At 43.4% G+C, this 72,089-nt stretch overlaps 1 protein-coding gene across 1 annotated transcript; it reads right to left on the bottom strand.

The window, feature by feature from the left end:
• Window positions 1–22,801: 22,801 nt before the first annotated feature.
• Window positions 22,802–56,829, bottom strand: LURAP1L (leucine rich adaptor protein 1 like). Its single transcript, XM_069764945.1, has 2 exons — window positions 56,349–56,829; window positions 22,802–23,513 (listed from the first exon to the last, which is right to left on the bottom strand). The coding sequence occupies exons 1-2, from the start codon at window positions 56,550–56,552 to the stop codon at window positions 23,148–23,150; spliced, it is 570 nt and encodes a 189-aa protein (XP_069621046.1). The 5' UTR covers window positions 56,553–56,829; the 3' UTR covers window positions 22,802–23,147.
• Window positions 56,830–72,089: the final 15,260 nt, after the last annotated feature.

The following is a 72,089-nucleotide window of genomic DNA, read 5'->3' as shown; positions in this document are numbered from 1 at the left end:
CAAAAGTTCCTGGGCTTTGCTAATTTTTACCGTCGCTTCATCGCTAATTTTTCTAGTATTGCTAAACCGTTGACTGATTTGACCAATAAAGGTGCTGATGTGGTCAATTGGTCCTCTGCGGCTGTAGAGGCTTTTCAGGAGTTGAAGCGTCGTTTTTCTTCTGCCCCTGTGTTGTGCCAGCCAGATGTTTCGCTCCCGTTTCAGGTCGAGGTTGATGCTTCTGAGATTGGAGCAGGGGCTGTTTTGTTGCAGAGAAGTTCTGATGGCTCGGTGATGAAACCATGTGCCTTCTTTTCTAGAAAATTCTCGCCTGCTGAGCGCAATTATGATGTTGGCAATCGAGAGTTGTTGGCCATGAAGTGGGCATTCGAGGAGTGGCGGCATTGGCTTGAAGGAGCTAAACATCGCGTGGTGGTCTTGACGGATCACAAGAATTTGACTTATCTCGAGTCTGCCAAACGGTTGAATCCTAGACAGGCTCGATGGTCGCTCTTTTTCTCCCGTTTTGATTTTGTGGTTTCATACCTTCCGGGATCTAAGAATGTGAAGGCTGATGCCCTGTCAAGGAGTTTTGTGCCTGACTCTCCGGGTGTTCCGGAGCCGGCGGGTATTCTCAAAGAGGGGGTAATTTTGTCTGCCATCTCCCCTGATTTGCGGCGCGTGCTGCAGAAGTTTCAGGCTGATAGACCTGACCGTTGTCCAACGGAGAAGCTGTTTGTCCCTGATAGATGGACTAGTAGAGTTATCTCTGAGATTCATTGTTCGGTGTTGGCGGGTCATCCTGGAAACGTTGGAAACATATATAAGATGCTTTGTTTCTGCTGATCAGGATGATTGGGTGTCCTTTTTGCCTTTGGCTGAGTTCGCCCTTAATAATCGGGCCAGCTCGGCTACTTTGGTTTCGCCGTTTTTCTGCAATTCTGGTTTCCATCCTCGTTTCTCTTCAGGGCAGGTTGAGTCTTCGGACTGTCCTGGTGTAGATACTGTGGTGGATAGGTTGCAGCAGATTTGGACTCATGTGGTGGACAATTTGACATTGTCCCAGGAGAAGGCTCAACGTTTCGCTAACCACTGGCGCTGTGTGGGTCCCCGACTTCGTGTTGGGGATTTGGTTTGGTTGTCGTCTCGTTATGTTCCTATGAAGGTTTCCTCTCCTAAGTTTAAGCCTCGTTTCATTGGTCCGTATAAGATTTCTGAGGTTCTCAATCCTGTGTCATTTCGTTTGACCCTTCCAGCTTCTTTTGCCATCCATAATGTATTCCATAGGTCGTTGTTGCGGAGATACGTGGCGCCTGTGGTTCCATCCGTTGATCCTCCTGCCCCGCTGTTGGTTAAGGGGGAGTTGGAGTATGTGGTGGAGAAGATTTTGGATTCTCGTATTTCGAGACGGAAACTCCAGTACCTGGTCAAGTGGAAGGGTTATGGTCAGGAAGATAATTCCTGGGTCTTTGCCTCTGATGTTCATGCTGCCGATCTGGTTCGTGCCTTTCATTTGGCTCATCCTGGTCGGCCTGGGGGCTCTGGTGAGGGTTTGGTGACCCCTCCTCAAGGGGGGGTACTGTTGTGAATTCTGTTGTTAAGCTCCCTCCTGTGGTCATGAATGGTACTTCGGCTGGTTCTGCCCATGGGCTTCCTTTGGTGCTTGTGAGTGGGGCTGCGGCTTCTGAGGTTCCTTCCACAGGTGATGAGGTTAATTCGTTTGCTGGCTGCTCTATTTAACTCCACCTAGATCATTGCTCCATGCCACCTGTTAATGTTCCAGTATTGGTCTAGTTCGCTCCTGGATCGTTCTTGTGACCTGTCTTCCCAGCAGAAGCTAAGTTCCTGCTTGTTTTTCTCTGTTTGCTATTTTTTCTGTCCAGCTTGCTATTTTGATTTTTGTCTTGCTTGCTGGAAGCTCTGGGACGCAGAGGGAGCACCTCCGCACCGTGAGTCGGTGCGGAGGGTCTTTTTGCGCCCTCTGCGTGGTCTTTTTGTAGTTTTTTGTGCTGACCGCAAAGTTACCTTTCCTATCCTCTGTCTGTTCAGTAAGTCGGGCCTCACTTTGCTAAATCTATTTCATCTCTGTGTTTGTAATTTTCATCTTAACTCACAGTCATTATATGTGGGGGGCTGCCTGTTCCTTTGGGGAATTTCTCTGAGGCAAGGTAGGCTTTATTTTTCTATCTTTAGGGCTAGCTAGTTCCTTAGGCTGTGTCGAGTTGCATAGGGAGCGTTAGGAGCAATCCACGGCTATTTCTAGTGTGTGTGATAGGATTAGGGATTGCGGTCAGCAGAGTTCCCACGTCTCAGAGCTTGTCCTGTATTATTAGTAACTATCAGGTCATTCCGTATGCTCTTAACCACCAGGTCCATTATTGTCCTCACCACCAGGTCATAACAGGAGGAGAACTAGGAGAGAGCAGTGTCCTTAATGCCAAGTGACTGGAGCCTAGAGAGTAGGAGAGGGTGGTCAACAGTGTCGAAAGCTGCAGAAAGATCGAGAAGAATGAGCAGAGAGTGGTCACCGTTACGTTTTGCTGTCAGAAGGTCATTGGTCACTTTGATGAGTGCAGTTTCTGTCGAATCTAGGGGGCGGAAACCAGACTGTGAAGGGTCTAGGAGGGAGTTAGTGGAGCGGTAACGGTTAAGGCAGGAGTATATCAGTCGCTCCAAGAGTTTAGAGATGAAGGGGAGATTGGAGACTGGTCTGTAGTTGTTTGTGCAGGATGGGTAGAGGGTGGGTTTCTTTAGTAATGGAGTAATGATAGTGTTTGAAGGAGGAGGGGAAAATGCCAGAGGAGAGGGAGAGATTAAAGATTGTAGTTAGGTGAGTTGTGATGACTGGAGAGAGAGACTGGAGGAGATGTGAGGGAATGGGGTCGGTGGTGCATGTAGTCGGACGAGAAGAGGAGAGGAGCCTGGAGACTTCTTCTTCCGTGATCGGATCGAATGTGGAGAGTGAGCCAGGGGAAATGCAGGGAGGGATAGGAGTCACTGAACTTGGTGATTGGGAGCGGATTTCTTGACGGATATTGTCTATTTTCTCTATAAAGTGGGAGGCAAGGTCATCAGCACAAATGTCTGTGAAAGGGGCTTGTGCTTTTGGCCTGAGGAGGGAGTGAAATGTGTCAAAAAGTTTATTGGGGTTGTTGGATAGTGAGGAGATCAGGGTGGTGAAGTAGGTCTGTTTGGCGAGGTGAAGGGCAGAATAATAGGTCCTTAACATAAATTTGAAGTGTATAAAGTCTTCTGGTGTGCGTGTTTTCCTCCATAAGCGTTTAGCACACCTAGAGCATCGCTGGAGAAATCGGGTTTGCAATGTGAGCCAGGGCTGTTTCACTCTGTGTTTGGAGGTTCTGAGGGTGAGGGGAGCTACTTGGTCAAGGGTGCTTCTAAGAGTGTCATTGAAGTGATGTACAGCCAGATCAGGACAGGAAAAAGAGGAGATTGGGGACAATGATGAGTGTAGGGAGTCTGAAAGTGTATGAGGGTTAATGGCATGTTGATTTGACTGAATGGTAGGTAGGAGGGTGCTGGGGTGAGCGAGGATTTGTGAGTGTGAAAGAGAGAATGTTGTGGTCAGAGAGGGGAAGCGGTGAGTTATCAAGGTAGGAGATTGAGCAGAGCCGGGCGAAAACCAGGTCCAGGGTGTTACCGTCTTTTTGTGTTTCAGAGGTTGAGAGCTGTGAGAGGCCTAGAGAAGTGGTTAGTGATAGAAGCTGGGATGCAGATGTGGAAGTGGGGCTGTTTATGGGGATGTTGAAGTCTCCCAGGAATGGGTTGGTAGTTCTGAGGACATGAAGTGCGGCAGCCAGGCAGAGAAATGGTCCAGGAAGTGGGTGGGTGAGCCTGGATGCCGGTATATGACCGCTACTCTGAGGGAGAGGGGACGGAAGAGCCTGATGGTGTGGCCTTCAAAAGAAGGGAATGAGAATGATGGAACTGGGGGGATGACCTGGAAAGTGCATTGTGGGGACAGTAGTATGCCGACTCCACCACCAGGTCTGTTTGTGGGTCTCGGGGAATGGGAGAATTGTAAGCCACCATGGAAAATGGCAGCAGGAGAGACAGTGTCAGAATCCTGAATCCAGGTTTCCGTGAGGGCCAACAGATTCAGAGAGTTTTTCAGAAAGTAATTGTGAAGGAAAGGAAGCTTGTTGCAAACAGACCGTGGATTCCAAAGGGCACAATTAAAAGAAGGAGATGGAGTGCAAATAATATTAGTAAGATTATTAAGGTTTCGATGTGAGGTAGTGTAGGGGTTGAGGCCATACTGCCTTTTTAATCTAGATTGTCATGAAGACATCTCAGTTAGCCATAGACATAATGATTATCCCTGACAATCCAACCAATAATAACACAGGCCTGCAAAAAATAAAATTTCATGAGCTGTTTTGGTTATTCCACGTAATGTTTATTTTTTGGTGCGCTGAATCCGACAATTACCTCTGTTTTATCATAGGACATCGCATTTCCTGACAATTTAGGTAACTATGTTAAATAAGGCAATACTGCAAAATAAATTAAAATAGACTTATAAAATTAATTTTTTATTACAAATTTTTCATGAAAATAATTTTTGAACTGAAATAAGCTCACTAACACTCACTAAAATCAATTGTTTCCCCCTGTGAGACTCCTCTTGGCACATTTACGCTTGTGAGTAGCATCTGGAATGTCTCTCTGAAGCATCCAACAGTAGTCTGCCATCATTGTAATGCTCCATTTTCCCTGGTTTCTTCTTTCCATCTCTTTAATGTCCTGGTGGAATCCTTCACTTTGCTCTTCACTCACAGCTCCCACATTTTTAGGAAAGCAGTCCAGATGGGAATGGAGGAAATGCACTGGCAAAGTCTTCAGCCAACCTAATGCTTGAAATGCTTTCAGAATTCGTCCGACGATCTTTTTGTAGTCAGGATCTGTTTTATTGCCTAGAAATTTCTCTACGACCTCTTTATATGCAATGCTCCCTTCTTCTGTCATGGTATTGACAAACTTCTAATGTCTGGTCTGACGAACACACCTTCCTTCAATTTTGCCTCTGAGAGGCTTGGAAACTTGGTGACCAAGTATTTGTAGCATTCCCCATCTCTTGGAAGTGATTTTACGTATTGCTTCATCAAGCCCACTTATATGTGAAGAGGTGGTATAAGAACTTTTTATGGAGGTACCAAAGTTTCTAGGAGGACATTTTTTTTCACCGACTGTGAGCACCCTCAGCTGCCAACTCTAATTGGTCCAGTGATTTTGTCGGTCTCTACTGCCCCACAGACACAGAAAACAAGAGTATTTGGTATACCCAGCTTGTTGCCAGAGCAGCATGCACAACACCTTCAAATCCCCATACACTTGCCAACCATGGGCTTCATATTTAAAAAGAATCAATTCCTAGTTGTCGTAAGTTTCCTTCAAGTGTACGGAATGATCTACAGGGATGGAAGTGTAAAAACCGCTGTTGTGGAGTAAAACTGCTTTGAGACTTCTTTTTGAAAAATCAATAAAAAGACGCCATTGCGCTGAATCATAATGGATTTTGAATTGACCCATCAAACCTTCAACATCGATGCAATAAACCAACTTGTCTACCTGGGCAAAGTAAAGAACGAATTCCTTTTCACGATGTCTGAACCATGAAAAAGACACCCCTGGTTACAATAAATTCCTGCTTTTGGGCCTTGATCCGAGTAACTCGGCGGCATCTTTGGGAAGATTCGAGTCACTTACTAAATCCTTCATCTTCTCCTGGGAAAACAATTTTGATCTTGAACCATCTTCAAAGTCAGAACTTGATTCGTCATCTGGTTCCACCTTCATCGGAGGTAGGTATGTCTTCCAAGGTAGCCTCAGGGGCCCTGGGTACTGATATATCTCTGCCATGTGGGATGGGACGAATTGCTGAGTGAAGATTGAGGTATGAAGTGGAATGCTTCCATTTGGAATTATACCCTTTCACATTGCATGAACAAAAGTAACAGTTGTCACTATGGTTCTTTTGCTCTCGGAATACCATAGGAATCCCATAACGGAAAGCTTTTTTCTTACCCTTGAACCAATTTCAAAGGTCCTCAACACACCGTTTGCACACTTTATGAGGTGCCCACACTTTATCTTGATCTCCAAGTTTTCGTCTGAAAGATTTTTTTTCACAAAGTCTGTAATATTCAGCTGTTAATTCAACACTGTATATTCACCACAAATGAAACAGACAGTCAGGCGAAGTAATACACTTTCGCAAAGAAATAACGCTAATTTGAGGAAACACTGTTGATGAATGAAATTCCAATGCAAGTTTCTTAAAGGTATAAAAATCTTTTATTATGTCACTAACCATCTGACTGCCAACAGCCAATCATGCAGTTCCTATTGATGTTAATGGGGAATGAAAATAAGCTGCTTGCAGATTATTCACACCAGAGTTTGCAGAAGAACCTATGGGTTTGTGGCAAGTCCTGATGTTTAGGATTTTTTTTCAATATTTTTAGTTATCACCAAAATACATGAAATTATATGAACATATTCAGGCATCTTTTGGGTTGCAGACATGTGCAATTGTTACATCTATGGTAATAAAAAGATCAGCACTGATTGACTAGTAAAAAAGGTTATGTTTTATGCTTACATTTTTTCTAGTTGAAAAAGATGGTCTACAATTGTATTGTTTAATTTACCACAGTTCAAATCAATGATTTAGGAATCTTTGGTGAATATTTGAATTTTGCCCCCAATATTGCTTAAAGCAAGGGTACCCAATATGTTACTCAGGAACTACTTATTGCTTGTGGGCCTGTGATGCATGGCTCATGGCTGTTTGCCAACTTGGTGCAGGTCTAACAAACAGCTGTGAAGAGCAGGTCACATATACTGGCCTTGGGGTGGGGAGATAAATTAAGTATAGGAAGCTGGAGACAGGATGATACTACCTTTCAGAAGAGGTGCTTGAAGCTGGATGCGATAGTGTGCTTGATATGAGAATACCGAATGGGGATATGGAGGATTTCGTTAGATGTAAGTATACTGACTAAAGATACCGTCACACTAAGCGACGCTGAAGCGATACCGACAACGATGTCGATCGCTGCAGCGTCGCTGTTTGGTCGCTGGAGAGCTGTCACACAGACAGCTCTCCAGTGACCAACGATCCTGAAGTCCCCAGGTAACCAGGGTAAACATCGGGTTACTAAGCGCAGGGCCACGCTTAGTAACCCGATGTTTACCCTGGTTACCGTTGTAAATGTAAAAAAACAAACACTACATACTTACATTCCCGGTGTCTGGTCATGTCCCTCGCCTTCAGCTTCCCGCACTGACTGAGCGGGAAGCTGACGGCGAGGGACCTGACCAGACACCGGAATGTAAGTATGTGGTGTTTTTTTTTTTACATTTACAACGGTAACCAGGGTAAACATCGGGTTACTAAGCACGGACCTGGTTACCAGTGAAGACATCGCTGAATCGGTGTCACACACGCCGATTCAGCGATGTCAGCGGGAGATCCAGCGACAAAATAAAGTTCTGGACTTTCCTCAGTGACCAACGATCTCCCAGCAGGGGCCTGATCAATGGTCGCTGTCACACATAACGATTTCGTTAACGATATCGTTGCTACGTCACAAAAAGCAACGATATCGTTGACGGTACCTTTAGTGTGATTTCTATGGGGAAGCTATGGCTGTCGGCTCTAGGTGTCATTACACAGTACACAGACACAGCCATTACACAGTACACAGACGCAGCCATTACACAGTACACAGACGCAGCCATTACACAGTACACAGACGCAGCCATTACACAGTACACAGACGCAGCCATTACACAGTACACAGACGCAGCCATTACACAGTACACAGACGCAGCCATTACACAGTACACAGACGCAGCCATTACACAGTACACAGATGCAGCCATTACACAGTACACAGACGCAGCCATTACACATCACATATCAGGGGCACATTTATAAGATTATCTCAGCACTGGAACACTTTTTTAACACATTTAAATGTAGAGTTTATATTATTCCAAGATCTATTGATTAAAATGTACTTTGTTCTTGGGAGAGCCCCTTTAAGTATATGCTAAGCTGGAGAATATACCTGTGGGAGGTGGTGCTTGAAGATAAATGTGATTAATGAGGGTAAAGTGTGAACACCCGGATATAGTTATGCTGCCTCAGTGATTTCTATGGGGAAGCTGTAGCGGTTATTATACCAATAATTAGGGGACTTCGGGTGTCACATGGAAGGTGGGACCTGGACGTCGCTACTCGCTCTGAATGTGGCTGGTGACCCTCTGTCAAAGCTGAATGTAGCCCTCATAGAAAGAAAGGTTGGGGACTACTGGCTTAAAGTTTAACTGTCATTTTAGGAAAACTTGCAGCAGAATGTATGTATGTATGTACCTGCCTCTGACTCCTCCCCGCCTACGTTCTCCATACAACCTTATGAGCACCAACTGTCATCTAATATCTCAGCAATTTAAAAATCTGTGTTCATTGAAGTCAGATTTTTCCCATGAATTGAGAGTGAAAGATCAGTCCGGGAGGAGAAAGAAGCAGATTTATGTGGTAAAATATATTACAAAGTTTCTTATCTTAACTTATACTATTGATTTAGTGAAAAAAAAATTGAAATGGAAGTTACTCTTTAAATGTGGAGGCAATTGCACTGTCTTATTGATTTATCTCATCCTTCTAACAAATGTATTTATGGAAAAGTCCGGTAAGATTGTGTTGCCATGTTTCAAAAATGTAGAAATTTCTGCAACTTATCCTATACATTCTAATTGGATTTGCAGAAATACATTCCTATTTTTTTTTCTAAACATAATTCATAATTTTTCATTTTTTTTTTTTATTTCTATTTCTGCCTACTAGGGAATTAGACATATGGGCTGAATGTTGACCCCATAGCTATAAATAGTGGTTAATAAAGAGTCAAGTGTGATTTCATCTAGAAGCCGTTATTCCAGGGCAATGTAACAAAAGGCAGTCAGCAGTGAAATGGGGAAGGAACAGTTGGGAGGATTATGTGAAATGGAATCCATTCCAGATGTTATATACATGTCATTAGAACGTGAAGCTACTGACATGGAAATAACCAGGTGGAAATGTGAATGAGACGTTAATTATTATGAGGGAGATGAATGTCACTCAGCACATAAATGCAGCCTGCATTAAAGTAACCCATTGTGCAATTCACAATTAATGCATATTGTGTAACAGCGTATTACTCTGATAAGATTATTTCTTTACAGTAGATACAGGGGTATTATCTTTATTTACAGTTGTATTCAATACATTATATCCCAGAAAGCTGCAATTTCAGGACCTAGAAAGAATGACTGTAGTGTTCTTCAATCAATTGCAGCCATGATTCCTAATCTATCACATATTTCAAGTTCTGAGAAATCCTGATTAGTGATGAGCGAGCGTGCTGGGATAAGGTGTTATCCGCGCATGCTCGGGTATTATCCGAGGATCTCGGGTGCGCTCGAAAAATATGTTCAAGTCCCCGCGGCAGCATGTCTCTCGCCTGTTTGATAGCCGCAACACATGTGGGGATCACCTGATTGTTAAGTAATCCCTGCATGTGTGGCGGCTGTCGAACAGCCGAGAGAAAAGCAACCGCGCGGACGGAAACATAATATTCGAGCACGCCGAATACACTTGGTTAGCTCCTGAGCATGCCTTATCCGAGCATGCTCGCTTATCACTAATCCTGATACGTTTCCATATACAAGTTATATAGGCAGTTTTTTTTATGAAATGCCCAAAATGCCCTTAACTTTCACTTGATCCTGATTAATTTAGATTTAGAGTGTTTGCCAGTTGTCTACTTGTCATACAGAAGTAGAATAATTTTTTGCTACTATCGTTTTGAAAAAGTTGTTATATATTACAGGCGCTGCATAGTGTTGCTAATTGGAGGCGATATTGGGTGATACCCCAACCAATCTGTCAAAACAAGCTCTTAAGTTGTGCAGTTCCTGTGTGACATGAGAACACAGAGCGGTGTACGGCCTCAACAGTAAAGGTGCTGAATGCTAGTTCAGGCACTCTTTCAGTAGTTCCATTGGGGCTTACATCTGAACGTCCCCGCAAAACAGGATTCAGCCATATGCGCTGAAGGGGGGCCATAGACTATAATGGTGCAGACAGAACAAACATGCGTTCTGACATGCATCATTTTCAGGCATGTACACCTACTGGAGGCGGACTCAGAAGTAGTAGACTGCATCAGGGTGTCCGCATCTAGTAGGCTTCCTAAAATGATCTATGACAGAGTGATTGTTCGCTCTGTCGGCACCATTATAGTCTATGGCCCCATGAAACAGGTGCCTAAACGTGTTATGAAAGCATCCAAAGGCTATAGGTGACAATTAATGTACAGACCCCTAAATTTACCAATAAGCCCTAAAACCACATTATGTGCTCAGCTCATGGAAGAAATGCGCGAGCTTCGAGGCACGGTGGTCTTACAAACTTTTCAAAGTCTAAATGTTGTGACCTACAAGAATGTGTTATGGGATTTTTTTCTATTAATTTTACACAAATGTTTAATCACATGAAACGTACAGTATACGGAAATATCCTTTAATACTTGCCTTTTCCCACGTGAGTTCAGTAGACTTGTACTATAAAAAGATACATAAGAGAAATTACTCTGAGAAAGGAAGTAACACAGCTGTAAACACTTCTCATATGTCACCGTTTAGTTATCTTCCCATCCTACTGAATAGTAAAATGTGCATGAATGGAAGTCCACATACAGTATGCTATGGGGATGTAGTAGGTATCCAGTCTACTACCTAATTTCTAAAAAAAATAGGTATGAAACAATCAAGTAAAAACTAAATAATTTAAAACTTGCTATTCTACAGAATTTAGTCATAAATATGTAGCGCTTATATGGCATCACTTCATGATTAATGGAGGTTTGAGTGCTCAGACTTTGGCAATGCTCAGAATGAAGACGCAGATACAGTGGAGAAAATAAGTATTGGATACACTGCCGATTTTGCAACTTTTCCCACCTGCAAAGAATGGAGAGGTCGTAAATTTTTAATCTATGTTACACTTCAACTGTGAGAGACAGAATTTTAAATAAAAAAATAGAAAATCACATTGTGTGATTTTTGCATAATTAAATTAATTGCATTTTTATTCGATGAAAGAAGTATTTGATATAATAGAAAAACAGAACGTAATATTTGGTACAGAAACCTTTGCTTGAAATGACAGAGGTCAGAGGTTTTTTGTAGTTCTTGACCAAGTTTGCACACACTGCAGCATTTTGTCCCACTCCTCCATACAGATCTTCCCTAGATCTTTCAGGTTTTGAGGCTATTGATGGGCAACATTGAGTTTCTGCTCCCTCTGAAGAGTTTCTACTGAGTTCAGGTCTGGAGACTTGCATGGCTACTCCAGGACCTTAAAAGGCTTCTTATGGAGCCACTCCTTAGTTGCCCTGCCCACGACACATCTTCTATGCTCTCACTGAGGGAAAGAAGTTGTTAACCAAAATCTCACTATACATGACCTCATTCATCCTCCCTTCAATATGGTGCAGTTGTCCTGTCCCCTTTGCAGAAAAGCACCCCAATGTATGATGTTTCCCCCACCATGCTTCATGGTTGGCATGGTGTTCTTGAGGTTGTACTCATAGCTCTTCTTCCTCCAAACATGATGAGTGGAGTTGATACCAAAAAGTTATTTTGGTCTCATCTGACCACATGACCTTCTCCCATGCCTTCTCTGGATCATCTAGATGATCATTGGTGAACTTCAAATGGGCCTGGACATATTCTAGTGTGAGCAGGGTTACCTTGCGAGCCCTGCAGGTTATTAATCCATGACGGTAATGTTTGAGATTGTGGTCCTAGCTCTCTTCGTCATTGACCAGGTCTTCCCTTGTAGTCCTCGGCTAATTCCTGACCTTTCTCAGAATCATCCTTACCCCATGATGTTGCATGGTGCACCAGAGCAAGGAAGATTGACAGTCATCTTGTTTCTTCTATTTTCTAAAAATTGCACCAGCAGATGTTGTCTTCTCACCAAGCTGCTTGCCTATTGTCCTGTAGCCCATCCTAGACTTGTGCAGGTCTACAATTTGTCCCTGGTGTCCTTAGATTGCTCTTTGGTTTTGGTCCTGGTAGAGAGGTTGGAGTGTGATTGATTGTGGACAGATACAGTATATTTTAGTAATCTATACGTCAGATGTTGATCTGAGTTACAGCACCATCTCAACTAGAGGCCAATGTTACCAGTAGAGTAGCAAAGAAAAAAAAATAAAGCATAACCTTTAATAATACTCTAAAAAGGCCCTAAGCCACGATGCATATTAGACAAAACATACATAAAGTGCAAGTGCTCCAAACAATCGTGCTCTAGATAAAAAAAACTGGGGCAAGCTCACCAATGTAGAATCTCCTTCATCATGTATGTTTCTGTTGCTTCATATTCAAAAATATCTTTGACTCAGATAATAAAGAATCAATAAATATAATAGGGGGAATTTACCACTCCATGTCGTGCCCCTGTGTTGCTCTTGCCCTGACAAGGGCAGTACCCTAGTGTGAACCTGTTACAAGTTACCCATAGGGACATGTAGCCTCCCCTACGCGTTTCTCCCTCCATTTGGGGGGTTCATCAAGTGGTAGAAAAACCTAATTCAAAAGTTATAATATTGTCTGTAATGGGTTCCCCGCAGTGGCAAGTGGAACCTCATAGAAAGCTGACTGTGTCAGCACCCCTGTCAGGGGAAAAGAAGGAAATAGTTCTGATTCATTCATTCATTCACTTTGCTGTCATTTAAATAGTCCCTTGATCATTCCAGCGTCTCACCTCATTTCCATACTGCTAGGGGTGGCCATTACTTCACACGTGCCCCTCGGGTCAGTCAGTTGTATAATACTCCATGTTCCATGTGTCCCTGTGTTTCATCAGTGGAACGCTTACCTCATTTCCGTTCTATCCATTACCATTGCGCCCTGGCCGTGACGTGATTAAACACCTGCATGCTTTCTGGCCGGACCACAGACTTCCGCTTAGTCTGCCTACCCAATCCTCTCTGCGATCCAACAGTGGAACACTCACATCACTGCTGGTCGGACCGTGAACTTCCGGTCAGACCGCCCACTTTATCATCATTGTGTTCCAACAGTGGAACGCATACATGCCTTCCGGTCTTTAAACTCCATAGTGCTTCAATGCAGCGCATACATCGACATTCACCCACACAATGGGTATGTAATTGGAGTTTAACAAATGTCATAATTAGACATTGTGGGCCCATAAAATAAAAGTGGATATAAATGGGATGAGGTATGAGTTACATACATAATTATAGACTATTATATATTTATGCATCAGTGTAATGATCCCCCAGGAACAAAATATCAACCAATACCAGGGGAGTAATGACGCTAGGTTTCACTGACAATGCAATTTAACACCATATTATAAAATTCAAAGCATAATAGTATATCCCCCAAAAAAACTGTTCTATCTGACCAGTTTCTAACATTTTGATCCTAAAAGAGCAATGTCCCACAGAAGCCCTACATGAACCAAATAAAGATGTATGATATACAAAGAGATAGGATGGGAAAAGAGTGGGAGAACAGGGGACAGTCTGGGGAACTGGATAGAAATGTGATTCAGGATACTCCAGAGCCATTTTAAAGCATACACAATGTTGGAAACAGCCAAAGTTCAATAATTCATTTAACCCATGCGGTTCTTGAGTATCCAAAGGAAATATCCAACGGGATTCTCTCTGTAGAACCATCTTATCAAAATTACCTCCCCTTTTGGGTGGTCTGATCTTTTCAATCCCCATGAATGTAATCATCTGTAAATTTCAACCATGATTCCCATTAATGTGCTTGGCCAAGGGGGTATCCATGCTGTTACGAATATCTCCCAATTGTTCCCCCACCCTTCTCCTACATTCCCAGATAGTCTTCCCCACAAACATGGGTTTTTTGCTGTCCTTCTAAACATAGTTTTTTTGCTGTCCTCCTTCCTAGAGCCATAACTTATTATTTTTCTTTAACCCCTTAGTGACAGAGCCAATTTGGTACTTAATGACCAGGCCAATTCTGACCACTGTCACTTTATGAGGTTATAACTCTGGAACGCTTCAACGGATCCCGCTGATTCTCAAATGTTTTTTCGTGACATATTGTACTTCATGTTAGTGGTAACATTTCTTCGATATTACTTGCGATTATTTATGAAAAAAACGGAAATATGGCGAAAATTTTTAAAATTTTGCAATTTTCAAACTTTGTATTTTTATGCCCTTAAATCAGAGAGATATGTCACAAAAAATAGTTAATAAATAACATTTCCCACATGTCTACTTTACATCTGCACAATTTTGGAAACAAAATTTTTTTTTGTTAGGGAGTTATAAGGGTTAAAAGTTGACCAGCAATTTCTCATTTTTACAACACCATTTTTTTTTAGGGACCACATCACATTTGAAGTCATTTTGAGGGGTCTATATGATAGAAAATAATGAAGTGTGACACCATTCTAAAAACTACACCCCTCAAGGTTCTCAAAACCACATTCAAGAAGTTTATTAACCCTTTACGTGCTTCACAGGAACTGAAACAATGTGGAAGGAAAAAATGAACATTTAACTTTTTTTTGCAAACCTCTTAATTCAGAACCATTTTTTTTATTTTCACAAGTGTAAAAACAGAAATGTAACCATAAATTTTGTTTCGCAATTTCTCCTGAATACGCCAATACCCCATATGTGGGGGTAAACCACTTTTTGGGCGCACCGCAGAACTTAGAAGTGAAGGAGCGCCGTTTGACTTTTTCAATGCAGAATTGGCTGGAATTGAGATCGGACGCCATGTCACGTTTAGAGAGCCCCTGATGTGCCTAAACAGTGGAAACTCCCCACAAGTGACACCATTTTGGAAACTAGACCCCTTAAGGAACTTATCTAGATGTGTGGTGAGCACTTTGAACCCCCAAGTGCTTCACAGAAGTTTATAACGTAGAGCCGTGAAAATAAAAAATCGCTTTTGTTTACACAAAAATGATCTTTTCGCCCACAAATTCTTATTTTCACAAGGGTAACAGGAGAAATTAGACCACAAAAGTTGTTGTGCGATTTCTCCTGAATACGTCGATACCCCATATGTGAGGGTAAACCACTGTTTGGGCGCACTGCAGAGCTTGGAAGTGAAGGAGCACCGTTTTACTTTTTCAATGTAGAATTGGCTGGAATTGAGATTGGACGCCATGTCGTGTTTGGAGAGCCTCTGATGTGCCTAAACAGTGGAAACCCCCCACAAGTGACCCCATTTTGGAAACTAGACCCCTTAAGGAGCATATCTAGATGTGTGGTGAGCACTTTGAACCCCCATGTGCTTCACAGAAGTTTATAATGTAAAGCCGTGAAAAAAAAAATCGCATTTTTTCTACAAAAATGATATTTTTGCCCACAAATTTTTATTTTCACAAGGGTAACAGGAGAAATTAGACCACAAAAGTTGTTGTGCAATTTCTCCTGAGTACGCTGATACCCAATATGTGGGGGTAAACCACTGTTAGGGCGCACCGCAGAGCTTGGAAGAGAAGGAGTGCCGTTTTACTTTTTCAATGTAGAATTGGCTGGAATTGAGATTGGACGCCATGTCGCGTTTGGAGAGCCCCTGATGTGCCTAAACAGTGGAAACCCCCCACAAGTGACACCATTTTGGAAACTAGACCCCTTAAGGAACTTATCTAGATGTGTGGCGAGCACTTTGAACCCCCATGTGCTTCACAGAAGTTTATAACGTAGAGCCGTGAAAAAAACAAATTGCATTTTTTCTACAAAAATGATCTTTTTGCCCACATATTTTTATTTTCACAAGGGTAACAGGAGAAATTAGACCACTAAAGTTGTTGTGCAATTTCTCCTGAGTACGTCGATACCCAATATGTGGGGGTAAACCACTGTTTGGGCGCACCGCAGAGCTTGGAAGAGAAAGAGTGCCGTTTTACTTTTTCAATGTAGAATTGGCTGGAATTGAGATCGGACGCCATGTCGCGTTTGGAGAGCCCCTGATGTGCCTAAACAGTAGAAATCCCCCACAAGTGACCCCATTTTGGAAACTAGACACCCCATGGAACTTATCTAGATGTGTGGTGAGAACATTGAATGCCCAAGTGCTTCACAGAAGTTTATAATGCAGAGCCGTGAAAATAAAAAATATTTTTTTTTCCACAAAAAAGATATTGTAGCCCCCAAGTTATTATTTTCACAAGGGTAACAAGAGAAATTGGACCCCAAAAGTTGTTTTCCAATTTGTCCTAAGTATGCTGGTACCCCATATGTGGGGGTAAACCACTGTTTGGGTGCACGGCAGAGCTTGGAAGGGAAGGAGCGCCTTTTTGGAATGCAGACTTTGATAGAATGGTCTGTGGGCATTATGTTGCGATTGCAGAGCCCCTGATGTACCTAAACTGTAGTAACCCCCCACAAGTGACCCCATTTTGGAAACTAGACCCCCCAAGGAACTTATCTGGATGTGTGGTGAGAACTTTGAATGCCCAAGTGCTTCACAGAAGTTTAGAATGCAGAGTCGTGAAAATAAAAAATATTTTTTTTTCCACAAAAAAGATATTGTAGCCCCCAAGTTTTTATTTTCACAAGGGTAACAAGAGAAATTGGACCCCAGAAGTTGTTGTCCAATTTATTCCGAGTACGCTGATGCCCCATATGTGGGGGTAACCCACTGTTTGGGCGCACGGCAGAGCTCAGAAGGGAGCACCATTTGACTTTTTGAGCGCAAAATTGGCTGTCGTGTTTGGAGACCCCCTGATGTACCTAAACAGTGGAAACCCCCCAATTCTAGTTCCAACCCTAACCCCAACACACCCCTAACCCTAATCCCAACCTGATCCATAATCCTAATCACTAACCCTAACCATAATCACAACCCTTACCCCAAAACAACCCTAATGTCAACCCTAACCATAACCCTAATCAAAACCCTAAATCCAGCACACCCCTAATCCTAATCTCAACCCTAACCTCAAACCTAACCCTAATCCCAATACACCCCTAATCACAACCCTAACCTTAACCCTAATCCCAAACCTAACCCTAATCCCAAGCGTAACCCTAATGCCAACCCTAACCCTAATACCAACCCTAATCCAAACCCTAACCCTAATCCCAGCTCTAACCCTAACTTTAGCCCCAACCCTAACTTTAGCCCCAACCCTAACCCTAGCCCTAAGGCTACTTTCACACTTGTGTCGTTTGGCATTCCGTCGCAATCCGTCGTTTTGGACAAGAAACGGATCCTGCAAATGTGCACGCAGGATGCGTTTTTTGCCCATAGACTTGTATTGCCGACGGATCGTGACGGATGGCCACACGTCGCGTCCCTCGTGCACTGGATCAGTTGTGTTTTGGCGGAGCGTCGGCACAAAAAAACGTTCAATGAAACGGTTTTTTGTACGTCGCATCCGCCATTTCTGACCGCGCATGCGTGGCCGTAACTCCGCCCCCTCCTCCCCAGGACATAGATTGGGCAGCGGATATGTTGAAAAACTACAGCTGCTGCCCACGCTGTGCTCAATTTTCACAACGTGCGTCGGTATGTCGGGCCGACGCATTGCGACGGCCCCGTACCGTCGTAAGTGTGAAAGAAGCCTAACCCTAAATTTAGCCCCAACCCTAACCCTAAATTTAGCCCCAACCCAAACCCTATATTTAGCCCCAACCCTAGCCCTAACCCTACCCCTAACCTAACCCTACCCCTAACCCTACCCCTAACCTAACCCTACCCCTAACCTAACCCTACCCCTAACCCTACCCCTAACCTAACCCTACCCCTACCCCTAACCTAACCCTACCTCTATCCCTACCCTACCCCTAACCCTACCCCTAACCCTAATTTTAGCCCCAACTGCTGTTCTCCTGCCGGCCGGCAGATGGAGACAGATGGCGGGCGCACTGGGCATGCGTCCGCCATGTTCTTCTGCCGGCGGCCAGGAGGAGCAGCAAGAGGATCCAGGGACACAGGTGAGTATTGTAGGGTCCCCGAATCCCCCTATTTCTCTGTCCTCTGATGTGCGATCACATCAGAGGACAGAGAATTACACTTTACTTTTTTTTTTTTTGCGGTCGCCGGTAAACAGTTAATTACCGGCGATCGCAAAACAGGGGTCGGTAAAACCGACCCCGATCATGCTCTTTGGGGTCTCGGCTACCCCCGGCAGCCGAGACCCCAAAGATTCTCCCGGTGCCGGCTGGCGGGCGCACTGCGCATGCGCCCGCCATTTTAAAGATGGCGGCGCCCACCGGGAGACACGAGGAGCATCGGGGGAGCTAGGTGAGTATTGGGGGGCCACCTGGGACCCCTTTTCTCTGTCCTCCGATGTGCGATCACATCGGAGGACAGAGAAATTAAAAAGAGATCGCTTTTTTTTTTGCGATCGCCAGTAAACGGTTAATTACCGGCGATCGCAAATGCGGGGTGGGTTAAAACCCCCCGAATCATGTTCTCTGGGGTCTCGGCTACCCCCGGCAGCCGAGACCCCAGAGAAAATCGGCCTGTGGGGGGCGCTATTGACTTTTTCCACAGCGCCGTTAATTAACGGCGCTGTGGTTTAAGTACCCTTAGCGGCAGCTGTTAAAAGGCGTATCGGCGGTCACTAAGGGGTTAAGTATGGCCATGAAAGGTTTTCTTTTGCGGGGCGAATTGTACTTTTAAACAAAACCATTGGTTTTACCATATTGTAGACTGGAAAATTGGAAATAAATTCAAAGTGCAGTGAAATTGTAAAAACAAAAAGGGCAATTCGACAATTGTTTTGTTTTTTTACCATGCTTACTAAATGCTAAAACTGACCTGCCATTATGATTCTCAAGGTCAGTATGACTTCACAGATAACAAACATGTATAGGTTCTTTACTTGTTCAAGTGGTCAAAAAAAAATCCAAAGTTTGCCAAAAAAACTTTGCCATATTGAGAAACCCATAGCGTCTCCATTTTTCAGGATATGGGGCTGGGTGAGAGCTTATTTTTTGCACACCAAGCGGATGTTTTTATTGATACCACCTTGTTGTAGAGATAATGCTTGGATCGCCTGTTATTGCATATTATTGAAATGTTGTGGTCACCACAAAACCATAATTCTATCAACATATTGATAGAGCGGGCGTTTCTGAACGTGGAGATACCAAATACGAGTATTATGATGATTTTTATTGTTTTATTTCAAATGGGGCAAAAGGGGGGTGATTTGAACTTTTGTTTTTTTCTAATTTTTTTATATTTTTAAAAACCTTTTTTTCTACTTTTCACTTGCTTCAATACTTTCCAGAGATTTGAAGCTGCAATACTCCAATCGCTTGTGCTACACATGTCCATTCTTTGTAGGTGGGAAAACTTTCAAATTCGGCAGTGCATCAAATACCACTTATTTTCCCCACTGTATATCATCTCTATATTGCAACTTGATACCACTGAAGCCAACTGTTCAAGTCCCCTTACATTACCAAATTCAATGTCTTCATTTATTTTAGTGTTAGGACGTTGTCATGATGTGTATAGTTTTGGGCACCATTGTATAGTACAGATCATGTTAGGTACAGGTCATGCGAAACTATTTTGAGTGATTTTGTCTGCTGTCAGATAATGATTAGACTGATATTGACCGATGACCTATTATCTCAAGGGAAAGGTTCAATAATTGGAAACTAAAGACATCTAGAGAATGTATCGATTTTAACATTTACTGTAGAAATAGTAGCGGGAAAAAAACATCTTAGTGGATCCCAAAGATTATGTCTAAATACACTGCTCAAAAAAAAAGGGAACACTTAAACAACAGAATGTAACTCCAAGTAAATCAAACTTCTGTGAAATCAAACTGTCCACTTAGGAAGCAACACTGTTTGACAATCAATTTCACATGCTGTTGTGCAAATGGAGTAGACAACAGATGGAAATTATTGGCAATTATCAAGACACACTCAATAAAGTAGTGGTTCTGCAGGCGGGGACCACAGACCACATCTCAGTACCAATGCTTTCTGGCTGATGTTTTGGTCACCTTTGAATGTTGGTTGTGCTTTCACACTCGTGGTAGCATGAGACGGACTTTAGAACCCACACAAGTCGCTCAGCTAGTGCAGCTCATCCAGGATGGCACATCAATGCGAGCTGTGGCAAGATGGTTTGCTGTGTCTGTGAGCGTAGTGTCCAGAGGCTGGAGGCGCTACCAGGAGACAGGCCATTACACCAGGTGATGTGGAGGGGGCTGTAGGAGGACAACAACCCAGCAGCAGGACCACTACCTCAGCCTTTGTGCAAGGAGGAACAGGAGGAGCACTGCTAGAGCCCTGCAAAATCTCAAATGTGCATGTGTCTGCACAAATGGTTAGAAACCGACTCCATGAGGATGGTCTGAGTGCCCGACGTCCACAGATGGGGGTTGTGTTCACAGCCCAACACCATGCAGGACGCTTGGCTTGCCACAGAACACCAGGATTGGCAAATTCACCACTGGCACCCTGTGCTCTTCACAGATGAAAGCAGGTTCACACTGAGCACATGTGACAGACGTGACAGAGTCTGGAGACACCGTGGAGAGCGATCTGCTGCCTGCAACATCCTTCAGCATGACCGGTTTGGCAGTGAGTCAGTAATGGTGTTGGTTGCATTTCTTTGGAGGGCCACACAGCCCTCCATTTGCTCGGCAGAGGTAGCCTGACTGCCATTAGATACCAAGATGAGATCCTCAGACCCCTTGTGAGACCATATGCTGGTGCAGTTGGCCATGGGTTCCTCCTAATGCAGGATAATGCCACACCTCATGTGGCTGGAGTGTGTCACCAGTTCCTGCAAGCTATGGACTGGCCCACCCGTTCCCCAGACCTGAATCCGATTGAACACATCTGGGACATCATGTCTCGCACCATCCACCAATGTCATGTTGCTCCACAGACTGTCCAGGAGTTGGCAGATGCTTTAGTCCAGGTCTGGGAGGAGATCCCTCAGGAGACCATCCTCCGCCTCATCAGGACCATGCCCATTAATTGTAAGGAGATCATACAGGCACATGGAGGCGACACACACTATTGGGCACCATTTCCTTGTCTTGAGGCAATTCCACTGAAGTTGGATCAGCCTGTAACTTCATTTTCCACTTTGATTGTGAGCATAATTCCAACTCCAGACCTCTGTGGGATATTAGTTGTGATTTACGTTGATCATTTGTAGGTTTTATTGTTCTAACCACATTCCACTATGTAATGAATAAAGATTTACAACTGGAATATTTCATTCAGAGATATCTAGGATGTGGAATTTTAGTGTTCCCTTTATTTTTTTGAGCAGTGTATTTCAACATTTAGGACATAGATCAAAGCCTCCCAGACAGAAGATGGAAGCACAACACTAGGACTAAAGGAAATAAAGTTTTCCATCAATACACAGGGTTTCTTTGTAACAGCAGTAAGACTACAGAACATTCTGACCCAAGATGTGGTTGTGATTGATACATTAAAGGGAACCTGTCAACCCCAAAATCGAGGGTGAGGTAAGCCCACCAGCATCAGGGGCTTATCTACAGCATTCTGGAATGCTATAGATAAGCCCCCGATGTATTCTAAAAGATGAGAAAAAGGTTATATTATACCCACCCAGGGGCGGTCCCGCCGGTCCGGCGTCTCCTATCTTCATCAGATGACGTCCTCTTCTGGTCTTCACACTGCGGCTCCGGCACACTTTGTCTGCCATGTTGAGGGCAGAGCAAAGTACTGCAGTGCGCAGGCGCCAGCCTCTCTGACCTTTCCTGGTGCCGGCGCACTGCAGTACTTTGCTCTGCCCTCAACAGGGCAGACAAAGTACGCCTGCGCCGGAGCCACAGCGTGAATACCAGAAGAGGACGTCATCCGATGAAGATAGGGGGCCCCGGACCGCGATGCCCATCGGATCGGTCCGCCAGCCCAGGTGAGTATAATCTAACCTCTTTTTCTCATCTTTTATGTTACATCGGGGGCTTATCTACAGCATTCCAGAATACTGTAGATAAGCCCCTGATGCCGGTGGGCTTAGCTCACCGTTGATTTTGGGGGTGACAGGTTCCCTTTAAAGGGAATCTGTCAGCAGGTGTTTGCCATGTAATCTGACAGCAGCATGAGGCAGGGACCAAGACCCTGATTTCAGTAATGCATCACTTAGTTTACTGGGTGCAGCAGATGTGATGTAATATTGATTTTTCTCTGCTGCAGATACTGCAAAGCTTTGTTGATGAGCTATGTATCACCCTACACACACCACAGCTGTGTACACCGTATAGTGACAGATGGCTGCTAATCAGTGTTGAGGGTGTGGCTGGACTAGGAGGCACAAGGCCAGTTGTCCTTTAGTGATAATATCTTGATGATAAAACACTGTATTGAAACAGCAAAATACAACCCAGTAAGTGACACATTGCTGAAATCAGGGTCTCTGTTCCTACATATTGGTGCTCTCAGATTCCATAGCATCAACCTGGTGACAGATTCCCTTTAGTTAGATCTAAAAACATTGCAAAGTGTCTGTATAAAATGGTAGAGATGGGTGATCCAGTGATGTATTTTCATTTGCATACCATTAATGTTTTTTTTCCCCTAATATGATACTATGTTAAAAAGTTAAATTGTATTCCTGGTATTTCTACAAAGATGCCATTTGGAAGCCATTTCCTTTTTTTTTTATTTCATGACAAATGTTGGCACTATCCAAATATGAGCTTTTATACCCCTGTGACTAAACATACAGGAAAAAAAACATGTGATGGGACATATACTTAGTGACACTGCGCTTTATTTTGTTGAATACAGATAGAAAACACAAAGCAATTCAAAATAGCGTAAAAAGTGGTGGCAGTTTTAAAGTAACGCGTAACCCTTTCCCTGACTTATAATAAAACAGATTATTAATATTGCAGTCTTCAATCAATAACATTATAAATATGGAACATTCCAAGTCATTTAATAAATAGCACCTGAACGTGTGGAAAAAGAGAGTAGCAAATCCATATACAGCTTCTCAAAACTTGTGTACATCAATAGTATACTTATTTCTGACCTGTTAGAATAATGAAGAAAATGTGGGGTCTGTCCAATATGGACATACGTGATAGACTAGTCCTATCTAAAGCAATAATATTCATCGTACTGATGGCTGGAATCATTGCACAGTGGTTGGAAGTCGTCAGGGTTCTGTTGTACGTCAAAATCTGGGGTACAATGTCCAGGGACAATATCTGCTAGTGTATCCAAGTAGCTGCCCACCGATATGTCATCCATGCCATCACTATAGCCATGTAAACTCGTGTAGCTCCCTTGTAGTGAACTATCCCGGCTCTCGAGTAAACTACAAAGGCTTCCACTTAGGCTGCTGCCCTGGCTGGTGACGATGTCTTTTTCTTCCATCATATACTTGATAGATTCAATGTTTTCATTGATAATGAGCAACTGCCTCATCAATTTCACATCAGTAGCACGAAGATAGATCTGTGAGGAAAAGGAAACAGAAAACAAAATGATGGTTAAAATAGCATTTACTCCATGCAAAAAGACAAAGTCCAAAATAAATTCCCAAGGATGATGCAGTTACTGTAAAGAAGAGACAATTCATTATTTACATAGCGGAACCATACTAAGAATATACTCCGTCAACAATGGCACCCAACAACCATATAATGGGTCTGTATGGTCAATGCCCTGGGCTTAATTAGCAAGAAACACTGGTGGATCCTGGAGCAGCCTCCTATTGTAAGGCTGCCCTGTTCTTCAGAGATCACAGATATTCCCCCCAAAATCAGCTGTTTACTAGGCAGGGGTTATCAAAATCCCTGTTTACATTAAGAGGTTGCCCACTACATTTTCATTGATGACCAATCCTCAGGACAGGTCATCAATGTCTGATTGGTCGGGGTCCGACACCTGGCACCCCTGCTGATCAGATGTTCTCTGCGTCATCTGCCACCGGCTGGAACTGCTCGATTGCGGAGCTTCTCCGTTTTTTGGCAGGGTGCTACACATCTGCCTCCTGCTCAAATCAATAGGAGGCGGATGTGTAGTACCCATCCGCCCCCACTATGAGAAGATGGAGCAGTTCTGCAATAGGGCAGTTGACATCATATTTAGCCTTCAAACTCTTGCTGGGGTATTATCCCCAGTTACAAAGGAAGTACAACCACCTGGTGGCATAGCAGAGCTGTCTTTGATTCCTATCTCTTCCCTCCCTATCACATGACTGATGTGTATGGAGGAGGCAGCGCCATCAGTGCTTCCTATTACTGCACACACAATGCATCTTTAGCGCTGTGTATACAGGTAATGGGAAGGCACAGATGGTAAGAAGCGGTCTCTGCCTTCTCTATGTGGAGGTTGGCTCTCTCTGACACTTGGATACTCACCCCCAAAGAGATATGATAACATGTAGCGCTCTAGTACGCAGTGATGTTTTAAGTCGTCGCTGTAGAGTAGGAGTGGGACCGCCCGGACGCTTAGGTCAATGGTCAGTCCTTAAGCAGTTAATATGCTATTACTGCTTTGTTTGGTTGCATTTGATACCAGAAGATTTTTCTAATTTCACTAGCTCAATCTCCTAATCCTTCTCACCGATCTTTAGTACACGCCATCCTTTTCTCCTTCTACCTTATTTCCAATGTGCTTGGTTGAAAAAAAGACATAAGCCTCCAAGTTTTCTTAAATGAAGGAAAATGTATGGAACTGGAGAAAAATAAATCAGATACCATTTATCAAAAGAAAAATGAAAAACCTCTGTAAAGACATGTGCAAGTTGTCCTAAAAGGGAAAAATTCCTTGCTGAACCACATTAAAGGGGACCTGTCAGGTCACCCAATGCTTCAAACCACCACCATTACATTTTAGAGGCCTCTCTCTGCAAGAAAATAATTGTTTTGATATTCACTACAAATGTACATATTTGTGCCAGTCGTTTCATAGAGCGCTGCTTGCTGTAGGCAAATTAAACAGGACTGGCCCATATGTATCTATATTTTTGAATATTAACGGATACGTTTTTATACATTTATACATTTTTCGTAAATATTGTTATTCTTTTTCCGATGTAGGGTGACATTACAGCTTTCAATGTCCTCCCAGACAAGAAATCTTTTTTCATCTTAGGACTGAACTTTTACCCTCTTATCTTCTATAATGTCTTCAAAATCTTTTCTTGAAACCGGAATTCACCATGCCTCTTATTACAAACAGAGTTATTAAACTGATTTACAATAAACAATAATAATCCCTAAAGTGAACGTTGAGGTAACCCCCATACCAATGGATCAAAGTATAAATTATTGCCCACAGCTATAGTACACCGTCTTGTAGTTACTTCAATCCAGTATCAAAATAAATGATCCCTTTGTATGTACAGAATTACTTTAAAATGTACTTCATTTTCTCAATCTACTTTCAAGTATATCTGTCATTTGAGAGTATGTAAAGAGTTAAAATGGATGTAAAGAAATAGATGAACTGAGCACTTTGAGCACACTGTGATGTAACTATCTGCTTGATATCCATTTGTCTAAACATCATTGTTTCCAAAAATAAGGAATGCAAAATGCAAAGGACATGTTCCCAATAATTTCTTAAGTTCCCTTCTCCTTTGTACTGGGAAGTAGACTTTTACATTGATGGCCTATTGTCTGATTGACCGGGCTCCAGCACCCCCCGCCGGTCAGCTGTTATTGGCGGCGGCGGCCTTGTCAAGCTGCTCCATCTACTTGTAGTGACCGGGGCTTGGTACCGCACATCAAAGCAATAGGAGGCGGATGTGTAGTACCCTGCAGCGGACACGACGAGTAGATGGAGCAGCTTGACAAGCGAGCACTTCCAGCTGGCCACCGCCGATAACAGCTGATCTGCAGGGGTGCTGGGTGTCGGACCCCAACCGATCAGACATTGATGACCTATCTTAAGGTTGGATGAAATAATCTTTTGTTTTAGTTAAAAGACCATTGTTCTCGATAGCACTTCATCCTGTGTAAACAAGGCATGAACGGTGCTGCACAGAGAATAGCCTATTACTGATTACTCTGTGTGCATATTAAATGTGGTCAATTTGCCTAAACAGATAATTTTAACGAATAGAAACAAACGTGTAGCAGATCGGTGGTCGTTTAATGCTGCCGTGCGGATAGAATCAATCAAGCCTAATTAGGCCTGGAGATAGAAAAGGATTCAATGGGCTACCAAGGATTGAAACCACAATACTGATCCATCATAGATGCCAACTGGATCACCAAAATGGATTCTGAATCAGGAGTTTACAAGAGACAGTTACATGGACTGGAGAGCCATATGTGGTTCCAAGTCAATGTTTTGGAAATAACTTAAAAACTGATTGTTATACTGACTATATTTTAGTAGTTAAAGGACTGTAATACAATGGGAAACAAAACAAACACTTTTTATGATTGTTTTTCAAATGAGATTGTTATAATCTACAGAATGTCCTTCAACTACCAGCCTTGTAGAATGGGGACAAAGCATGGTACTGCGAGCGGTCTACAGAGAAAAGCATTGGTATTCTCAGTATAAACAATTAAATCCAAGCATCAGACAGTATTGTCCTGTACCAGGAAGCATGCTCGAGTACAAAAATCCCAGTCCTCCGAAAGACCTTTGTTGCTGGCCCTGTTATGAGTGATTTGTGGTTATCACAGACACGTCTGAAGACATTGCTTATACAGAGGGGTTTTTTTGTACAACTCGGAGTTGTGTCTGGTTCTAATCTTGTTATTAAACTTGTTCTTCGAGTAATTGGACACGGACAATGTTATTTGTATTCAGAAATCAAAACCTTTATCTTTGGCTATACAATCCATTTTTCAGCTCAGTGACCTAAATAAGTGACTGGTCTGTAATGTCCTTAATATGTGGACTCGACTTCGTTGTACACCGCTGTGTTTTAATAAGAAATATTCACACACGCGTATAACACGGCTGCATGCTGTGTTTAGCAAATGTTCTTCATTTCTTACACCATTAAAACCCAAGTAGGAATTTTTCATCTGAAAAAGACAACACGCTCCCAGTAAATAATGTTACAATTCAATGTTGGACATTCGAGAGATTTTGTTTTTGTCTCATTTGACTAAGAGCCTAAAACTTTTCTTCATTGAGACAATCATTCTCAAACATAAAAGGGGAAAACAATAACTAAAATTCCCAACTAAGAAAAATTATTTCAATTGTGTCCTCGGCTGACGTATATTTACGCAGTGTCTGGTTTTCTTCTCGGATGAAACCCTATCCTGTAGTGTAAACCAAGATGTAAACACTCTATTGTTAAAATGTCTGTCCTGCTCTGGGACTTTCCCATCTGGAAAAAGATCGAAATTGGTGCCAACTTTGGGCTTTAGATGTTTCTTTACAAATGTTTCCAAGAGATCTAGTAGGGGTGTGTGTCAAGGCGCTGTCATGCAAACCCTAGCTCTTGGACGGTAATTCTGCCCTCTACTGGTGAACAGCCTTCTTCAGATTCATCAACGTTCCTGAAATTCATCTGTATTGACAGCTGCATTACACAGAATTGTTTCATGTCCCATGCTCTTTCATGACCTGTTGTGGTTATTGTGTGACTTGTTTGACAGCGGGGGTACTCAGATTCTACTTTTAAAATAAATGGGAAGCTAATGGCAATGTTGCAGGCCATTTCCTGCACAGCTAGTGGTCGGGAGTTGTCTCGCACAGTGTAGGAAAGACTAAGTGCAACACGAAGGGATGAGGGGAAGGGAGCTCAACACTAGGGAAGGGGAGAGTGGAGACCGCTTGGCAGATCTAAAGTCACCCTGTCTGCCCTAAACATCCCTATATAGGTTCTGCACCTATCGCCGAGCAGGAACCTAATCTCTGCTTGACCCTGGCAATAAGCCCTACTTAGGGAATAACACTAGTTGATCCCCACTACTACTAAAGACAGCTGGAATAGACGAACAAGGGGAACACTTTTCTTGAGTAGACTCAAAGATGTAACACAGATTACCTCAAAGGGGGAAATGGAGATATCACTGGCAACTCCCAGCAGCAAGCTGGGAGTCTATAAACACCCAGGTCCAGGTGTGTCAATTAGAGCCGTAGAAAGGTTGCCACTGGGTCAAAGAATCAGAAGGGTTAAGAAGGTGTCTGCAAGGCCAAACACAGAGACTTTCTGCAGCTAGATGCAGTGCGACTGTCTGCAGCCTGTGTCACACCCGTGACAGAACTGCTGTCATGCAAGAGAAATCAGTAAAAAAGCCCCAGAGTTTAAAGGGGTTGTCCAATACTTGGATAACCCCTTCGAATCCTTATGTTTCCCCTCAGTAAAATAATAACACTTTTACTCAACTCCAGGTTCAGCGCCATTCCAGGGGCATTAGCATTGGCTTTCGAAGGCAGCATATGACATTCGTGATCCCTGTGGCCTATCAGTGCTGGATTCACTCTCCTCTGGCTTAGGATGGATATAAGTGATGTACAGTCAGAACACAGCAATCCCATCCACTACTTAGAGGTTGCTTCTGAGCACTGCTGTTAATCTCCCATTTAACTGATGTTATACTTGTAGATTGTGAGCCTTCGCGGGCAGGGTCCTCATTCCTCCTGTACCAGTTATGACTTGTATTGTTTAAGATTATTGTACTTGTTTTTATTATGTATACCCCTCCTTGCATGTAAAGCGCCATGGAACAAATGGCGCTATAACAATAAATAATAATAATAATACTGATCGCCTATACTAAAGCTGCTCAAACATTACTAGTTAGTAGCCATAAGAAAATGTAGTATCACATGTTCCATTAGAAATCATTATAAGTGAATGCACTGGTTCGCCCAGAGCAGAAAACAGACTTTTCCATGGCTCTTTGCATTCATAAAGTGTAGCAACCCAACTAATGGAGGCCTTGAAGCTGAATTTTGTAGTGCATATGTTGAGTTTAAAGAGAACCAGTCAAGGGGATTTACCCCTGTTATGTATTAAAAGCTTTATGAGACTCCTAATAACGGTTTAATCTATATTACAAGTAACAATTACTGCAGACCGAAAAAGCAATATTTGATCTTATTTGGCATGACTGATAAACCAGGGACAAGTAGAAGTCCCAATTCTCCTCGCCTCTGCTCACATTGGTTTGTCAGTCATGGCACTGTGGACAGTGAGATGTAGGGATGCGCGACGGCGCCCCTGGACTAGTCCGAGTGCATTAGCATTGGGATTAAATCTTGTTTTTTCACAGGACATTTACCTGTAATACAAGCGTGATTAAAATTATTAGGAGCTTGATAAAGCACTGCTATTACATAATAGGATTAAATCTCCTTTTAAATGAGGATTAAAGCAAAATGTAGCATTGCATTACTCCTCCTAGATCCACTTTTGTCCCATAATGTAATAATATACAAGATAAATACATAACAAGCCCTCTTCAGTACATGTAGCTCTGAAAGCATTAAGCTTCATAGAGAACTGAGATCAGCTCTAAATCTGAGAAAGGTGCTGATTTCTGGAATAGCCGAGAACTAGGAAGGATAAGCCTCAACTTCTTTGGTCAATCATTTGCCATCACAAGGATGACCACTGTCCTCTAAGGAACTTTTTTTTTGTTTCCACTGGTCTCGTGGTATGAAAAAAAGATTATTTGTTTTAAATAAGAAAACACTATAGATTCTTTAACTTGAACATAGCCGTTTTGTCTTCTAAAAACTGTGAACGGTTTTATGTTTTATACTTAGCGTATGTTCTGGTCTTCCTCTGAAAATTCTCCGATTAGTTTGGAAAGTTGCTGATGGGGTTGGTGAAGCTTGACAAGAGGTATGCGAGTCAATGAGCAAGATGATGGGAAGAACAAGAGCTGACACCAAGAGCTCATTGTTCATCTGTTGAAAGGACTTCCCTTCATACGAGACTGCATGTCCGTAATTAGCCAGATATTATGTTAGCCCTTCGAAGAGTACGCTACCATCGCCTGGGAAGAGTGTAACCCGAAAGAATAGCATTGCAAAATGAAGCATAAAGATTAGTGTGCTATCAAAACAAGATCTGGCCTTAAAGTTTGTGTATGTAAGTGATCTTGTTTTAGTGCCGAACCACAATAAAGCTGTTGTGTTTCACAAAGGGATACAATAAAAAGACAGACATACCTCTAGGACAGGGAGTCACATAATAAACCACTCAAACACGCAATCAAAATATAACCCAAGAAGAATGTGTTTGTAGTTGTGAGCACGCATAGATCCAAAGTGATGGAAGGAGGAGATTATAGAAGGAGGCATACAATTATAATAGACACATAACAGATATTCAGGTTTACAATGCTTTCTGATGTCAAGTTCTAACAAGATATAAACAAGCCACTAATATTCCACTCAACAGAACAAAGCAACACGTGTCAGAACAGAAAAGCCTTGACTCATGGTAGACCTATCCTATCTTTTGGACATATTCCTATTTTCGACACTGCTTAACCCCTCTACACCCCAAGCCTGTATTCACCTTCCTGACCAAGCCAATTTTTACAATTCCGACCACTGTCACTTTATGAGGTTATAACTCTGGAAAACTTCAATGGATCCCGCTGATTCTGAGATTGTTTTTTCGTGACATATTGCACTTCATGTTAGTGGTAAAAGTTCTTTGATATGAGTTGTGTTTATTTGTAAAAGCACAGAAATTTGGTGAAAATTTTGAACATTTTGCAATTTTCAAATTATCAATTTTTATGCCCTTAAATTACACAAAATAGTTAATAAATAACTTTTCCCACATGTCTACTTTACATCAGCACAATTTTGGAAACATATTTTTTTTCCTTAAGAAGTTATAAGGGTTTAAAGTTGACCGGCAATTTCTCATTTTTTCAGCAAAACGTACAAATTTTTTTTTTTCAGGTACCATATCACATTTGAATTGACTTTGAGGGGTTTATATGACAGAAAATACCAAAAAGTGACACCATTTTAGAAACTTCACCCCTCAAGGTGCTCAAAACCACATTCAAGAAGTTTATTAACCCTTCAGGTGCAGGAATTTTTAGAATGTGGAAGGAAAAAATTAACATTTAACTTTTTTTTCTCAAAAATGTTAATTTGGACCTACTTTTTTTGTTTTTTTTCCAAGGGTAACAGGAAAAAAATGGACCCAAAAATATGTTGTGCAATTTATCCTAAGTAAGCCGATACCACCACGTGTGGGGAAAAACCCACTGTTTGGGCGCATGGCAGGGTTCAGATGGGAAGGAGCGCCATTCCACTTTTTGAATGCACAATTTGCTGGAATAATTAGCAGATGCCATGTCGCGTTTGGAGAGAGCCTTGATGTGCCTAAACCCCCACAAGTGACATTTTGGAAATTAGACCCCTCGAGGAACTTATCTAGACACATGATGAGCACCTTGAACGCCCAGGTGCTTCACAGAAATTTATAACATTGAGACGTGACAATAATATAAAAAAAAATCTAATTTATCCCACAAAAAATGTATTTTAGCCCCAAATTTTGCATTTTCACAAAGGTAACAGGAGAAATTGCTCCATACAATGTGTAGTGCAATTTCTCCTAAGTACACCGATACCCCATATGTGGTGGAAAACTAAGGGTTGGGCGCACAGCAGGGCTTGGAAGAGAAGGAGGGAAAACCAAAGTGGAGAAATTCCTTAAAAAATAACTTTTATAAATATTTCTATAAATACCAAAAAATCCTCTGATATATAATAAAAAAAAGAGTTTGTAGAGGGTCTGATATGGGTAATCCTAGAGAAATTGTCCACAGGGATACAAAAAATAGTGCGTGGATTCTGGGGCTAATAAATAACACTCAAGGAAGAGTCTAGGGAAGAAAGATAGTTTGTCACCATATATTTATACCTTCCTTACAGCTGAGGTTGGCACCCTGGGTAGCGAAATGGCAACCCTGCTCCACGCAGACTGACCCTCACAAGGGCATCCTTAACAAAACCACCATTAACATTTACATAAAATGCTTAAAGTGCATATTAAGATGTGTGGTCCTAGACACTTATGGGATGGGGTACTTGCGCCTCCGAGATACCTTAATCGTGCTCCTGCGCAGGTGTACTTATCTGTCCTGATGAGGGCAGAGCAAAGTACTGCAGTGCGCAGGTGTCGGGAAAGGTCAGAGAGGCCCAGCGCCTGCGCACTGCAGTACTTTGCTCTGCCCTCAACCGGACAGAGTAGTACGCCTGCGCAGGAGCACTGTGCAGAGAAGACTGTGCTTATGACCAAGGGACACGTCATCCACAAAAAGCAAGCGGGAGGACGGGGATCGTAAGAAGATGGGAGGCGCCCATCGGACCGGACCACCCCGCCCGGCGGGTGAGTATAATGAGTTATTTTTCTTCTCTTACAGGTCGGATCGGGGGCCTATATACAGCATTATAGAATACTGTACTGTATATAAGCCCTGAAAGGGGGTGGCCGTAACTCGTATAGGCCAAACCTGGTGACAGTTTCTTTTTAAATTAAAGGAGGTGATAACATTGTGAGACATGTAATGACTTACAGTTTGCCCTCTTGATTTACATGTCTCACACTGGTAACACACTGGTAACACATATTAAAAATATGGATTTCTATGGAAGAAAACATTGAATTGCAGATATCAAGGTATCATTTTATTCAACTTTCTATGACCTGCATGCCCATATCGATGGCTTAGGAAGGTTGATCCTACTGAGAGATTCCGTTTAAGCCAACAGTGGACAAAACAGTAACCTCTTAATCTCCATTTTGGCTGTCATCAGTCAAAATATTACAAATAAAAAAGGTATGAAACAGCATAGTAGACTTCACTATTCCATGCAATGGTATCCAGTGAATGGGATTCTATGGGCGACAGATACCACTGTATGGCATACGTAGGAGACATCCTTTTCATGTATGCCTCAATCTGATATAAACACAGACTAATGGGGGAACCTGACATTCCCTGGATAACAGATGTCTAGGAAAATCAGATCCCAAGTGTCCAATCCTTTATTCCACCAGGAGGCTGGCACTGCCAGAGGTGTCTGACGACTGATTATTACTCTTTCACCATTAAAGTAAACTTGCATAGTGAAGGGGGATGGGTTTTCAGAGGCAAAGAGAGCTGTTAGTTGAACAGGTGACAGCTACCTAATATAAATGGTTGGCACTAATCCCCGGAATTATAACCCGATACCTGGAAACAATCCACTGTTTTCACTTCACCATAAAACTGTATTATGAGATAGGTGCACTAACCATTTGTATTGAACACAACATTAGGGCAGTTGCAGACGACCATATTGTCGGTCCGTGTGCGATCTGACAAAACAACGAATTCACACTCAGACCAATGGTATTTTATGGGGCTGTGCACACCAGTTTTTTCCTCAGAGTCTTTCTGAGATAAAAAAACAGCAGGAACTGTTTGCATCTGTAAATCAGATCGCACTCGGCCATGCAGGTCAATGGGTCTGTCAAAAAAATAGGACTGCACTCAGAGGACATCTGAGTGCAGTCCGATTTTCACAGACTGACAGAATGAAGATGGAAAAAAATGCTTTTTTTTGCCATTTCTCCACCTCTGAGATAATTGGATCACACTAGGAGCGTGATTAGCATTAATGGCCCGATATGCTAGTATGAGAGAAAATATGGTGGCCCCAGCCTACGAGGTAGTAATGCTTCCCTAATACCCGAGAGCTACTAGGATATGAGCACATATTGGAATTTGCAGCACAGGAAAACTGCTGTGTACAATATGTGCATTTTTTACACATTTTGATTCATATTTACAAGCGTTTTCCCCCTTTTATTGGAATGGGAAAAAAAGGCTGCAAAAGCGTAAAAAAAATTGACATGCTGCAGATTAGATAATAATGCTCTGAAGGCTCATACCTGCAAGGAAAAACTAATCAGCACTGTGAAGTGCAGTGTTTTCAGCAGTGCACACGTGTATGACACGCCGTGTGTGAACGAGCCTCTACGATCCCAGATCATACAGATATGCGAGGTCGTTTGGGCACACGTGATACTTTCCCTCTGATATGTTAGACAAATGCTACAGATACAATGCATCAAACTTTACATCCCATAGAACTTCTCCTTTAGCTGAAGGATTTAACTCTCGCCCGAATAATAAGGGTTAAAGGAAAGTTGGCCCCAGTGCCTGGAATGTGACATTCCCTGCACTAACCCTGATGTGTATGTGGAGTTACTCAAACTGTGCAATGTTTGCTCTACCAAACACGTTCCAGGATCAGCATTTACCCGTCACATGCTGCAGAGCTGGAACCTGTTCTGCGCCATCGGATCATCGCTTTCACACAGGCATATATTGGCCAGTACTGCCAGGAGTGGGACAATCAAAAAGAAAAATGAGTATGGAAAGATTTGCCCTTCTTCTGGTCCTGGCTTCCATTTACAAATACTGATTCAAAATACTGCCAAAAATGGCCAAATGTGACAGTGGAGGATGTCTCCACTATCAGCCCAAAGATGCTCCTTGTATCCTGAGCAGAGCCCCTTTCCAAATGTGCCCTAGCGATGGTTCTGGAACTGTACGGCGGATATATATATATATATGTATGTAACGGGGTCTACCAAGCTGGGGTACCTCTTTCAGTACCACCCCGTGTTTCAGGAGGTCCACTCTGCTTTGGCTGGAGTCTGAATGAAGGACGCTGGCTGGATTCGTCATCTGGTTCAGGTCTGATCCTATCTAGACACGGGGGCACTACAGGGATAAATAAAGCATTATATGGCAGACATACTGAGCTGCTCTCCGTTTCGGACAGAGAGGGGTATCCCATGTAGTTGCCAGCATAACAATTTTGTGCGCACAAAACCTTCACAGGAAGGCGATTGTTAGGGTAGATAAAGGGATTGAATTTGTGTGAGGAAAATGTTGCACATTTTCAAGGAAACATTTGAGAAGATGTGCACCCATTATCTACTGTATATAACCCTCCCCAAGTTAATGTTCAGTGAAAAAGTTATTACAAATTGGTGGTCTCCCTCCTTTCATTGAACTGTAAAACATCTGGTCCTGGCCAACCCGCAACATTGGTTACATGCAACCTGTATGGCAGTGTCGACCTCACAGAACAAGTCCACACACCCAGCCAGGACTCCCACCTTCATGTAAAGTGCCGAGGCGCAAGAGACCACCTCGTTCCAATTATGTATTAAGAACACTTCCAAGCTATTTGTTTTTTTTTTAAAGGAGGGATTACTGCAGACATGAACAGCATACTGCACAAAAAAAATCTGAGGAGCGGAGCCAAGATCCAGGTTTACTTCTGTGTTGCTGGTGAGAAGGCCTGCTTAGTGTTCTCCGACAGTAATCACATCCAGTATAACCATCTCTACATCTGAAGGTTGATCGGTAGACCAGAATGCTCGAGTCTGATCACAGGCCCAGTGCAACCCTCAGATAAATGACCTCATCTGGGAAACCTTCAAATAATCTGTCCACGTGTGTTCTGGAAACGAGATTGTGGTCAGTCCTCCTCAACCTCTAATTCCTACAATCTGGAGGCACGTGTGGGCCCTAAATCACCATCACAGCATCGTTACATTATTATGGGGCAGCACGGTGGCGCAGTGGTTAGCACTACAGCCTTGCAGCGCTGGGGTCCTGGGTTCTAATCCCACCCAGGACAACATCTGCAAAGAGTTTGTATGTTCTCTCCGTGTTTGCGTGGGTTTCCTCCGGGCACTCCGGCTTCCTCCCACATTCCAAAGACATACTGATAGGAATTCTAGATTGTGAGCCCCATCGGGGACAGTGATGATAATGTGTGCAAAACTGTAAAGCGCTGCGGAATATGTTAGCGCTATATAAAAATAAAGATTATTATTATTATATTATTATGTTCTGTATATACTGTCAGTTATGTTACAGCCGATCCGATCCGATTTTTTGGTGTGCTCATAGACTTGAATTGCAGAGTCTCATCCAACACATGGAAGAAACTAGTGGAAGCTGCAATTTTTTCACACTCAGATTTGGTCCATGAAAAAAATCTCATCATCTGCATAACCCCACTGTATTACATTGGTCTGAGTGCGGTCTAGTTTTTTCACAGCCAGAAAATATGGGTGTGTGAATTTGACCATAAATGAAATCTGTCAGTAGGTTTTGCTGTGTTGTCTGAGAGCAGCATGATGTAGTGGCTGAGAGCCAGATTCCAGGGATGTATCACTTACTGGGCTGCATGAGGTGAGGCTCCCTCTGCTGGTTGTTCCTCGAGCGTGGGAACTTTCCTAGAAAGCTCCCAGGCTCGAGTTCATATGAGGACAACCAGCAGAGGGCGCCTCACCGCGAATGAAGGTAAATATAGGTCATTGACCTACTTTACCTTCATTCCCCTGGGTTTTGCAGCCACGAGCACCGCTGCATTAGCAGAGCTCCTGGCTGTAAAATATTTTAACCTCTTCAGGTGGATTTACATCGTGGGATGTTACAGATCCTCGGAAGGTATGTATATTGTTGGTTTATTATGTTTTCTTTGTTACAGGTCGAGGGTCTTCAGATGGATTGAGCATAGAATAAAATATTACAACAACCTTTGTTTTTATTTCATTAAAATACTTTTAAATAATGTGTTTGTGTTTTTTTTAACCCTTTACTACTATTGGATTAATAATGGATAGGTGTCATAATTGACGCCTCTCCATTATTAATTTGGCTTAATGTCACCTTACAATAGCAAGGTGGCATTAACCCTTCATTACCCCATATCCCACCGCTACACAGGAATGGGAAGAGAGTGGCCAAGTGCCAGAATAGGCGCATCTTCCAGATGTGCCTTTTCTGGGGTGGCTAGGGGCAGATGTTTTTAGCCGGGGGGGGGGGCAATAACCGTGGACCCTCTCCAGGCTATTAATATCTGCCCTCAGTCACTGGCTTTACTACTCTGGTGGAGAAAATTGCGCGGGAGCCCACGCCAATTTTTTCCGCCATATACACACTACTAACAATAGTGTGGAATATGCAAAAAAAAAAGGTGATATGAGATGGTTTACTGTATGTAAACCATGTCTCAAATAATGTCGGGTTTTGGAAGGAGATAGCTTTAAAGCCGGTAATTCAATTGCCGGCTTTTGCTATCTCGCGCTGTATGAAATATTAATATATATACATATATGTGTCTACTGACATATATATATATATATACATATATAGACAGTATATATGTTTTTTTTACACATGGATCCCTTGTATAGCCGTATGTCGGTTTTGCAAGCCTGCGAGAAAAACACGCAGTACGGATGCCATACGGATTACATACGGAGGATGCCATGCACAAAATACGCTGACACACCCTGCCTACGGAGGAGCTACGGACCACTATTTTGGGGACTTTTCAGCATATTACGGCCGTAATATACGGACCGTATTGTCTTACGCCGAGTGTGACGCCGGCCGTACTCTGTGCTTAGGCTTGCTGTTGCTTTTCCAGCTTTTGCCATTAAAGCCAGTGCTGGGTAGCTGCGAGCGGACGCTTTTGGGACTAAGTCCTGCTTTTTCCCTTCTGAGCATGCCCAGGGTGAGATCTCCCGTTGGAGATTGAGGGTCACATGCTCAGATGCTGCAGTGGTTCCCATTGGTCCTCCTGGAAGGTCCTGAAAGGGCTAACTTCTGTGGTAGCTGCCCATTGGTCCTTTATTGGAAGGTCCTGAATGTACTGCAGCTATATAAGCTTCGCATGACCGCACGGCCATGTGCTAGTGTACAATTGTATACGTGTGTTTGTTGTGAGTGCAAGTCATTCATTAAATACACCTACCCTATTGTATGACTGTTCGCGGAAGGTGTATGGCTGCTATCTAGCGCCCGACTAACCTCTCAACGTGTTACACACGAATCAGCGTCTATTGCTGTGACCGCCAGTGAGGCGCCACGCCCCAGTAGTGCGCTTCCTAACCCACGTCCGGGTGCTTAGTGGTGTCTGCCAGCACGGCACAGTTCGCACTCTAACTATATCTAACAGTTACCCAATACACCCAGTTGCGGTGTTGTGCGCAAGTAGTCTGAACGGACTTCAACCCTGAGTCTTGGGATTGAGTTCGCTGACTCCTTGCTTGCACTCATTAGTGCGGTATTGCGGACCTGTGGCTTTACAAGGTTCGCTTCCACCGCCATATAGCGCTGCCATTTACTAGCAGCAGGTTTTCACCTGCACGGTGGACCCCGGACTGCGAACGCACCAATATTATTTCACCTTGTACTTGGTGCGTTCCGCCAGTCCTAACAACTATCTGGTAATCTTACTTGTGTTAAGTTCCTTTGAAGACTTGATATAAAGACATCTTTTGAATAAAAGCCAACCCAGATCCTATCTAGACACGGGGGCACTACAGGGATAAATAAAGCATTATATGGCAGACATACTGAGTTGCTCTCCGTTTCGGACAGAGAGGGGTATCCCATGTAGTTGCCAGCATAACAATTTTGTGTGCACAAAACCTTCACAGGAAGGCGCTTCATGGGTCCGAATTCTTCAGCTACTTCCACGGTCAGTGTTGCTGTATGACGCCCTTTTAAGACGCTATATTCTCCTGTAAAAGTAATGTTTAAGGAAGACCTGACAGAATTACAAAAGAGGTCAGTTTTTGTTCTTATTTTATTCCCTCTGCTCCCAAGTATTATGTTTTTTTGTGTGTTTTATTTAAATCCACCATACGGCTCTAGAGATATGGGTCTTTTATACTGTATATAGTGATAAGTATTATGGTCTTTCCAAGTGGACGTGGCTAACAAGATTCTCTGGGGGATGTCTTCAGGCTTTTCTCTATTATTTCCCTGTGAGTCCTATCCTTTTCATAAATACCATAAAAATTAGCACTAAATAAAAAGTCCCATATCTCTAGAACAGCAAGATGAATTTTAAATATACACGTCTGACCAAAGCACATTCATCTCTGGGACACAGAACGTGTCTCCTTCCTGCGCTGTATGATTTCTGGATATTCCCATCTTGTTTGTAATTGCATATAATTGTTTGTACATTATGAACGAGGCACCTTCAGGTATCTTGGATTTGTACCCAAGGATGAGCCAGACGTGTGCAAGTCCACAATTCTCTTCCTGATATCTTGGCTGATTTCTTCAAACTTTCCCATGATGCTACACAAAGAAGCAGTGTGTTTCTAATTAACTCAGATGTTGCCAAAAAAAACCCTATCAGAAGCTTCCAAACACATTACATCATCATATAGGCAGTACAGAATTGTTTAATCCCTTAATGACCACCGATACGCCTTTTAACGGCGGCAGTTAAGGGTACTTATTCCTCAGTGCCGCTTTTTAACGGCACTGAGATATAAGGTTATAGTGCTGATTACCTTTATTCATGGAATAACGGTGATCGCAAAAAAAAGTCTGATTTCCCATTCATTTCTCTCTCCTCTGATATGATCTAGCATACCAGAGGAGAGAATTGGGGTCCCCCGAGCTCCCCCCCCGTGGCGCTGGACCCACTGGACTGGCTCTGTCACCCCAGCATCTTCTTCCAAGATAAAAAAGGCGGGCGCATGCGCAGTGCGCCCAACGAGATCTGCCGGTTGTCACCCGGCAACAATAGGAGATTTTTCCTATTGGTTAATTTTTACTGTGATAAACCCTAAATAAAAAAATAGTAAATCAAACCCCCTTTTATCACCCCTTTAGGAAAAATAATACAATTAAAAAAATGTATTTGTTTCCATTTTTCCATTAGGGTTGTGGTTAGGGTTGGGGCTAGGCTTAGGGATTAGGGTTGGGGTTACGGTTGTGGTTTGGAGATACGGTTTTGGTGTGGGGGTTACGGTTGTGGTGTTGGAGTTAGGGTTGTGTTGGGGTTATGGTTGTGTTGCGGATACGATTGTGTTGGGATTATGGCTGTGTTGGGGTTACAGTTGTGGTTAGGGTTTGCATTAGGGATAGGGATGGGATTAGGGTCAGGGGTAGGGCTGTGTTAGGGTTGGAGTTAGAATTGGGGGGGGGTCCACTATTTAGGCACATCAGGGGGTCTCCAAACACAACATGGCGCCCGCCATTGATTTCAGTCAATTTTGGGTTCAAAAAGTCAAACAATGCTCCCTCCCTTCTAAGCCCTGCCATGCCCCCAAACAGTGGCTTCCCCCCACATACAGGGTATTGGTGTACTCAAGAGAAACTGCACAACAAATATTGTGGTCCATTTTCTCTTGTTACTCTTCTGAAAACAAAAAAGTTTGGATCTAAAGTAAATTTTTTGTGAAAAAGAAAAATGTTCATTTTTTCCCTTTTACATTGGTTTGGTTCTCGTGAATCACCTGAAGAGTTAATAAACTTCTTGAATGTAGTTTTGAGCACCTTGAGGGGTGCAGTTTTTAGAATGGTGTCACTTTTGGGTATTCTCTGTCATATTGACCACCCAAACTTACTTAAACTGTGGAGTGGTTACTAAAAAAATGGTTTTGTAAATCTTGTTGGAAAAATGAGAAATTGCTGGTCAACTTTTAACCCTTATAACGTCCTAACAAAAAAAATTGTTTCCACAAATGTGCTGATGTAAAGTAGACATATGGGAAATGTTATTTATTAACTATTTTACGCAATATGACTCTAATTTAATGGCAAAAAAATTAAAGTTTGAAAATTGCTAAATTTTAAAAACTTTTGGCCAAATTTCCATTTTTTTCATAACTAAATGCAAGTCAATTGAAGAAATTTTATCACTAACATGAAGTACAATATGTCATGTAAAAAGAGTCTCAGTATTAGTGGGATCCGTTGAAGAGTTCCAGAGCTATAACTTCATAAAGTGACAGTGGTCAGAATTGTAAAAATTGGCCCGGTCATTAAAGGGAATCTGTCACCCCATCTGACATCAAATCAGAATAAACCGATTTCATGTTGAAAATCAGAAGCGGAGTCAACATTTCTGATGAAACCAGAAGTTTACATACACTATATAAAAAGACACATGTGCCTGTTTTTGTGAATATGTGTCTTTTTATATACGGTAGTAGGTGTAAACTTCTAGTCTCCACCATATCTGAATGAGGCCGCACACTGACACAGATTACTCATAAAGGCGCTGAGATTATGTATCTGTAATTGCAGCAGGTTATTTCTTCAGATGTGGATTCTATCACACCCATATTATTTAGTACACCCAAAGCAGCCATGTGTGAGCTTATATAAACAGGCGTGATCAATAGGACAGGCAAATATTTTGTCAGTTTAAAGCTAAGCCAAGTACTTAAAGAGCCTGTGCACCAGAAAGACACTGTCTCATCTACTGATCCACACCCAATAGCAGCATTTAAAGGGTTGGCTCAACTTTAATGGGCAAAAATTGCAAAATGCTTGTAAATACTTTACAATTTTCCTCTTATTAAAAATCTTCTCGGTTCTTTAGTTTTATGGTTTTCTGCTCATTGCCTAGTTTACCGGCTATTGCTACGGTCTATCAGAGGTGGCCGGTCTCCTAGGCGAGAAGTGCAGCACTTACAGGCTCTTTGCTACAGAGCAGGGGTCCCCAACCTGTAACTCGGGAGTCACATGTGGCTTGCGGTCCCATGAATTGTGGCTTGCGGCTGTCTGCCAGCCTGGTGCATTAGCTCAATGTCTAAAAACAGATTTCTCCATTCTTTGTAGGTGGGAAAACTTGCAAAATCGGCAGTGTATCAAATACTTATTTTCCTCACTGTAGGTCATAGCTTGCATGAAAGGCATAACCGGTGGGTCACATGATCCCTTTCAGCCAATCAGTTAGGAGATAATTGCTTATTACTGTATAGTTTGCCGTCTCAAGGGCACTCAAAAGGGCAGTTGAGGGGACTCATGAATGCCAACAGCCCTGATTTTGCCTTGATTGCCCTGAAAATTGGTCAGAAAATACCGTAGGCAGTCGTACATGTTTGAAATCAAAGAGATCTTTATCAAAATATGATATCACAATATCAGAATATAAATCAAAGCGAGTGTATCATCTGGAGGGGAGTTATCCCACAGAAACCAGGTGAACGCAATGACAACTTAGAAATTTTTTTTTGTGAAACAATGAAGTTTTTATTAAAAACAAGTGAGACTATAAACTCCTATGGTAAGGAGAACAGAGCTAACCATTTGGCATAAATAATAGCTGCAATGGCTGCCTATGGTGGCATGGAAAAGGGAAGAAATCCGTATACAATGGAGAGTGACCGCCTACTGGGAGACCGCTTGCTGAAAGCAGGAATGAATGTCGGAGCAGTGAACATGATAGTAAGCGGTAAAATACCAAGCATGGAGATTGTCACTTACTGGTTTAAATGTCTGCGGCTGGATGAGTCCCGCATCTCTCTGCGGAGAGCTCAGGATCGCAAAGAAGCTTGGACATCCATGGAAGACAACAGTGGTGGTTTGTCGCAGAATCTTTGCCACAGAAAAACCCCCTTCACCAGGGGTGTCAAACTGCATTCCTCGAGGGCTGCAAACAGGTCATGTTTTCAGGATTTCCTTGTACTGCACAGGTGATAATTTAATCACCAACTCATTATGTGTGTAGGTGATTAAATTATCACTTGTGCAGTGCAAGGAAATCCTGAAAACATGACCTGTTTGCAGCCCTCGAGGAATGCAGTTTGACACCCCTGCCCTTCACAACATCCACCCAAGTGCAGAACATTTTCTGAATTCTGAAGTGTACAGAGCTATACTTTCTGCTCAGATTCAAACAAATGCAGCAAGGTTGATTGATTGGACATGGCTTCATAGTACAGATGGACAATGACCCAAAACATAATGCAGAAGCAACCCAGGAGTATGTTTTTTTAAGGAAAGAAGTGGAATATTCTGCAATGGCCGAGTCAATTACCAAATCTCAACTCCATCAAGCATGATTTCACATGCTGAAGACAAATCATAAAGAGGTTTTCCTTTTAATTTGTCCTTACTCTTTCTAACACACTTTTAGTACCTTCCCTGCTCCTGTAAGCTCATGTTTCTGTGGGTCATACATCCTTCTGTTTAGATTCTGGTTCTGCTACTTCCGATCTGTTGACCAGAATTGGATGAACAAAGCAGGGCATGTCACTGGTGGGAGCAGGGCTGTGTCTCGCTGAGTGATAGCTGTCTGAGCACTCATTCTCGGATCAGACATCACTGTCCTCTCTCCTTGAATATTGCTCTGAAGTGCCATCCTTTCAGCCAACAAGTGCTGCGATGTGCTGCTTGCTATTCGAAAGTATATCACAGGGTTTGTCATCTGAAGGCACGGCACTAGAAAGCACCAGTATAGTCAGTTAACCGAGCTAACATCAGACTTCACTCTAGTCTACCAGAAAGCTGCTTTGAAGTGCTGTACCTTCAGCTGACAAGCCCTGTGATATACTTTCAGTACCTCGCGAGGCTTGTCCACTAAACGAACGGCAGTTCAACGCAGCATCCAAATAGAGAGGACAGTGAAGTCTGATCTGAGCATGTGTGCCCAAACTTCTGTCACTCACAGAGACACAGCCCCTCCCCCACCAGTGAAGTGCCCTGCTTTGTTTGACCAATTTTGGGCCCCAGATCGGAAGTAGCCAAATCAGAATCAAAACAGAAGGATATATGTCCCACAAAGAAATGAGCTTACAGGAGCAGGTCAGGTAATAAAAGTAAAATATAAAAGTGTTAGGAAGAGTTAGGCAAAATGAAAGGGGGTGAAATTAGTATTGGAAAACCTCTTTAAAGGGAACCTGTCACCCGTTTTTTCAGATTGAGATAAAAATACTGTAAAATAGGGCCTGCGCTGTGCGTTACAATAGTGTATGTAGTGTACCCTGATTCCCCACCTATGCTGCGAAATACATTACCAAAGTCGCCGTTTTCGCCTGTCAATCAGGCTGGTCAGGTCGGGTGGGCGTGGTCACAGCGCTGTTTCTTCCTCAGCTTTACGTTGGTGGCGTAGTGGTGTGCGCATGTTGAAGTGACGAATCCACTGCGCGCACGTGAAGAAGCAGCGCGCGATCTGTGCTATTACCCCCTGTCATCGGTGGGGGCGGCCATCTTCCTGGGGCCGCGCATGCGCAGATGGAGTGCTCTGCTGCACGGGGCTTCAGGAAAATGGCCGCGGGATGCCGCGCGTGCGCAGAAGAGATCGCGGCGGCCATTTTCCCAAAGCCGAGTTTGCATCTCGGCTTTGGGAAAATGGCCGCCGCGATCTCTTCTGCGCACGCGCGGCATCCCGCGGCCATTTTCCTGAAGCCCCGTGCAGCAGAGCACTCCATCTGCGCACGCGCGGCCCCAGGAAGATGGCCGCCCCCACCGATGACAGGGGGTAATAGCGCAGATCGCGCGCTGCTTCTTCACGTGCGCGCAGTGGATTCGTCACTTCAACATGCGCACACCACTACGCCACCAACGTAAAGCTGAGGAAGAAACAGCGCTGTGACCACGCCCACCTGACCTGACCAGCCTGATTGACAGGCGAAAACAGCGACTTTGGTAATGTATTTCGCAGCATAGGTGGGGAATCAGGGTACACTACATACACTATTGTAACGCACAGCGCAGGCCCTATTTTACAGTATTTTTATCTCAATCTGAAAAAACGGGGTGACAGGTTCCCTTTAAGGCAGAAAGACCCACAAACAGGCAACAACTGAAGTCCACTGCAGTAAAGGCCTGGCAGAGCATCACAAAGGAGGAAAGCCAGCGTTTGGTGACGCCCATGGTTTCCAAACTCCATGAAGTTATTGCCTGCAAAGGATTCTCCACAAAAAGTATTACATATGAATATTTTATTTTGATAAAGTTAATGTTCAGTTACTTCTGAGCCCCTGAAATGAGGAGGCTTTGTAGAAAAAAGGTTGCAATATCTAAACATTTTACAGGATATTTTTGGTTAACCCCTTTAGCCTCTTACCGATATCGGGCGTACATTTACACCGATGTCGGACTCCATTCCTTTGATGTGGGCTCCGGTGGTGAGTCCACATCTTTACAGTGACAGGTCAGCTGTTTTGGAATCGCGATCCACCCGTGGCTATTGACCAGTTAAATGCTGCTGTCAAACTCTGACAGTGGCATTTAAATTGCGCTTCCGGGTATCGGGCCGAAAATACGAACAAAGGTGATCCCTGCCACATGATCGCGGGTCACCGCAGCGTTGGCATGACAACCTGAGGTCTCCTGGAGACCTCTATAGTTGTCAGTGATGGCTTGCTGTGAGCAAGACCCAGAGGTCAACGCTCATAGGAAGTGAGCAATTCTGCTATATAGAGACGATCTGAACATTGCCTTTATGTAGCAGAGCCGATCGGGTTGTGGCAGCTTCTAGCCTCCCATGGAGACTATTGAAGCATGCCAAAAGTAAAATTAACAAAAAAAATGTATATATATACATGTGCAAATCTCCCCCTTTGGCCCCATTCAAAATAAAACAATAAAATCGTTCAGAATCGCCCGGTCTATCAAGAAAAAAAAGGACTAACCTGACTGCTAAACGGCGTAGTGAGAAAAAAAGTCAAAATGCAATAACAGGCGATCAAAAGATAATATCTGCACCAAAATAGTATCATTAAAAACGTCAGCTCAGCACGCTAAAAATAAGCCCTCACCCAACCCCAGATCACAAAAAATGGAGACTCTATGGGTATCGGAAAATGGCGCAATTTTTATTTATTTTTTTAACAAAGTTTGGAATTTTTTTTCACCACTTAGATAAAAAATAACCTAGTCATGTTAGGTGTCTATGAACTCGTACTGACCTGGAGAATAATAATGACAGGTCAGTTTTAGCATTTAGTGAAGCTAGCAAAAAAGCCAAACAAAAAACAAGTTTCGGATTGCAGTTTTTTTGCAATCTCACAGCACTTGGAATTTTTTTCCTGCTTTCTAGTACACGACATGGTAAAACGAATTGTGTCATTCAAAAGTACAATTTGTCCCCCAAAAAACAAGCCCTCACATGGCCATATTGACGGAAAAATAAAAAAGCTATGGCTCTGGGAAGGGGTGCGAAAAATGAAAGCGCAAAACCAAAATCAGCTTCGGGGGTTAAGGGGATAATTAAACCTGAACGTCTACACTTCAATTGCATCTCAGTTGTTTCATTTTAAATTTTAAAAAAATAGTGGCATGCAGAGCCCAAATCACAAAGATTCAGTCACTTTCCAAATATTTCTGGACCTAACTGGAAAAATAAATAATATATATTTTTTCATCTCTTATATACAGGTGCTTCTCACACAATTAGAATATCATGAAAATGTTAATTTATTTCAGTTCTTCAATACAAAAAGTGAAACTCGTTATATAGAGTCATTACAAACAGAGTGATCTATTTTAAGTATTTATTTCTGTTAATGTTGATGATTATGGCTTACAGCAAATGATAACCCAAAATTCATTACCTCAGTAAATTAGAATAATTAACAAAAACACCTGCAAAGGCATCCTAAGGATTTAAAAAGGTCCCTTAGTCTGTTTTGGTAGGCTCCACAATCATGGGGAAGACTGCTGACTTGACAGATGTCCAGAAGACTGTCATTGACACACTCCACAAGGAGGGTAAGCCCCGAAAGGTCATTTGTAAAGAAGCTGTATGTTCACAGAGTCCTGTATCCAAGCATATTAATGGAAAGTTGAGTGGAAGGAAAAAGTGTGGTAGAAAAAGGTGCACAAGCAACTGGGATAAACACAGCCTTGAAAAGATTGTTAAGAAAAGGCCATTCAAAATTTGGTGGAGATTCATAAGAAATGGACTACTGCTGGAGTCATTGCTTCAAGAGCTTCCACACACAGACGTATCCAGGACATGAGCTACAAGTGTCGCATTCCTTGTGTCAAGCCACTCATGACCAATAGACAACGCCAGAAGCGTCTTACCTGGGCCAAGGAGAAAGAGAACTAGACTGTTGCTCAGTGGTTCAAGCTGTTGTTTTCAGATGAAAGTAAATTTTGCATTTCATTTGGAAATCAAGGTCCCAGAGTCTGGAGGAAGAGTGGAGAGGCCACAATCCAAGCTGCTTGAGGTCTAGTGTGAAGTTTCCACAATCAGTGATGGGTTTGGGAGTCATGTCATCTGCTGGTGTAGGTCCACTGCGTTTTATCAAGACCAAAGTCAGTGTAGCCGTCTACCAGGGAATTTTGGAGCACTTCATGCTTCCCTCTACCAACAAGCTTTTTGGAGAAGGAAATGTCATTCTCCAGCAGGATTTGGCCCCTGTCCACACTGGCAAAAGTGCCAATACCTGGTTTAAAAACAACAGTATCGCTGTGGGTGTTCATTGGCCGTAAGCCATTATCATCAACATAAACAGAAATAAACACCTGAAATAGATCACTCTGTAATGACTCTATATAATATATGAGTTTCACTTTTTGTATTGAAGAACTGAAATAAATTAACTTTTTGATAATATTCTAATTTTGTGAGAATCACATATACATAAATATGAGATTTGTGTATATATATTTCCTATATTTCCAATATATTTCTGTTTTGCCCAGTTTCTATTTTCATTACCAGCAGGTGGTAGAAGGATGGTGTAGATTAGAACAATGAAATAATGGAACCACTGAGCAATGTGATCCATGCAATCACGGGGGGCCACAGGAGGGGACAAAACTATGTTCCATGGACACTAAAAGCTACAGAGCACATAGGAGTGGTGTCATATTTTGGAAAACCTCCTTGTCAGTTTTGGATTTTGACTCACCGTAATTTAGTAGATGATCTATACTCACAAGGTCAGATCAGCTCAGCATAAAAGGTGGATCTGTTTAAAGAGTCTGAATGGACAGGACCCTCACTCCCTATGCCCCAGTCTGTCACTCGTGTAGCCATGTTTACCGTACTTGTTTTCATCTCTTTCTTATCTACTTTAAAATAAATAATAAGAGAACTAGTACATTGATTTTTATTTTCCACTTGTGGATTTAGGACAAAAAGTTCAGTCAAGGTAATCGCACAGATCAGGTACACCATGTGCCATATGTGAGAATGGTTTGGCAGCTTTGATGGGAATAAGAACACTTCCTTAGAAAAATGTCACTGCACCATCACTCAGGGCCATAGAGCACAAACTCAGAGTTTGGTCTTATGTGTCCCATTAGTAGGAAATATTTCCACAGGCTATGAAAGATTCTTCTTAAAGGGAATCTGTCGCCAGGTTTTTCCCATCTAATCTGAGAGCAGCATAATGTAGAGATTCCAGCTATGTGTCACTTACTAGGCTGCTTCGTGTAGTTTTTATAAAATCACTGATTTATCAACAGGAGATTATCACTACAGGACTAGTAAACCCACTCCCAGGTAGTCCAGACACGCCCACACCACTGATTTGCCCTTTTTTTTGCCTATGCACAGTGTACACAATGTCTCTGCCCCTACATTATGCTGCTCTCAGATGTGGCAACAAAAACCTGGTTCCAGATTCCCTTTATCAACATGAACAACGCTGTTGATTGGAAGAATGAACCGTGATCAGCCATAACACAAGAAACACCTGCCTAATATTGTTCAGTTGTTCCTTGTGCTGCCAAAAGATCTCTGACCAGACAAGGCATCGACTCTAGAAGACCTCTGATGTCCTGTGCTACCTTGCCCCAACACCTGAAGGGGATGTCTACTTCTTGGCCACTTCTTATCAATGACCCCAGAGGACTACAAAAAATAAAATAAAAAAAAAAGGAAAAAATCATCCTTCCCTCCCAGATGGGGGCTACTCTGCAGGTCTCTATATTGTGATCCCACCGGTCTTCTGACATAATCAATGTCACGTACCAGTTGAAGTCTATCAGTGGCGAATGCAGCCAAAAAGTGGTTTGTGAGGGCTATAGCAGTCATATGACATTATGTCAGGAGACCCTCAGGAAACACGGAGCTAAGAGCAGCATGGTCCAGGTGGTAAGCATCATGCAGCCCCTTAAAAAGGAATCGTCCAGTAGTTGGTTGCATACTGTACCACACATTCTGCCCAAAGTTATCGCCCCCGACTTCCCCATACACCGGAATATTTAAGTGGAAAGAAGCACGGAGAAAACTGAGGTCACACAGGACGAAAGGATCTTCTGTTTGCATTGAATCGGCCAAGCCATCATGTCCCCTCACATCATCTCTATGGGGAGGTCAGGAGGCCCCTATAAAGTTTAGATGATCGGTCAATCACGTCGATATTGACAACAACTTCATTTTTTGTCTTATTATTCAAACCACGCATTATTAATTTTTGCAATATAGCAAGACACATTATATTGTTAAAAGCGTCTATTGCAGTTAAAGGGATTGTCCACCACTTGGACAACCTCTTCTCAATCACTATGTAATATAACACCTATACTCTGGCGCCTTTCCAGAGCGGCTCTCCTGGGGCCAATGATCCCTTCACTGACCCCTTCCCTTAAGTCATCCGGATGTCAATTATGTCCGGCTGATTGACTGCAGGTGATTACGGGGGCTGATATTTCACTTGGGGGACACACAGTGATTGAGAAGTGGTTGTCCGAGGCTGTGGACAACCTTTTAAGGAATATTTTTGTCAAGAGGAAATGTACAGTGGATATAAAAAGTTTACGTATCCTTGTTAAAATACCAGATTTTTGTTATGTAAAAAACCATAATTATACCAAGAAGAATCATTTCACACCTTTAATGTCACCCAGAATCTTTACAATTCAATTGAGAAACAAGCTGAAATCAATCTAAGGGGGGAAATGTAAAACTAAAAAAATGTGATTGTATAAGCGTGAACGCCCTCTTGTAATTGGGGATGTGGCTGTGTTCAGATTCAGGGCTCATTTAGAGGTCTGTGGATAGAGGTCCGAACTCTGACCGCATTGCACGGACTGGCTGCGGCTCTCCCGACCAGAGCGTGACAGCTTTATATATACATACAGTAGGGGAAATAAATATTTGATCCCTTGCTCATTTTGTAAGTTTGCCCACTGACAAAGACATGAACAGTCTATAATTTTAAGGGAAGGTTAATTTTAACACTGAGAGATAGAATATCAAAAATAAAATCCAGAAAATTACTTTGTATAAATTACCGTATATAATCGAGTATAAGCCGAGTTTTTCAGCACTTTTTTTATGCTGAAAATGCCTCCCTTGGCTTACACAGGAGTAAGTGTCCCAGTTTATGGCGAGGGAACGGGAGCAGCGGAGCAACGGGTCACAGGAGGCAGGAGCCAACAGCTGCTGCTAAAGAGAAATGAATATTCACTGCACTGTGCATAGTTACAGCCGCAGCCGCCGGCCTCCAACAGCTGCCGGGCTCTAACAGGTGCCTGCTCATTAAGGTAATGAATATTCACCTCTCTCCACACCCATAGGCTGGAGAAAGGTGAATTACAATGAGCAGGCACACGTGATCACCCGACCGGAAGAGCTGCTGGAAGCCGGAATGAGATGCTGCGAAGGGGCAAAGGGAGGGTAAGTAGGATGGTTTTTTTATGCTTTTCTCATGGGCAGTCATATATACAAGGATGGGGATGAAGAACCACTAAGGAGCCACGCATACAAGGATGGGGGTAAGCAGCCACGCATACAAGGATGGGGGTAAGGAGCCACGCATACAAGGATGGGGGTAAGGAGCCATGCAGACAAGGATGGGAATAAGGAGCCATGCATAGAAGGATGGGAATAAGGAGCCATGCAGACAAGGATAGGAATAAGGAGCCATGCATAGAAGGATGGGGATAAGGAGCCATGCAGACAAGGAGGGGAATAAGGAGCCATGCAGACAAGGATGGGAATAAGGAGCCATGCAGACAAGGAGGGGAATAAGGAGCCATGCAGACAAGGATGGGAATAAGGAGCCATGCAGACAAGGATAGGAATAAGGAGCCATGCAGACAAGGATAGGAATAAGGAGCCATGCAGACAAGGAAGGGAATAAGGAGCCATGCAGACAAGGATGTGAATAAGGAGCCATGCAGACAAGGATGGGAATAAGGAGCCATGCAGACAAGGATGGGAATAAGGAGCCATGCAGACGAGGATGGGAATAAGGAGCCATGCAGACAAGGAAGGGAATAAGGAGCCATGCAGACAAGGATGGGAATAAGGAGCCATGCATAGAAGGATGGGGATAAGGAGCCATGCAGACAAGGATGGGAATAAGGAGCCATGCAGACAAGGATGGGAATAAGGAGCCATGCATAGAAGGATGGGGATAAGGAGCCATGCAGACAAGGAGGGGAATAAGGGGCCATGCAGACAAGGATGGGAATAAGGAGCCATGCAGACAAGGAGGGGAATAAGGAGCCATGCAGACAAGGAGGGGAATAAGGAGCCATGCAGACAAGGATAGGAATAAGGAGCCATGCAGACAAGGATAGGAATAAGGAGCCATGCAGACAAGGAAGGGAATAAGGAGCCATGCAGACAAGGATGGGAATAAGGAGCCATGCAGACAAGGATGGGAATAAGGAGCCATGCAGACGAGGATAGGAATAAGGAGCCATGCAGACAAGGATGGGAATAAGGAGCCATGCAGACAAGGATAGGAATAAGGAGCCATGCAGACAAGGAAGGGAATAAGGAGCCATGCAGACAAGGATGGGAATAAGGAGCCATGCATAGAAGGATGGGGATAAGGAGCCATGCAGACAAGGATGGGAATAAGGAGCCATGCAGACAAGGAGGGGAATAAGGGGCCATGCAGACAAGGATGGGAATAAGGAGCCATGCAGACAAGGAGGGGAATAAGGAGCCATGCAGACAAGGAGGGGAATAAGGAGCCATGCAGACAAGGATAGGAATAAGGAGCCATGTAGACAAGGATAGGAATAAGGAGCCATGCAGACAAGGAGGGGAATAAGGAGCCATGCAGACAAGGATAGGAATAAGGAGCCATGCAGACAAGGATAGGAATAAGGAGCCATGCAGACAAGGAAGGGAATAAGGAGCCATGCAGACAAGGATAGGAATAAGGAGCCATGCAGACAAGGATAGGAATAAGGAGCCATGCAGACAAGGAGGGGAATAAGGAGCCATGCAGACAAGGATAGGAATAAGGAGCCATGCAGACAAGGATAGGAATAAGGAGCCATGCAGACAAGGAAGGGAATAAGGAGCCATGCAGACAAGGATGGGAATAAGGAGCCATGCATAGAAGGATGGGGATAAGGAGCCATGCAGACAAGGAGGGGAATAAGGGGCCATGCAGACAAGGATGGGAATAAGGAGCCATGCAGACAAGGAGGGGAATAAGGAGCCATGCAGACAAGGAGGGGAATAAGGAGCCATGCAGACAAGGATAGGAATAAGGAGCCATGCAGACAAGGATAGGAATAAGGAGCCATGCAGACAAGGAAGGGAATAAGGAGCCATGCAGACAAGGATGGGAATAAGGAGCCATGCAGACAAGGATGGGAATAAGGAGCCATGCAGACGAGGATAGGAATAAGGAGCCATGCAGACAAGGATGGGAATAAGGAGCCATGCAGACAAGGATAGGAATAAGCAGCCATGCAGACAAGGAAGGGAATAAGGAGCCATGCAGACAAGGATGGGAATAAGGAGCCATGCAGACAAGGAGGGGAATAAGGAGCCATGCAGACAAGGATGGGAATAAGGAACCATGCATACAAGGATAGGAATAAGGAGCCATGCAGACAAGGATAGGAATAAGGAGCCATGCAGACAAGGAAGGGAATAAAGAGCCATGCAGACAAGGAGGGGAATAAGGAGACATGCAGACAAGGAGGGGAATAAGGAGCCATGCAGACAAGGATGGAAGGATGGGAATAAGGAGCCATGCAGACAAGGATGGGAATAAGGAGCCATGCAGACAAGGAGGGGAATAAGGAGACATGCAGACAAGGAGGGGAATAAGGAGCCATGCAGACAGGGATGGGGATAAGGAGCCATGCAGACAAGAATGGGAATAAGGAGCCACGCAGACAAGGATGGGAATAAGGAGCCATGCATAGAAGGATGGGAATAAGGAGCCATGCATAGAAGGATGGGGATAAGGAGCCATGAATAGAAGGATGGGAATAAAGAGCCATGCAGACAAGGATGGCAATAAGGAGCCATGCATAGAAGGATGGGAATAAGGAGCCATGCAGACAAGCATGGAGATGAGGAACCACGCATACCAATAGGTTTTCCCAGTTTTCAAGGCAAAATTAGGTGCCTCGTCTTATACTCGGGTTGACTTATACACGAGCATATACTGTATATAAATGTATTTGCATTTTGCAGTGAGAAATAAGTATTTGATCCCCTACCAACCATTAGGACTTCTGGCTCCTACAGACCAGTTAGACATTTTTAATCAACTCGTTACCTGCAATAAAGACATCGGTTTTACATAGTCACCTTTATAAGAGACTCCTGTCCACAGACTCAATTAATCAGTCAGACTCTAACCTCTACAACATGGGCAAGACCAAAGAGCTTTAGGCTATGTGCATACGTTGCGGTTTTTGTGTCGGATCCACAGCGCTTTTTCCATGCGGAACTGCACCAAATCTGCAAAGAGCAGCTCAAGCAATTTCAGGGATTATATTTTTGATATTCTCTCTCTCAATGTTAAAATTAACCTACTTTTAAAATTATAGACTGTTCATGTCTTTGTCAGTGGGCAAACTTACAAAATCAGCAAGGGATCAAATACTTATTTCCCCCACTGTATATTTTTGGGGTTCTTCCCAAGTTAGCAGTAGTTGTATGTTGGCATAAAGTATGAAGATTAAAGTTTATGGCACATCAGTATATACAGGATGTAGGGTCAAGGATGTTTAGTGGGTACAGGGGTTGCAGGCACCACACGCGGGTCCAGAGCCTAGTGGGGGCTAAAAGGTTCCTCCGTCCCATATGAAAAGACCAATACTATGAAAGGCACTCTGCGCCTTACCTACACTGATACATTGTGACCACCTCAGAACAGGATGAGGTGGGCTGTGCTGATATAGTTAGCTCACACATTGTCTACATTTCACGCTCTCAGGAGATTGTGAAGTACAAGTCCAGTCTTTAGATGTAATCAAGAGTTCCTGTAGGCGCTACGAACAAAGTCGCCCTATCTGTAGGCGCTGCATACAAAGTCGCCCTATCTGTAGGCACTGCGTACAAAGTCGCCCTATCTGTAGGCACTGCGTACAAAGTCGCCCTATCTGTAGGCACTGCGTACAAAGTCGCCCTATCTGTAGGCACTGCGTACAAAGTCGCCCTATCTGTAGGCACTGCATACAAAGTCGCCCTATCTGTAGGCGCTGCATACAAAGTCGCCCTATCTGTAGGCGCTGCATACAAAGTCGCCCTATCTGTAGGCGCTGCATACAAAGTCGCCCTATCTGTAGGCGCTGCATACAAAGTCGCCCTATCTGTAGGCGCTGCATACAAAGTCGCCCTATCTGTAGGCGCTGCATACAAAGTCGCCCTATCTGTAGGCGCTGCGTACAAAGTCGCCCTTTCTGTAGGCGCTGCATACAAAGTCGCCCTATCTGTAGGCGCTGCATACAAAGTCGCCCTATCTGTAGGCGCTGCGTACAAAGTCACCCTTTCTGTAGGCGCTGCATACAAAGTCGCCCTATCTGTAGGCACTGCATACAAAGTCGCCCTATCTGTAGGCGCTGCATACAAAGTCGCCCTATCTGTAGGCGCTGCATACAAAGTCACCCTATCTGTAGGCGCTGCATACAAAGTCGCCCTATCTGTAGGCGCTGCATACAAAGTCGCCCTATCTGTAGGCGCTGCATACAAAGTCGCCCTATCTGTAGGCGCTGCGTACAAAGTCGCCCTATCCGTAGGCGCTGCATACAAGCTCGCCCTATCTGTAGGCGCTACATACAAAGTCGCCATATCTGTAGGCGCTATATGCAAACTCGCCCTATCTGTAGGTGTTATATACAAGTTTTATAGAATAAGAAGCAGAATACATATAATACAATATGCTGATGTATGAGCGTGCATTGGCATTGTAGTGCCCACCCAAGAATGGGGTGTGTGTATATAACGTATGTGTGTGGTGCTAAAGTGTAGGGGTACATTGGCATTCTTATGCCCACCAACAATGGTGTATACATATTCTGCTAGTGAGTGGGGACATTTTGGCATTCTAGTGCCTGCACTGTGCCTACCCAAGAATGGTGTGTACATACATAACTGGTATTGTGTGTGAGTACACTGTCATTCTAGTGCCCATATACTGCTCTTGTATAATGGTGAACAGCAGCCTGGCATGGGCTACTCCACACACAGTAGCAGACCCCCTCAGCCCACTGGCATAGGCTATCCCACACACACAATAGCAGACCCCAGGGCACTGGCATAGGCTATCCCACACACAGTAGCAGACCCCCCAGGGCTGGCATAGGCTATCCCACACACAGTAGCAGACTCCCCCAGGCACTGGCATGGACTATTCCACACACGGTAGCACCCCCCCCAGGGCACTGGTATGGGCTATCCTACACACAGTAGCAGACCCCCCAGGGCATTGGCATGGGCTATCCTACACACAGCAGCAGACCTCCTCAGGCACTGGCATAGGCTATCCCACACAGCAGCAGACCCCAGGGCTGGCATAGGCTTCCCCACACAAAGTAGCAGACCCCAGGGCTGGCATAGGCTTTCCCACACACAGTAGCAGACCTCAGGGCTGGCATAGGCTTTCCCACACACAGTAGCAGACCTCAGGGCACTGGCATAGGCTATCCCACACACAGTAGCAGACCCCAGGGCACTGGCATAGGCTATCCCACACACAGTAGCAGACCCCAGAGCTGGCGTAGGCTATCCTACACACAGTAGCAGACCCCAGGGCTGGCATAGGCTATCCCACACACAGTAGCAGACCCCAGGGCACTGGCATAAGCTATTCCACACACAGTAGCAGACCCCAGAGCTGGCATAGGCTATCCCACACACAGTAGCAGACTCCAGAGCTGGCATAGGCTATCCCACACACAGTAGCAGACCCCCCAGGCACTGGCATAGGCTATCCCACACACAGTAGCAGACCCCCCAGGGCTGGCATAGGCTATCCCACACACAGTAGCAGACCCCCCAGGGCTGGCATAGGCTATCCCACACACAGTAGCAGACCCCCCAGGGCTGGCATAGGCTATCCCACACACAGTAGCAGACCACAGGGCTGGCATAGGCTATCCCAAACGTAGTAGCAGACCCCAGGGCTGGCATAGGCTATCCCAAACGTAGTAGCAGACCCCAGGGCTGGCATAGGCTATCCCAAACGTAGTAGCAGACCCCAGGGCTGGCATAGGCTATCCCAAACGTAGTAGCAGACCCCAGGGCTGGCATAGGCTATCCCACACACAGTAGCAGACCACAGGGCTGGCATAGGCTATCCCACAGCAGACCCCAGGGCTGGCATAGGCTATCCCACACACAGTAGCAGACCCCAGAGCTGGTACTGCTGATCCTCACCATGTCTTGCCTGAGAAGCTGCAGCTTGGTTTCCAGTCTCTCCAGGGTGCTGGGCTGAGCAGGGCTGAGGGGGCACGGCGAGTCTGGGGCACCCTTCTGCCAGTCACAGTGCTCCTCCCGCAGGGACCGTGCCAGGCTCTCAGGCACCTTGCGCCCCAGCTTGAGTTCTATGTCTCTGAGGTCAGGCGAGGAGGAATCAGCCATGATTGTGTTGGGAGGAAGCAGAACACTGAGCCAGCCAGATGCCAAGGTGGTTAAAGCAGGGCAGAGCAAGAAGTCATCGCTTCCTGGGTGAGAAGTCACAACGTCTTCATTAGGGTGTGCACTGCGCCTATGTCAGGAGGAGCACCTCCACCCAGATGGCTGCCCCAGAGCCAGAGGTGCCCCGGGAGGACGGTGCCCTGGCACACTGGCACTCTGCTGCCTCTACCATTCACTTTCCACAGCTGCTGAAACTTTAAACCTCAGAGAGAAGAGGCGCTGCTGTGACCCAGCCCTGGTACCGTACATCTCCTAGTAGCAGGGACTGCTGGCGTGTCCTCAGCGCTGCCAGGCTGCCGGCTGCGCTCTGCTTAGGCGCCACTGAGCTGCAGGCGATCCTCAGACAATGGCGCGCAGTGCAATGCCGGGGTGTGCAGGGTAATGTGCTGAGGTAATGCACCCATGGGAGACAGTGCTGGGTGCTTCCCGGGGGCCTGCCACTGAAGGAGATGCACCCACACATGGGCACAGAGATGCTGAAGCTGCTTTCTTACTTGTCTAGTTTCTTATTCGGCAATTTTTTTTTCAGTTTTTTTTACAGGTTTAATGACAAAAATAACAAAAAAATCATAGTAATAAAATGCACAATACAGCGAGGTGTCGTGATGTGATGAAAAGCGGAGAAATATAAAGCTAGCACAAGTAATGGGCATCAAAGCGGGCACCGGTGGGCTTTACTGAGAGGGTTAAATGACTGTGCCACTGAGCTCACACAGCGACGCCCCTCATCAAATCCAGGTCACCATGGCCCTGCCCAAACAGGTTCTGGGCATCAACTGGCATCACAGTGGGCAAATAGCCAATTGGCACAGATTTGAATAACTGGTCTGTTATAAAGAGTTGAAGTGATTGTCCGGCTGTAGGCCACCAGTCTGCGGGCGCTCTGTGTGACTGTATGTGACTGCAGACCTGTCATTCCTCACATCTCAGGCCGGGGTCACACTAGAGAGGAATACGGACGTAAGAGAGGCGCAAAAACAACGCATTGCACACGGACCAATGTTTCTCTATGGGGCAGCTCCCATCAGCCGTACAGTTAAGTCCATATATATTTGGACAGAGAAAACAATTTTCTAATTTTGGTTATAGACATTACCACAATGAATTTTAAACAAAACAATTCAGAGGCAGTTGAAGTTCAGACTTTCAGCTTTCATATGAGGGTATCCACATTAAAATTGGATGAAGGGTTTAGGCGTTTCAGCTCCTTAACATGTGCCACCCTGTTTTTAAAGGGACCAAAAGTAATTGGACAGATTCAATAATTTTAACCCCTTTCTGACATTAGACGTACTATCCCGTCGAGGTGGGGTGGGCCCCTATGACCACCGACAGGATAGTACGTCATACGCGATCGGCCGCTCACGGGGGGAGCGCGGCCGGGTGTCAGCTGCCTATCGCAGCTGACATCCGGCACTATGTGCCAGGAGCGGTCACGGACCGCTCCCGGCACATTAACCCCCGGCACACCGCGATCAAACATTATCGCGATGTGCCGGCGGTACAGGGAAGCATCGCGCAGGGAGGGGGCTCCCTGTGGGCTTCCCTGAGAACCCCGCAGCAACGCGATGTGATCGCGTTGCTGCGAGGGTTTCCCTACCTCCCTCCCTGTAGCAGGCCCGGATCCAAGATTGCCGCAGCATCTGGGTCCTGCAGGGAGGGGGGGGGGTGGCTTCACAGAGCCTGCTCAGAGCAGGCACTGTGAAGCCTGCAGTGCTCTGAGACAGATCGGTGATCTGACAGAGTGCTGTGCAAACTGTCAGATCACCGATCTGTGATGTCCCCCCCTGGGACAAAGTAAAAAAGTAAAAAAAAATTTTTCCAAATGTGTAAAAAAAAAAAAATCCTAAATAATGAAAAAATATATATATATTATTCCCATAAATACATTTCTTTATCTAAATAAAAAAAAACAAACAATAAAAGTACACACATTTAGTATCGCCGCGTCCGTAACGGCCCAACCTATAAAACTGGCCCACTAGTTAACCCCTTCAGTAAACACCATAAGAAAAAAAAAAAGGCAAAAAACAACGCTTTATTATCATACCGCCGAACAAAAAGTAGAATAACACGCGATCAAAAAGACAGATATAAAGAACCATGGTACCGCTGAAAACGTCATCTTGTCCCGCAAAAAACGAGCCACCACACAGTATCATCAGCAAAAATATAAAAAAGTTATAGTCCTGAGAAGAAAGCGATGCCAAAATAATTATTTTTTTCTATAAAATAGTTTCTATCGTATAAAAGCGCCAAAACATAAAAAAATGATATAAATGAGGTGTCGCTGTAATCGTACTGACCCAAAGAATAAAACTGCTTTATCAATTTTACCAAACGCGGAACGTTATAAACGCCTCCCCCAAAAGAAATTCATGAATAGCTGGTTTTCGGTCATTCTGCTTCACAAAAATCGGAATAAAAAGCGATCAAAAAATGTCACGTGCCCGAAAATGTTACCAATAACAACGTCAACTCGTCTCGCAAAAAACAGGACCTCACATGACTCTGTGGACCAAAATATGGAAAAATTATAGCTCTCAAAATGTGGTAACGCAAAAAATATTTTTTGCAATAAAAAGCGTCTTTCAGTGTGTGACGGCTGCCAATCATAAAAATCCGCTAGAAAACCCGCTATAAAAGTAAATCAAACCCCCCTTCATCACCCCCTTAGTTAGGGAAAAATTTAAAAAATTTATTTATTTCCATTTTCCCATTAGGGTTAGGGCTAGGGTTAGGGCTAGGATTAGGGTTAGGGTTGGGGCTAGGGTTAGGGTTAGGGCTAGGGTTAGGGTTGGGGCTAGGGTTAAGGCTACAGTTAGGGTTCGGGCTAAAGTTAGGGTTGGGGCTAAAGTTACGTTTAGGGTTTAGATTACATTTACAGTTGGGAATAGGGTTGGGATTAGGGTTAGGGGTGTGTCAGGGTTAGAGGTGTGGTTAGGGTTACTGTTGGGATTAGGGTTAGGGGTGTGTTTGGATTAGGGTTTCAGTTATAATTGGGGGGTTTCCACTGTTTAGGCACATCAGGGGCTCTCCAAACGCGACATGGCGTCCGATCTCATTTCCAGCCAATTCTGCGTTGAAAAAGTAAAACAGTGCTCCTTCCCTTCCGAGCTCTCCCGTGTGCCCAAACTGGTTTACCCCAACATATGGGGTATCGGCGTACTCAGGACAAATAGGACAACAACTTTTGGGGTACAATTTCTCCTGTTACCCTTGGGAAAATACAAAACTGGGGGCTAAAAAATAATTTTTGGGGGAACGTTTTTTTTTTTTATTTTCACGGCTCTGCGTTACCATCTGTAGTGAAACACTTAGGGGTTCAAAGCTCTCACAACATATCTAGATGAGTTCCTTAGGGGGTCTAGTTTCCAAAATGGTGTCACTTGTGGAGGGTTTCTACTGTTTAGGTACATTAGGGGCTCTGCAAACGCAATGTGACACCTGCAGACCATTCCATCTAAGTCTGCATTCCAAATGGAGCTCCTTACCTTCCGAGTCCTCCCATGCGCCCAAACAGTGGTTCCCCCCCATATATGGGGTATCAGTGCACTCAGGACAAATTGGACAACAAATTTTGGGGTCCAATTTCTCCTGTTACCCTCGGGAAAATACAAAACTGGGGGCTAAAAATTATTTTTGTGGGAAAAAATTTTTGTTTATTTTTACGGCTCTGCATTATAAACTTCTGTGAAGCCCTTGGTGGGTCAAAGCGCTCACAACACATCTAGATAAGTTCCTTAGGGGGTCTAGTTTCCAAAATGGTATCACTTGTGGAGGGTTTCTACTGTTTAGTTACATTAGGGGCTCTGCAAACGCAATGTGACACCTGCAGACCATTCCATCTAAGTCTGCATTCCAAATGGAGCTCCTTCCCTTCCGAGCCCTCCCATGCGCCCAAACAGTGGTTCCCCCCCACATATGGGGTATCAGCGCACTCAGGACATATTTGACAACAAATTTTGCGGTCCAATTTCTCCTGTTACCTTCGGGAAAATACAAAACTGGGGGCTAAAAAAATAATTTTTATGGGAAAAATTTTTTGTTTTATTTTTACGGCTCTGCATTATTAACTTCTGTGAAGCCCTTGGTGGGTCAAAGCGCTCAAAACACATCTAGATAAGTTCCTTAGGGGGTCTACTTTCCAAAATGGTGTCACTTGTGGGGGGTTTCATTGTTTAGGCACATCAGTGGCTCTCCAAACGCAACATGGCGTCCCATCCCAATTCCTGTCAATTTTGCATTGAAAAGTCAAATGGCACTACTTCCCTTCCGAGCTCTGTCATGCGCCCAAACAGTGGTTTACCCCCACATATGGGGTATCTGTGTACTCAGGACAAATTGGAAAACAACTTTTGGGGTCCATTTTCTCCTGTTACCTTTGGTAAAATAAAACAAATTGGAGCTGAAGTAAATTTTTTGTGAAAAAAAGTTAAATGTACATTTTTATTTAAACATTCCAAAAATTCCTGTGAAGCACCCAAACAGTGGTTTACCCCCACATATGGGGTATCAGCGTACTCAGGACAAATTGTACAACAACTTTTGGGGTCCAATTTCTTCTCTTACCCTTGGAAAAATAAATAATTGGGGGCGAAAAGATAATTTTTGTGAAAAAATATGATTTTTTATTTTTACGGTTCTGCATTATAAACTTCTGTGAAGCACTTGGTGGGTCAAAGTGCTCACCACACCTCTAGATAAGTTCCTTAGGGGGTCTACTTTCCAAAATGGTGTCACTTGTGGGGGGTTTCAATGTTTAGGCACATCAGGGGCTCTCCAAACGCAACATGGTGTCCCATCTCGATTCCAGTCAATTTTGCATTGAAAAGTCAAATGGCGCTCCTTCGCTTCCGAGCTCTGTCATGCGCCCAAACAGTGGTTTACCCCCACATATGGGGTATCTGTGTAGTCAGGACAAATTGTAAAACACCTTTTGTGGTCCATTTTCTCCTGTTACCTTTGGTAAAATAAAACAAATTGGAGCTGAAGTAAATTTTTTGTGAAAAAAAGTTAAATGTACATTTTTATTTAAACATTCCAAAAATTCCTGTGAAGCACCAGAAGGGTTAATAAACTTCTTGAATATGGTTTTGAGCACCTCGAGGGGTGCAGTTTTTAGAATGGTGTCACACTTGGGTATTTTCTATCATATAGACCCCTCAAAATGACTTCAAATGAGATGTGGTCCCTAAAAAAAAATGGTGTTGTAAAAATGAGAAATTGCTAGTCAACTTTTAACCCTTATAACTCCCTAACGAAAAAAATTTTGGTTCCAAAATTGTGCTGATGTAAAGTAGACATGTGAGAAATGTTACTTATTAAGTATTTTGTGTGACATATATCTGTGATTTAATTGCATAAAAATTCAAAGTTGGAAAATTGCAAAATTTTAATAATTTTCACCAAATTTCTGTTTTTTCACAAATAAACGCAGGGACTATCAAAGAATTTTTACCACTATCATGAAGTACAATATGAAAACAATGTTAGAATCACTGGGATCCGTTGAAGCGTTCCAGAGTTATAACCTCATAAAGGGACAGTGGTCAGAATTGTAAAAATTGGCCCGGTCATTAACGTGCAAACCACCCTTGGGGGTAAAGGGGTTAAATAAAATGTTCATTTTTAGTACTTGGTTGAAAACCCTTTGTTGGCAATGACTGCCTGAAGTCTTGAACTCATGGACATCACCAGACGCTGTGTTTCCTCCTTTTTGATGCTCTGCTAGGCCTTCACTGCAGTGGTTTTCAGTTGCTGTTTGTTTGTGGGCCTTTCTGTCTGAAGTTTAGTTTTAACAAGTGCAATGCTGCTCAATTGGGTTGAGATCAGGTGACTTACTTGGCCATTCAAGAATTTTCCACTTCTTTGTTTTAACCCCTTAATCCCATATGACGTACTATCCCATCGAGGTTCCCTGGGACTTAATTCCCAGTGACGGGATAGTACGTCATATGCGATCGGCCGCGCTCACGGGGGGAGCGCGGCCGATCGCGGCCGGGTGTCAGCTGACAATCGCAGCTGACATCCGGCACTATGTGCCAGGAGCGGTCACGGACCGCCCCCGGCACATTAACCCCCGGCACACCGCGATCAAACATGATGTGCCGGCGGTACAGGGAAGCATCCCGCAGGGAGGGGGCTCCCTGCGTGCTTCCCTGAGACGATCGGTACACGTTGATGTACTCACCGTGTACCGAGCGTCTTCTCCCTGCAGTCCCCGGATCCAAAATGGCCGCGGGTCTGCATCCGGGTCCTGCAGGGAGCACTTCCGGGTCGCCTGCAGGCACTTGGTAACGCTGCAGCGATGAATGAGATCGCCGATCTTACAGAGTGCTATGCAAACTGTAAGATCGGCGATCTGTGATGTCCCCCCCTGGGACAAAGTAAAAAATTAAAAAAAAAAAATTTCCACATGTGTAAAAAAAAAAAATGACTAAATAAATAAATAAATAAAAAAAATATTATTCCCATGAATACATTTCTTTATCTAAAAAAAAAAAAACAATAAATGTACACATATTTAGTATCGCCGCGTCCGTAACGACCCGACCTATAAAATTGTCCCACTAGTTAACCCCTTCAGTGAACACCGTAAGGAAAAAAACAAACAAAAACGAGCCAAAAAACAACGCTTTATTATCGTACCGCCAAACAAAAAGTGGAATAACACGCGATCAAAAAGACGGATATAAATAACCATGATACCGCTGAAAACGTCATCTTGTCCCGCAAAAAACGAGCCGCCACAAAGCATAATAAGCAAAAAAATAAAGTTATAGTCCTCAGAATAAAGTGATGCCAAAATAATTATTTTTTGTATAAAATAGCTTTTATCGTATAAAAGCGCCAAAACATAAAAAAATGATATAAATGAGGTATCGCTGTAATCGTACTGACCCGACGAATAAAACTGCTTCATCCACTTTACCAAACGCGGAACGGTATAAACGCCTCCCCCCAAAAAAATTCATGAATAGCTGGTTTTTGGTCATTCTGCCTCACAAAAATCGGAATAAAAAGTGATCAAAAACTGTCACGTGTCCAAAAATGTTACCAATAAAAACGTCAACTCGTCCCGCAAAAAACAAGACCTCACATGACTCTGTGGACCAAAATATGGAAAAATTATAGGTCTCAAAATGTGGAGACGCAAAAACTTTTTTGCTATAAAAAAAGCGTATTTTAGTGTGTGACGGCTGCCAATCATAAAAATCCGATATAAAAAATGCTATAAAAGTAAATCAAACTCCCCTTCATCACCCCCTTAGTTAGGGAAAAATAATAAAATTAAAAAAATGTATTTATTTCCATTTTCCCATCAGGGTTAGGGTTAGGGCTAGGGTTAGGGCTAGGGTTAGGGCTAGGGTTAGAGCTAGGGTTGGGGCTAGGGTTGGGTTTGGGGCTAATGTTAGGGCTAGGGTTAGGGCTAGGGTTGGGGCTAGGGTTGGGGCTAGGGTTGGGGTTAGGGTTGGGGCTAGGGCTAGGGTTAGGGTTAGGGTTGGGGCTAGGGTTGGGGTTAGGGTTGGAGCTAAAGTTAGGGTTAGGGTTGGGGCTAAAGTTAGGGTTAGGGTTGGGGCTAAAGTTAGGGTTAAGGTTGGGGCTAAAGTTAGGGTTACGGTTTGGATTATATTTACGGTTGGGTTTAGGGTTGGGATTAGAATTAGGGGTGTGTCAGGGTTAGGGGTGTGATTAGGGTTACCGTTGGGATTAGGGTTAGGGGTGTGTTAGGGTTAGGGTTTCAGGTAGAATTGGGGAGTTTCCACTGTTCAGGCACATCAGGGGCTCTCCAAACGCGACATGGCGTTCGATCTCAATTCTAGCCAATTCTGCGTTGAAAACGTAAAACAGTGCTCCTTCCCTTCCGAGCTCTCCGGTGCGCCCAAACAGGGGTTTACCCCAACATATGGGGTATCAGCGTACTCAGGACAAATTGGACAACAACTTTTGGGGTCCAAGTTCTCTTTGGGAAAATAAAAATGTGGGGGGCTAAAAATCATTTTTGTGGGAAAAATAAGATTTTTTTTATTTTTGCGGCTCTGCGTTGTAAACTGCAGTGAAACACTTGGGGGTTCAAAGTTCTCACAACACATCTAGATAGGTTACTTTGGAGGTCTAGTTTCCAATATGGGGTCACTTGTGGGGGGTTTGTACTGTTTGGGTACATCAGGGGCTCTGCAAATGCAACGTGACGCCTGCAGACCAATCCATCTAAGTCTGCATTCCAAATGGCGCTCCTTCTCTTCCGAGCTCCGCCATGCGCCCAAACAGTGCTTCCCCCCCACATATGGGGTATCAGCGTACTCAGGACAAATTGGACAACAACTTTTGGAGTCCAATTTATCCTGTTACCCTTGTGAAAATACAAAACTGGGGACTAAAATATCATTTTTGTGAAAAAAAAAGAATTTTTATTTTCACAGCTCTGCGTTATAAACTGTAGTGAAAAACTTGGGGGTTCAAAGTTCTCACAACACATCTAGATAAGTTCCTTGGGGGGTCTAGTTTCCAATATGGGGTCACTTGTGGGGGGTTTCTACTGTTTGGGTACATCAGGGGCTCTGCAAATGCAACGTGACGCCTGCAGACCAATCCATCTAAGTCTGTATTCCAAATGGCGCTCCTTCCCTTCCGAGCTCTGCCATGCGCCCAAACAGTGCTTCCCCCCCACATATGGGGTATCAGCGTACTCAGGACAAATTGGACAACAACTTTTGGGGTCCAATTTATCCTGTTACCCTTGTGAAAATACAAAACTGGGGACTAAAAAATCATTTTTGTGAAAAAAAAAAAGAATTTTTATTTTCACGGCTTTGCGTTATAAACTGTAGTGAAACACTTGGGGGCTCAAAGCTCTCAAAACACATCTAGATAAGTTCCTTAGGGGGTCTACTTTCCAAAATGGTGTCACTTTTGGGTGGTTTCAATGTTTAGGCACATCAGGGGCTCTCCAAACGCAACATGGCGTCCCATCTCAATTCCAGTCAATTTTGCATTGAAAAGTCAAATGGCACTCCTTCCATTCCGAGCTCTGCCATGCGCCCAAACAATGGTTTACACCCACATATTGGGTATCAGCGTACTCAGGACAAATTGCACAACAACTTTTGTGGTCTAATTTCTTCTCTTACACTTGGGAAAATAAAAAATTGGGGGCAAAAAGATCATTTTTGTGAAAAAATATGATTTTTTATTTGCATGGCTCTGCATTATAAACTTCTATGAAGCACTTGGTGGGTCAAAGAGCTCACCACACATCTAGATAAGTTCCTTAAGGGGTCTACTTTCCAAAATGGTGTCACTTGTGGGGGGTTTCAATGTTTAGGCACATCAGGGGCTCTCCAAACACAACATGGCGTCCCATCTCAATTCCAGTCAATTTTGCTTTGAAAAGTCAAATGGCGCTCCTTCCCTTCCGAGCTCTGCCATGCACCCAAACAATGGTTTACACCCACATATGGGGTATCAGCGTACTCAGGACAAATTGCACAACAACTTTTGTGGTCTAATTTCTTCTCTTACCCTTGGTAAAATAAAAAATTGGGGGCAAAAAGATCATTTTTGTGAAAAAATATGATTTTTTATTTTTACGGCTCTGCATTATAAACTTCTATGAAGCACTTGGTGGGTCAAAGTGCTCACCACACATCTAGATAAGTTCCTTAAGGGGTCTACTTTCCAAAATGGTGTCACTTGTGGGGGGTTTCATTGTTTAGGCACATCAGTGGCTCTCCAAACGCAACATGGCGTCCCATCTCAATTCCAGTCAATTTTGCATTGAAAAGTCAAATGGCGCTCCTTTCCTTCCGAGCTCTGCCATGCGCCCAAACAGTGGTTTATCCCCACATATGGGGTATCAGCGTACTCAGGACAAATTGCACAACAACTTTTGTGGTCTAATTTCTTCTCTTACCCTTGGGAAAATAAATAATTGGGGGCAAAAAGATCATTTTTGTGAAAAAATATGATTTTTTATTTTTAAGGCTCTGCATTATAAACTTCTATGAAGCACTTGGTGGGTCAAAGTGCTCACCACACATCTAGATAAGTTCCTTAAGGGGTCTACTTTCCAAAATGGTGTCACTTGTGGGGGGTTTCAATGTTTAGGCACATCAGGGGCTCTCCAAACGCAACATGGCGTCCCATCTCAATTCCAGTCAATTTTGCATTGAAAAGTCAAATGGCGCTCCTTTCCTTCCAAGCTCTGCCATGCGCCCAAACAGTGGTTTATCCCCACATATGGGGTATCAACGTACTCAGGACAAATTGTACAACAACTTTTGTGATCCATTTTCTCATGTTACCCTTGGTAAAATAAAACAAATTGGAGCTGAAATCAATTTTGTGTGAAAAAAAGTTAAATGTTTATTTTTATTTAAACATTCCAAAAATTCCTGTAAAACACCTGAAGGGTTAATAAACTTCTTGAATGTGGTTTTGAGCACCTTGAGGGGTGTAGTTTTTAGAATGGTGTCACACTTGGGTATTTTCTATCATATAGACCCCTCAAAATGACTTCAAATGAGATGTGGTCCCTAAAAAAAAAATGGTGTTGCAAAAATGAGAAATTGCTGGTCAACTTTTAACCCTTATAGCTCCCTAACAAAAAAAAATTTTGGTTCCAAAATTGTGCTGATGTAAAGTAGACATGTGGGAAATGTTACTTATTAAGTATTTTGCATGACATATCTCTGTGATTTAAGGGTATAAATATTCAAAGTTGGAAAATTGCGAAATTTTCAAAATTTTCGCCAAATTTCAATTTTTTTCACAATTAAACGCAAATTATATCGAATAAATTTTACCACTAACATGAAGTACAATATGTCACGAGAAAACAATGTCAGAATCGCCAAGATCCGTTGAAGCGTTCCAGAGTTATAACCTCATAAAGGGACAGTGGTCAGAATTGTAAAAATTGGCCCGGTCATTAACGTGCAAACCACCCTCGGGGCTTAAGGGGTTAATAAACTCCTGGGTTTCTTTGGCTTTATGTTTTGGGTCTGTAGTTTGAAACGACGACCAATCAGTTTGGCTGCATTTGGCTGGATCTGAGCACACAGTATGTCTCTGAATACCTCAGAATTCATTCGGCTGTTTCTGTCCTGTGTCACATCATCAATAAACACTAGTGACCCAGTGCCACTGGCAGCCATGCATGCCCAAGCCATCACACTGCCTCCACCGTGTTTTACAGATGATGTGGTATGCTTTGGGTCATGAGCTGTACCACGCCTTCACCATACTTATCTCTTTCCATCATTCTGGTAGAGGTTGTTCTTGGTTTCATCTGTCCAAAGAATGTTCTTCCATAACTGTGCTGGCTTTTTTAGATGTTTTTAGCAAAGTCCAGTCTAACATTATTATTGATGCTTATGAGTGGCTTGCACCGTGCAGTGAACCCTCTGTATTTACTTTCATGCAGTCTTCTCATTATGGTAGATTTTATATCCGTTATATTTTTACATATTCCTCACTAATAATATTAGTAGTTTGTGTGTGCAAAATTTGGGGGGTCTAGGTGTTAAAATAAAGGGTTAAATCACGGAATAAACTGTCTTGGGCTCCTGCACAATTTTCTCCACCAGTTGGGGAAGCCAGTAACTGAGGGCAGATATTAATAGCCTCGAGAGGGACCATGGTTATTTGCCCCCTCCCCCCCCCCCGGCTACAGACATCTGCCCCCAGCCACCCCAGAAAAGGAGCATCTGTAAGATGCGCCTATTCCGGCACTTAGCCACTCTCTTCCAACTCCCGAGTAGTGGTGGGATATGGGGTAATGAGGGGTTAATGTCACCTTGCTAATGTAAGGTGACATTAAGCCTGGTTAATAATGGGAGATGTCAATAAGACACCTATCCGTTTTTCATCCAATAGTAATAAAGAGTTAAATAAACACACACATTATGAATAAAGTATTTTAATGAAATAAATACACATGGGGTTTTAATATCTTTATTGTACTCTCAATCCAACTGACGACCCTCGATCTTCTGAAAATAATGGAAAAGTAAAAAAACACCAATATCCCATACCTGTCCGCCATAGAGTCTTGTCCCACGATGTAAATCCATCTGAAGGGGTTAAATAATTTTACAACCAGGAGCCTGCTAATGCCCCCCACCCCCTCCCCTCCCAGCTGTAAAAACTGGGGAATGAATGGAATGAAGCTTCGTTGACTTGCAGTGCTGCGCCCCCTGGTGGCATAAACTCATGAACTCTAGCTTGGGAATTTTTCAGAATATTCTCTCACACTAGAGTTCATATGAGTTTATCAGAACACTGAAAGGTGAAGTCTTCAATTGGAAGTTCCAGCACGAGCAATAATTCGGACCTCCAGGACGGATGTGGTAGTTAATTCAAAAACATGGAATTGAATAATAAATGAGAGATAATATAATGAAACGTATTTAAATAATAATATATAAGGCTGAGACCCAAACATATAACTCAGATAAATATCAAATGAATAAAAACAATGCATATAAATATTAAAATTTATAAAAAATAAATAATAGAAGAACTGACTGGATGGCTAGGTGGTCAGAGGAATGGAGCAAAGCTAATATTCTCATTAAGACCATGAGGGTGAATGGTATTGAGAATCCAGATCCATTTTTTCTCTTGTTTGGCCAATTTTTGGCTGATGATAACTACAGTATATGTAAATTTGCGGGAACCTCTTCCTGATCATGGGCATATGTCGTGAAGAGGTGAAAGTTTTTTTTCTGGGAATCTTTTGATCTGGGGGAAGGTCATTGTGAAAAATGGGGAGGAAGTGCTCTGTGACATCACTTATTGTACAACCCCATATTCAAGAAAAGTTGGAACCCTGTGTAAAATGTACAGAAAACAAGACTGCAATGATTTGGAAATCTGCTATAGCCATATTTTATTCACAACACAACATTGAACACATTAGAAGGTGATAGACATTTTCCCATTTCAACTGAAATAATTAACTTATTTAGAAACTGATGACAACAGCACATCTCATAAAAGTTGGGACAGGGCCACGTCCACCATCGTGTAGCACCTCTCTCAGCTTTTTACAACAGCCCGTAAATGTCTGAGATGTGAGGAGACCAATTGCTGAGATTTTGGGAGAGAAATGTTATCTCAATCTTGTCTGATGTAGGATTCTAGATTGGTCCTTGGTCTCCTTTGCCTTATTATTCTTTTCATAATGCGCCAAAGGTTTTCTTTTCATGATATGTGTTGATTGCAGGCGACAAGTTCATCACACAATTTCTTCTTCTGCAAATGCAAAGCGATGATGTAGTGATTTAGCATTGTCTTGTTGAAATATGCATGGCCTTTGAAATGGACAATGTCTAAATGGGAGCATTTGTTGCTTAAAAATCTCTATTTACTGCTCAGCATTGATAGTGCCTTTTATCATGTGCCATAGGCAGTAATGCAAACCCATACCATCAGAGATGCAGGCATTTGAACTGTGCACTGACAACAAGCTGGATGGTCCTTCTCTTGAGTCCGTAGGATATGGCATCTGTCGTTTCCATAAAGAAATTCAAATTTTCATTTATTTGACCACAGAACAGTTTTGCTTTTTGCCTCAGTCCATTGTAATTGAGCTTTGGCCCAAAGAAGATGGCTCCATTTCTAGACTTTGTTAATATGGCTTCTTCATTTTATGGTAGAGCTTTAACTCGCATTTGTGCACGTCAAGCTGTGTTTACAGACCATGATTTCTGGAAGTATTCCTGAGCCCAGGCAGTGATTTACCTGAAAGAATCATGCATGTTTTTAATGTAGTGCCGCCTGAGGGCGCATAGATCACAAGAATCTACACTGTGTGCAGAATTATTAAGCAAGTTGTATTTTAGAGGATTATTTTTATTATTGATCAACAACTATGTTCTCAATCAACCCAAAAGACTCATAAATATCAAAGCTTAATATTTTTGGAAGTTGGAGTGTTTTTTTTTTAGATTTGGCTGTCTTAGGAGGATATCTGTTTGTGCAGGTAACTATTACTGTGCAGAATTATTAGGCAACTTAATAAAAACCAAATATATTCCCATCTCATTTGTTTATTTTCACCAGGTACACCAATATAACTGCACAAAAAATAAAACTCCCCAACCGATATAGCCACCTTTCTTTATGATGACACTCAATAGCCTATCATCCATAGATTCTGTCAGTTGCTTGATCTGTTTACGATCAATATTGCGTGCAGCAGCCACCACAGCCTCCCAGACACTGTTCCGAGAGGTGTACTGTTTTCCCTCCCTGTAGATCTCACATTTTATGAGGGACCACAGATTCTCTATTCTCTATGGGGTTCAGATCAAGTGAACAAGGGGGCCATGTCATTATTTTTTCTTCTTTGAGACCTTTACTGGCCAGCCACGCAGTTGGAGGCATGTGATGGAGCATTGTCCTGTATGAAATTCATGTTTTTCTTGAACGATACCGACTTCTTCCTGTACCACTGCTTGAAGAAGTTGTCTTCCAGAAACTGGCAGTAGGTCTGGGAGTTGAGCTTCACTCCATCCTCAACCCAAAAAGGTCCCACAAGTTCATTTTTGATGATACCAGCCCTTACCAGTACCCCACCTCCACCTTGCTGGCGTCTGAGTTGAAGTGGAGCTCTCTGCCCTTTACTGATCCAGCCTCTGGCCCATCAAGAGTCACTCTGATTTCATCAGTCCATAAAAACTTTGAAAAGTCAGTCTTAAGATATTTCTTGGCCCAGTCTTGACATTTTATCTTATGTTTCTTGTTCAAAGGTGGTCGTTTTTCAGCCTTCCTTACCTTGGTCATGTCCCTGAGTATCGCACACCTTGTTCTTTTTGTTACTCCAGTAACGTTCCAGCTCTGAAATATGGCAAAACTGGTGGCAAATGGCATCTTGGCAGCTTCACGCTTGATTTTCCTCAATTCATGGGCAGTTATTTTGTGCCTTTTTTGCCCAACACGCTTCTTGCGACCCTGTTGGCTATTTGCCATGAAACGCTTGATTGTTCAGTGATCACGCTTTTAGCAATTTCAAGACTGCTGCATCCCTCTGCAAGACATTTCACAATTTTGGACTTTTCAGAGCCCGTTAAATCTCTCTTCTGACCCATTTTGCCAAAGGAAAGGAAGTTGCCTAATGATTAAGCACACCTTATATAGGGTTTTGATTTCATTAGACAACACCCCTCCTCATTACAGAGATGCACATCACCTGATTTACTTAATTGATAGTTGGCTCTCAAGCCTGAACAGCTTGAACTAGGACAACATATACTGTATAAAAAGGATCATGTGATCAAAATACAACCTTCCTAATAATTCTCCACACAGTATAATAATGACCATCAACCCTTGTGCTCATGGATTTCCCCAGAATTATGATGTTAATGTGAACTGTATATGGTGGTATATTCAAAGTATTTGCAATTGTACATTAAAGGGAACCTATCACCAGATTTGTCCCATATGATGTGGGGTTCGATGGGCGTCGCT

This window comes from Ranitomeya imitator, chromosome 1 (assembly GCF_032444005.1).
Source record: "Ranitomeya imitator isolate aRanImi1 chromosome 1, aRanImi1.pri, whole genome shotgun sequence".
Taxonomy (NCBI): Eukaryota; Metazoa; Chordata; class Amphibia; order Anura; family Dendrobatidae; genus Ranitomeya; species Ranitomeya imitator.
Note: the sequence above shows the minus strand (reverse complement) of the source record. Positions and strands in the feature narration are given on the sequence as shown.

What these genes read in the sequence shown, in the direction of transcription:
- LURAP1L (XM_069764945.1), bottom strand. Translation starts at nt 56,552, where the DNA reads ATGGCTGATTCCTCCTCGCCTGACCTCAGAGACATAGAACTCAAGCTG. An exon ending in AGCTTCTCAGGCAAGACATG is followed by an intron (nt 23,514 to 56,348) that starts GTGAGGATCAGC and finishes TTTTCCTCACAG; the next exon opens with ATCTATCTTCGTGCTACTGA.